This window comes from Artibeus jamaicensis, unplaced genomic scaffold, assembly GCF_021234435.1.
Source record: "Artibeus jamaicensis isolate MK-2021 breed Jamaican fruit bat unplaced genomic scaffold, CSHL_Jam_final contig_335, whole genome shotgun sequence".
Lineage (NCBI taxonomy): Eukaryota > Metazoa > Chordata > Mammalia > Chiroptera > Phyllostomidae > Artibeus > Artibeus jamaicensis.
The window spans coordinates 2,650,989-2,723,077 of NW_026521800.1; the positions used below are offsets into that span (position 1 = coordinate 2,650,989).

Here is a 72,089-nt window from a genome sequence, read left to right on the forward strand (position 1 = left end):
CCCAAAATGGGGCCTAAATGGGCACTAAATGAATTCTAATGTCTCTTCTAGCTTTGACATTGCACAACTTAACTTGTAATTCTCCTGGAGGCCCCTGTGTCTGCACTGTAATTGGCTTTTTGAAACAGCCCTTCCCTTTATTAATAGGGTGGGTAGTTTGGGAGAAAAAGATGTCCCTGAGTCCTTTAGTTGTGGGCAGCAGAAGGAAGGAGTTTTACCTTCTGCAGTGAGTGGCCATGTGACCTCCAACCTCTCAGTGTTCACCAACTGGTTCTCTCCATTTTACTGAGCCAGCTCTTTGGGGAACAGTTCTTGTACTGGGGGCAGTTCATGAGCACATTAAAATGATCATAGCTTTCACTGCCAGGGAAGAGGCCCTCATTTAACTACCCATTCCTTACCCATCTGCTTGGTAAATTAAAACACAGAGAGACAGAAAGCAGATTAGCAACTGTTTCTGGCTGAACGTGAAGGGAATAAGAGAATAATAGCTAAAGGGAATAGTTGAAAGGGTTTCTTTTTGAAGTGATAAAAATGTTCTAAAGTTGATTATAGTGATGGTTGCATAATTCAATGAATATACTAAAAATCACTGGTCTATTGACTTTAAATGAATGAACTGCATAGTATGTAAATCATCTCAATAAAGTTATTTCTCACACACACACACACATTGACAAGGAAGGACTATCAAAGAACCCTAAATCTCTCTCTCTCTCTCTCTCTCTCTCTCTCTCTCTCTCTCTCTCTCTCTCTCTCTCTGTCAATGGAAGAGTTGAGGAGACCACCAGACATGGTCCTAGGTGAGATCAGATGAGGCTGGAGTGGAGTTGGGGGCTGGAAAGCACTGGAGCTGGCATAAGAGCTGGTACAAAGATCAGAGGATGGGAGAAGGCCTGTCAGCAAGAAGGATTAGAGCCCCTGGGGGTAGATGTGGCCCTATTGGTAGACCTCAGGGTCCTCACCAGTAGATCAGCCATCAGGTAATCTCTCTCCAGATTAAGGTATGTGGGGATTTCTGGCAAGGATGGGACATACTCAGATCAGGAATGCACTGCCCACCTCCCGTCTGCCCACCTCCCCTCTGCTCTGCCAGCGCTAGAAGTAACTGTTACCAGTGGATGGTTGGTCAGAGCCTGGGGAGTCTCCCCAATCACCCCTGGCCAAGATGGCAGCAGGGGAGGTTTCTTACACTGAGCTCGAAAAAGCTCTTTCTCCCAGCCCTCTGGTACCAGATTGGGGACCAGGGCAAGGCAGGCATATGTGCCAAAGAGGTCAGAATGGCGGTGGGGGAGGTACTGACCAAAGAGGCCTTTCGGTCTAACCTGGGGGAAAAGGGAATTACCATATTTTACTGTGTGTAATGTGTACCTTTTTGCCAAATTTTTAGAAAAAAATAAGGATGTATATTATACATGGGAAGTACTAATTCCATATCTATATAAATGTTTTTAATTCTTTTATTTATGCTTATGTGTTAAAAGTGTAACTCTAGCGCACAATAATGATATTCATATGCAAACTAATACTCTGGAATATAATAATCGGGGTTGTTTCTAAATATGAATAAATAAAAAATTGAATTAAAAAATTAAAATAAAATATTTTTTCCTGAAAGCTCAGGGCCAAAAATGTGTGTGTGCATTATAGACAGCAAATTATGGTAGTTGGGAGATGGACCCACCCAAAGTGCATAAAAGTATGGGAGGTGGGTCATTTTCAGAAAGCACCAGGTCCGTCCCACACCCAAGCTAATGTAGTCCTCGGGGAGCACTCTACTCGGGTCCCGCACACACACAGTGTTTTCACCTGTTCTCTTTCATGGGCTGCTAGGCCTTAACAGCTACATGGCCCATGGCCTCCAGGAGGGAGCCCGAAATGGGCAGCAGCTGGGAGCAAGTGACGCTGCCTGACCAACAGCTTAGCAGTTGCTTGTGGGCTCCAAAGGGCAGTATTGCAAAATGGAGCAGGAACTCTGGGCACTGCCTTTTACCCTGGTCTTGCTGAGGACTGTTGGACTTTGTCTTGGTCTTGCTAAGGAGGTGGGCTTTGAAACAAGGATTCCGCCATTTTTCAGAGCATGCAGCCTCTAAATAAAACCTCTTTCCTTCTTCACCAGCAGCTGCCTCTCAAGTTTGGCTTTTGTGGCAGCAGGCAAACGAAATTCCCTTTTTTGTTTGGTAACATAACCTCTCTATCCTCAGTGCCAGGTAACTCCCTCCAGTCTTCAGGGAAGGGAAAAGTAGATCCCCCTCCAAGAAAGATAGAGAGATAGACAGACTCACAGGCCTCGGTTGATTCCAAGGATAGTATAGTGAGGTTATCATGAGGAATAAAAAAAAAAAATCATGATTTAAATCTTAATTTAACAAATTCCTAGCTGTGTGACACTGGCACTTTCCTCATCTGTAAAACTGGCATAGGAAAGATGTTTACTTCACCAGGTTGTCATGGAGACTAAGTGAGAAAATGAATGTGAAGCATTTGGCCAAATTAATAAATGCATGTTCTCATCAGTCTTCATCTTTATATTATTATTATATTATTATTATCATCATCACCATCAGAAATTCATTGTGAACATAAGAAAACTGAAAGCCTAGAAGCAAGGCCTTTAATCCAGACCTGACATTCTGTCAAGTCCTGTTCTGCAGGCTCTGTGCTGACCTTTACCTAGGTTAGCAAAGTATTCAAACTGAGGCGAAATTGGAATAAGCTCTTCCAGCTCAACTTGATGTGGGTGTGGGAGTGCTGGCACCCAATGGAGCAGGACCTGCATAATCAGAAAAAAGCCCTGGATGAGACTGAGCTCACATTTTAGGGCCCCCAGCCTCTGTGAATGAAAGGCAATTGCCTGGGGCTGCCTGTAGCTCGGAGGCATTGTTGGTCACTTAGGGACACTGGGTGCTGCGCCTGCACACAGACACGCCTCCCTTTGGATCTCATCCTCTTCTCAGAAGTCCCCGTTGGCTAACTGGGAATTCATGTCAATCATTTCATTGTGAGTCCAGTCTTGCTACTGAAGGGGAGGGAGTGTCAGGAAAAGATGCTTTGGTTTGGAAACAACAAGTGAAAGCACTCCCTACACAATTATCTGGGGGTGAGCAAGAAGACATTGAAGGAGCCCCCTGGTGACCTGGAGGCAGGGCCAGGGTCTCAGATTCTTTTGATTTCAATGAGCCCTCCACAGGTAGAGAGACACAGGTGAGGCCACAACCTGACTCTGAAGCCTCTTTTTAGAAGGCTCCGCCCTGGGAATGAGTCCCTCCCTCTGAACTCATTTCCTCTCCGGGCTTTGTTCCAGCAGAAGTTTCTTTTGAAATAGGAGAAGCCCCTGCACCCAGGGTGGGACTGGGGGCTAAAGCAGGACCAGTCCCAGGCCTGCAGGCTGCTGCTGATGGCAGAGAAGGCAGTCTTCCCAGCCTCGGGGGAAAGCCTCTGTGCTGCCTTATCACTAGAGGAGCCCAGGGATCCAGTAGAGGAGGAAGGGGTGGGGTGTGGGCGGAGGACAGGACAATAGCTCAGTTGTTGCTGCACAAGGCACACCCTCATCACCTGCGTCATTTCTTCTTCCAAGCCAGAAATCCACCCTCAGATGTGCACACAAAGCTGGCATTAAGAGGAGGCATACACACACCTCGGCAAGCAAAACTGGGCACTGCAGCTTCAAAGGAACCAGCATCTCCCTTCACAACAGTTCGGCTTTGAAGAGTTGTCTGGAAGCTGTCTCTTTAAATGCCTGCATCTTCTTGTTCCAAATGATTGCCTTTTCGTCACCAGCAACAAGACCACCATAAAACGGTTCCTAAGTTGGTGGTTTATAAAATCGGTACAGGTCTCTGTCTGTCTGCCTTTCTAATACACATTTATTATTATGTGCCGAAGTCAAAAGAAAACAAAACACCACAAACCAAGACAGGCAGTTGCCTTTTTACACCAGTATGCATTTGGGGACTTTTATAATGAACTGACACAGACCAAGAGGCCAGATCAGGCAAGGAACAGGAACATCTCATAACGTGGCCTGAGGCACCTGCTTAATCAAGTAAATCCAGAAAAGGACACTGGAGATTACTGAGAAGTGAGTTCCTGGTTTTGTGTCCTGAGGAGTACCTGCCCTGGGGGTCCATCCACCTGGAGGTCAGTTATCAGAGAGGCAGTGAAGACAGCTGAGAGACAGCACGTCCTCAGAGCCAGACTTCCTGGCTGGAGTCAGGATCTGCTACTTCCTCTCTCTGTGAGTCAGTCTGAGCCTCAGTTTCTCATTCCCTAAAGTGGGCAGTGCAATTTTCCCTACTGAGTGCAGTTACTACAGAATAAGTATTAAAAAACAGTACTTCATTAACATGAAAAAACTCATCGTTGAAGACGAGTAAATACATTGTCCACCTCCTTGAATGTACATAGGGAAACTGAAATTCAGACACTTGGGCTGATTAGTTCAGAATCTAGTCCAGAACCCAGACCTTCTGGCTCAGAGCCTAGTGGGTGTGGAATTTTTTAATATTAATATTATTATTATTATTATTATTATTATTCATCAATGAAAAAACTCTTAGGTGATATTACCTTTTTGTGGGGTTTTGGGGGGGTTTTTGTTTTTAATTAGAGCAGGAGTTGTGACCCTGGCCAGCTCAGGTTGCTCACAGTCACATCCATGGTCTCAGAAGTTTGGGAACCCTTGGAGACGGGGGCTGTGGGGCCATAAAAAAGACCCAGCTCTGCTTCTACCTGCCCAGGGCTTCCTGTGGTATCCTACCAGGGGAAACAAAGCATTCCACTCTGAGCCCTTTGCATTCCAGGGCAGCCCTGTGGGGTAATATATAGCTAGAAAACATGAGAGATTTGCCCAATGATGGATGGGGAGCTAGAGTGGTACACAAACCCTGGTCTCCTGGCTCCAAAATGGGCCTCATACCCTTGGCCTCATTTGCCACAGCCTACCGGGGAGAAGGAAACACAGGTGGTGTGAGGAAAAAGTTCCAGGGCAAAGTGAACTCTTCTACACTTAGAGAAGAAAAGTGTCTGCTGAGCTGAGAGTCACTCGGTTTTCATAAACTATTTTAAAAGGATCAAGCACTTTAAATACTAGTAGCCTACAGAGCTAGCTAACTGGCACACAGGCCAAATGTAGGCTTGCTCACTACAAAAAAACCTCAGGTTTGCTGGGGCATTAAAAATAGAAAAGGGAAATGTGTGTTCTTTTAAAAATCATAAACCATGTTTGCTCAACAGAAGTCCCAATCAATGAGATGATTTACTCACAAGGGGGGTGGAAGGGGGAGAAACATCTAAGGAAATTTGGAGTATTAAAAAATACTTTATTATTTAGAAAGAACTGCAAAGAAAAAAAGTTCTACATTTCTCCTGAGTTCTACAAGAAAAGAACAGCCACGGTATTCTGTTACCTGCTAGCTCAGAAGATGGTTTCCTCCCTCTGCCCCGCTTCCTTCCTTCTCCCGGTCCTGAATCAGCAGTGTATGCGCTCAACTGTGTACTGAGCACCTCCACTGTCTACTGGGGAGTCAGTAGATAAGAACACAGAAGAGACCCTCGTGCCCTTGTGCATCATCATTCTTACACTCTAGTCAAATTTTTGTTTAGGGCTCACTATGTAGACATCACTGGGGAAAATTAAGGCATTTTACAATACCTACAATTTTCTACTCCAGAAATATTCCCAGTTTCACAGGCATTTGTTATACTCACAAATTCCCATTTTCCTCTGGAGAAAATAAGGCACAACAAAATTAAACAGAAATAAAGTGATATAATTCCTGTCAGAGAGCAAGTCAGTGGCAGAAATAATAATAATAACAGCTATAACCAAAACATGGTAAAAAGAAGCCAAGTTCAATTCAGAAATTGAACACAAATTATTATTTTAAAAGCAGACACTAAAAAGTCCAATATATACTATCCTACTTCAAGGCTGTATTTATCTCCAGCAAAACTTTGACTCATGAATTAATCATAAAGTTATGTTGAATCTCCATAGGTAAAACTAACATTCTAACTATGGAAAAGTATTTTAAATTACTACAATTGAGGGTATTTGTTGGCTTTCCTAGGAAAGACCTTAACTCAACTGTAAGATCAGTCATGAAAATGGGGCTCTTTCTGTTCTCCATATATTCTTAAATCATGAGAAATGTTGATTATCAAAATGCTAACAGGTTAATAGCAACAGCAATCTTGAGAAAAAAGAACAAAGTTGGAGGTGTCATGCTACCTGATATCAGATTATACTACTTGGCCATAGTATTCAAAATAGCATGGTACTGACATAAAAACAGACATAGATCAATGGAACAGAAGAGAGAGCCCAGAAATAAGCCCACATGTTTATAGTCAATTAATATTTGACAAAGGAGGCAAGAACATACAATGGGGTAAAGACAGTCTATTCAATAAATGGTGTTGGAAAAATTGAACATATACATGTAAAAAATAAAACTGGACTACCTTCTTACACCATATATAAGAATAAACTCAAAATTGATTTAAAACTTAAATGTAAGGCTCAAAACATTCCTAGAAAATAACATAGGTTATGAAATCTCTCACTTTTCTCTCAGCAATGATGTTTTTTTCTGGTACATCTCCTTAGACAAGGGAAATAAAAAGAAATAAACAAATGGGAGTATATTGAACTAGGAAGTTTTTGCACAGGAAAGGAAACCATCAATAAAATGAAAAGACAACCTACTGAATGGAGGAAGATATTTTCCAACAATACATCTGATAAGGTGTTACTCTCCAAAATTTATAAAGAATTCATACAACTCAACACCAAAAAAAAAAACAAAAAACAATCTAATTAAAAAATGGGCGGAGGACCTGAATGGACACTTCTCTAAAGAGGACATACAATCAATGATAGACATATGAAAAGATGCCCAATGTTGGTAATAATAAGAGAAGTAAAAATTAAAACCACAATGAGATATTACTTCACACCTATTAGAATGCCTCTCATCAAAAATCCACAAAAACCAAGTGCAGGCAAGGGTGTGGAAAAAAGGGAACCCTAGCACACCGTTGGTGGGAATGCAGATTAATGCAGCCACTATAGAGGATCCTAAAAACAAATTAAAAAATGGAACTGCCTTATGACCAAGTGACTGGTCATCCTTATGACCAAGGATGTATACACTTCTAGGTATACATCTGAAGAAACCCAAAACATCAATTTAAAAGAATAAATGTACCCCTACATTCACTGCAGCGTTATTCACAATAGTAAAGCTATGGAAGCAACACAAGTGCCTTACCAAACAGACAAGTGGATAAAAAAGTTTCAGTACATATATACATTGGAATATTACTTGGCCATTAAAAAAGAGTAATTTTTACCATTTGCAACAGCATGGATAAACCTCAGGGGTATTATGATAAGTGAAATAAGATGGACAGAGAAGGACAAAAACCACATGATTTCACTTACATGTGGAATCTAAAGAACAAAATAATTGAGCAACAACATTGAAACAGATTCATAGATACAGAGAATAGACCAATGATTATTAGAGCAGAGGGCAGTTGAGGGACTGGGTGAAAAAGTGAAAGGGTTAAAAAGTACAAATTGGTAGATACAAAACAGTCCCAGAGATATAAAGTACAGCACAGGGAACAATACTGTAATAACTATGTATGGTGCTGGGTAGGAACTGAAAATATTGGGGAAACACTATAAAGTACATGACTGTTTAACCACTATGCTATACATCTGAAACTAATATAAAATAATATTGAATATAACAATAATACTAACAGGTCAGAGGGCAATAACATTTTTTTTGCCATGAATAATACAATACCTTAGAAGGCAAGCTATTTAGGATGTAAAAATTCAGAGATTCAGTTGGAAGTTGGTCTCAAGGGGCTATTATGTTTTTCAAGGTTAGTTGGCTCTAGAAGAGCATTGTTCTTGGTACCCCAGCCCCAGGCAGCCACCTGTGCTTTTCTATTGTGTCGGAGTAGTTGAAGAGGCAGCAACACCCCCAAACCCTACAACAACATAGAGCACAGTGGAAATTTTTCCCACTCCTTTATGGGAGCCCTTCAACTCTGTCACCTTCCACATAATTCCTCCTATTGACTCCACGGATTATAAAAATTATCTGATCTGAGAGAAGCCTAGAAATCCATGGGCAAGCATTCCTTGGTCAATGCTAACACCCCCTTTTGGATGTTTACTGTGCATAGTACTTAATTCAGAACCCAGGAAAGTGCTGTAGTGAAGAAACCTGTTCAACTCTAATTCATCATTTTTCTAGACTTATTTGATCATGAAAAAAAAATTTTTCTTTAATATCCACTAACATCTTTTGTATTCTTTGAGACATTGTCTTGGAAAATCCTGGTTAAATTCAAGCTTTCCTCTCTCTCACTTTGTATGAGGATCCCAATCAAATATAACTAAACCACAAAAGATACACAGTAAGTGTGAACTGAGTGAATGAACAGACTAACAAATTAATGAGTGAATGACTCAGTGGATTTACTCTAAGGTCTTATACATCCCAGTGGAAGCCTTGGCAGCAATGAGCCAAATACTCAATGCCCATTCTCCCTCTCACATGGGGAAAGGGCTCCTGGAATTGCAGGCCCACCGTGCTGCAGTCCCCTCTGTGACCAACCAGCCTAAGGGCCATGCTGCTGGTGCTTGGACTCTGGGCAGGGCAGAGCAAGCACTGGAGTCTGGGCTTTAATGTGGGATTGTGTGTGGGGACCTGACAAGCTAGGCCACTTGTTGGGACCCATTGCCTGTCGAAAAATGGATCTAATGTTTATGTAGTATGAAAAAAAGGGAGGATGTGCTCTGGGTTACTTATCTAAAACCTTTGGGCAGCTGTGTTAAGGAATTCATAATTCTTCTGATTTTTAGGAAGAAATGCAGTGCAGATACTCTATGTTGTGTAACACCACTCACAGGGCACCTGGGTCACTGCCCTATTAGCAAATGTTAATATTCCTTAAATAAAACACACAGATAGGTGAGATAAGTAAAATCTATAAATAGTTTCAAGTCAGTTCAGGTCAGATCTTTCTGGCAAATGGGATCAGGTATTAAAAAAACACTGGTTTTTACAGCTTTCTGGATTTTAGGGTTGTACACAAGAGAGTGGGAGTCGTTAATGTGCCTCTCTCCAGAAGGACACCTGCCACAAAGAGAAAAAGGTGGACACTGAGTCTGTGCAGTTACTTTAAGAACTCCTCTTTATGGAAAAATCCCATCTCCAGTGCACCACAGTGCTCTTTCTTATTTGTAAACAAAATACTCCCCCATGTTTCATTTCTGATCCACGCACTTTGGACCTTGCTTTAATGTTGTTTGCTTTGATTTGGAATCCACTCTAAAGAGAATCTATCTGCCCTTGAAGGACTTACAAGAACATTAATCTATTTTGACTAATGAGGAGGGGGTTTCCCAGGCAAAAGGTTGAAGAACAAAGTTTTAATGAGTCGCCAGTAAATTTCTAAAAGTGTTCAATGTGCCTACGATTTTGGGTGAAAGTAATCACACAGTTTTTAATGTGCCTGGTGACACAATGACTTGTTTCTCTCCTTATATGAGCTTCAGTAAACTCAAATACCAGTCTCTATGACTTCTGGCTTTATGGTCTCAGATTCTAACATACAAAGAATGGTTAAATGCAGACTATCCCCTGTGACAATTTCCACGGGCCTCCAATTTTCTTAAGTGATCTAGCAAAATCCTCACAACATAATCAATTATTATTTGCTTTAATAAATGAAATATATATGTACTTTACATGAAGCACTTGGCAAAGATACTAATCAAATAAGTGACAGGGGTTCCAGCTTCATAATGGTTGTAAATATCCAATCTAGTGTAGCATTGGGATATGCCATAACACCAGAGGGCCCTGTTTATAGAATACCTGCAGGATATTCCTTGGTGTTCTGGAAAAGTTGAAACACCAAGACTGTAACTTCTTCATCTTCAGGCTGTAGGTTGACAAATAGAAGTGAAGATTTTGCAAAATCGAAGTGCAGCAAAGACTCTCAAATAACCTTGAGTTATTCTTTTACTTCAGACAGGACAGCACCCAACTGCTCAGATTCATCATATCCACCTCTGTTTTCAAGGCTCTCCTGACATAAGAACTCACCAGTGCTTATAATCCATTCCTGGGTTTAAAGTCCTTAAATGTCTCTTTCTGACAACTCAGCTCAAAGTTCCCAGATAATAGGCCAATTACATTAGGTCACCGGAAACTTAGCCTCACCAATAATCTCAAGAAGGGAATTTCCTAAATCTCATACCCAACAGAGGATTTAGGACAATGAGTTCCTTTCTATTAATCTTTAATTCCTGAAAATGCCAGTAATGGTCTTGTGTGCTTCTCTTTAGGCCTTCTAGGTGAGAATCTGAGATAGTGGCTACTGGAGGTGATACCAACAGTAAAGGCTGCCTTCATCCAGCTTCTAGGTGGCATTTCATCCTAGCCACTGGGAAGTGGCAGCAAAGTCAATCCGAGGGCCAGTGGCAGAGCAATGACATGTAGCTTCCTGGGCAATCAGATCTTGCTCAGCACCCAGGGGAACAGGATATAAAAGATGAACAACTCGGGAGCCAGAGGCTCTGTGCTTCATGCCTGGCTCTCTGAGTAGGGAGAGATACTCCTGCTCTCAGGGGGCCAGTGATGGGAAGCATGTGCAAAGGTCAGAAGAATGTGTGTTGGGCCCTGGTTGGATGGCTCGGTTCGTTGGATCATCATCCTGTACACCAAAAGGTTGTGGTTCGATCCCTGCTTGGGGTTCATGCAGGAGGCAACTGGTGGATGTTTTTCTTTCTGTCTCTCTCCCTTCCTCTTTCTCTCAGATTAATAATCATGTCCTCTGGTAAGGATTAAGAAAAAAGAGTATGTGTTAAGTGAGGGTGGGGAACACCTGAAGAGAAATCAGTTTCTCAAGGCTTCCTTCTGTAAGAGCTCACATACAGCCTTAGAACGGTGTCTGATACGGGGAGAGCTTGCTACACACATGTGCTCTCCGAGTTTCCTGACCTGTCACTCCAGGCACTGTGTTCTGGACTTCCCTCTCAGCTGGGTCCTTGTAGTTCAAGCACTTCTCCTTAGAAATACTTGTGTAGAAACCTGAAGTTAGAATTTTGTAATGAAAGAAACAGTTTAAACATTGGCAATTAAAAATAAAAGAGTGAATCCCCATTTATATAACATTCTCAAAATAACAAAATTACACAGCCAGAGAACAGATTAGTGGTTACCAGGTAGGAATGGAGGAGGGTGTGGGAGGTGGCAGAGACCCTTGAAACTGGAACAGTTCTGCATCTTAATTGTGGTGTTGGTTACAGGAATCTACCACCAGTTTAATGGGACAAAACTGCATAGACATTTACACACTCACAAATTCCTGCATATAAGACTGGCAAAATCTCAATAAGCTCTGTGGATTGTACCAGTGTCAATTTTCTGGTTTTACTACCTAGTTCTACAAGATGTTACCTTTGGGTGAAACTGATTGAAGGGTGCATGGGACATCCTTGTACATTGTCTTGCAACTTCCTATAAATCCCTAATTATTCTATAATAAAAATTTTAAATGCCTGAATCCATGAAGGAATTATATATGAAATTAGCTGAACAGTTAAGGTAAGCATAAATAGGTAGATAGACAAACTCCTAATAATATACACTGTTTTTGTTCTGATATTAACTTTCCATTATTCCTCACTAAGGGGTTGGGAAAATCTTTATTCCAGAACCATCACTTTGCAAAACATTCTGCATATTGTAGTTGCTATGAAGAGTATTTTCTAAAATTGTGCAGTAGTCAACGGGTGCAGCAATACACAGCAACCCTACCTTTAGCCAACTACAGGAAAAGGATGTATCTCGGTCCCTGATTCTTTATTTTCATCATCCTGGTTTCATGATCTTCTGTATCTCAAACTACTCCACTTTCAAGCCAGTCTGGATTAAAATAATCACATTTTTGTATCAGCACTGATATTCTGATTACAGAGAATTCTCAGTTTCATACTTCTCAATCTTCAGACAAAAAAAAACCAACATATTTTATTCATGTATTCAATAACTTTCAGTTAAGTACTTACTATGAGCTATAAGGGTCAATTTCTGTATTGTTATTCCCACCATGGTGAACCATGATTCACATAGACATCCATGCAATGCTATAGTTTAAGGTACTTCATGCTCTTCCCCTGGTTACTTTGCAAAATGCTTTCTACCTGGAACTGGCTTCTCTTTGTAGCTCTGGTGTAGATCTAATTCCCTAACTTTTTGGCAGGAGAGCTTCCAGTGTGAAAGCCACTTGAAACAAGATTCCCAGGATGCAGAAGTTGATTCTGTATCTCTTTACAAGTTGCACCCTCAACTGTGGCTGGTATTGTTCCACCACTGCAACCTATCACTGTGTGGGCCATTGACAATCACACTGTTCACAACAGGACTGGTCTCAGGACCAGCCCCATGTAGGTTCAGTGAGGGGAAGCAGATAGAGACAGGTGAGTAATGGACAGGGAGGGATGAGAAGGTGGTGGCAGGGGTGGAGCTGGGAAAAGGGCCCGATGTGTGAGGCAGTGCCTCAGCCAGTGACTCATGGAGCTCTCCTTTGTCAGGAGGGGTGGGGCAGAGGCAGAGCTTGCCTGGACCATGCAACCACACCCAGCACAGGTTCTTTCCTGATCTCCTGCACTCAGGCTGCTTCCTGATCCCTGAGTTGGGACAAAGCCAACAGGTGATCTCAGGGTTTGGCTCTTTCCCCAAGCTCCTAAAAGGAGACTAGCCTTGAAGGTCTGATAAAGGTTTAGAGACAGGCTAAGAAAGGGTGGAGTGGGAGTGATCTTCAAGCTCCAGTATCCCAAAGTTTCCCTGGAGCAACTTTGGTCTCAACACATGCTCTCACACTCACACACACACACTCTCCCTCTCATGCATGTGTAAGTGCACACACACACACCTGGTATTGCCGGTCATTAATTCTCCTCACCCCCCACTTCTCCACTGAGTCTGAGCAGGAAAGAGTCCATATGGCCAAGGGGCTAAGTTATTTACCTTTTCCTATCTTTAAGAAAGAACATGAAACAGGAAGGGAGATTACTAATTGAAAAAGAAGACTTTGCTTAAACTCCACTAACCTGAGCTTGCAAGTAAAGAAAATTCTGCATAATTTAAAAAACGAAGGAGGAGGACAGGAAAAACTCCTCTGTCCTTAGCCATCAGACTTGTTTGAATCCTAGCTACATTACCTATTAGCTGTGTGACCTTGGGCAAGTGTGTATGGGGGGAGGGGGTTAATCTCTACGTGCCTCCTGCTCCCCATCCAAAAAACGGAGATGATGATGATACCAACTTCATAGGATTTGAAGAGACTGAAGGGGTTAATTTGTGAGAAAGCAGAAAGAGTGCCTGGCGGGCACATGGCAATGCTCTGTACACTGAGAGGGCTTTTACAGGCTCCTGGCTCCCATAGCAATTCAGTTTTCACTGCTTCTGCCTCCCCTCTGCCCTTGCATTCTTTCATCTTTCCTCAAGCAGCTTCTTCTCCATCATCCCCTTTCCCCTAAGAGGCTGCCCAGGCTCATAATTAAGAGCAGGGCTTTGGAGACTGATGGAGTTGGAATCACATCCTTGCTCTCCCACATCCTGGCTTGGGCAAGTGCTGGCCTTTCTGTGCCTAGATTTCCTTACCTGAAACCTGTGTCAACAGCCTGCCTCCCAGATCTAGTCACAACCTGGAGGCTGCTGGTGACAGGTAGAAATGCCTGTCCCTGAAAAGCAACTCATCAAAAGACATGTTCCACTCAGGTTTCCCTCCCACCCCTCAGGACTCCCCTTTCCATTCTTTGCCTCCACCACATAGCTGGCTAAGAACACGGGTGGCCACTCTGTGAGTACTCATAGCCTTCCCAGCACAGTGCTAAGAACTCTATTCCCTGTAACCCTTGAACAACCCCAGACTTAGAATCTGCTCTCTACATCCAAGAGCCCCTCTCTGTCTTTCCTGAGAAAATGACTGAAGTTAACAGTGCGCTGTTGTCAAGATCAAAATCAATGGCCTTGCTGTGGAAAGGGAAGAGGAAGAGATGGGGGAACAGCAGTGGGGCTGCCAACCCACCCAGTTTGCCCAAGACTCAGGGGTTTCCCAGGTCATGACACTTGCATGGCCAAGACTGGGAGGGTCCTGGGCAGACTGGGACAACTGGTCACCCCAATAATCCAGTCATCCATAATACCCAGTACCCCTGGCAAGTATCTGTTGCTGCTATAACAATGGCTCAGAGACTGAAGTGACAATTTTAGGAAAGTCCTTCACTTCTCTGAGCTTCAGTTTCCTCATCTTTAAAGTGGGGTTGCCATGGATACCTTCTCACAAAGCCACGTCATTGAGAGGAAAAAGGAGCAAGAACATTGGTGTCCCCAGCACCAATGTGTGGGGGGCCCCTGCCACACAGTGAGCCCCCCACAGGCGCAAACATTAAGTCCTGGAAAGTGCTTCCTGCTAGATGCTGACTCTGGCTGCTTAGTTACTGTCCCCAACTGTCAACTCCCTCACCTGTCAAATTGGTTCAGGAATGAGTTTACAGTAAATCGGTGACATAAAGCTTGTCTTCCAGATGCAGGCCCTCTGGAAACATGGGTCCCCTTCCCTCTGCAATATTCACCTTTTCCCAGTCTTTGGGGAAGAAGAAAAAGAGGAAGGGAGAGAGCTGGCTAAAAAAGGCTGTGCTGAGACTCCACTGGCTGGGCCTTGGGGTAGAGAACAGGCTGCTTTTTTTTAAGGAAGAGATCAAAACCTAAGACTCAGACTGGCTGGAAAACCCCAGTCCCTCCCACCCTTCACCACCAGACACCAGACAAGGAAGTCCCTCTGCTCAACAGTAGGGGAAGAGACTTTGTGAGGCGGGGCAGGTAAAGATGAGAGGGTATCATAGTGCTCCAGCTTCGGCCCAATGCTGGGGCTGACATGCTGGCTCACCAATACACCTGACACCCACTGGCTTGAAGAGCACAGGAATGTCTGAGGGGTGCATGACATGGAGCAAAGCCATCACCCTTGGTGTGTGAAGGCCACACTCCTCAGTCATCTCCATTAAAGCCTCTGGCCCCATGCCCTGTTTCTGACCTCTGAGCCTTGGCTGGGTTTGGGGTGAACTCCACACCACTCCTGGACCCCTAGCATCCATGGCAGCAGCAATGGCTGTGTGTTTCTCTTTTCTTCCAGGCCTTGCTTGTCTGGCCCTGAAGAAGGAACTGCTCCAGCATGGGTCTCTATGGCAGTTATGTGAAGGTCGCTGGCTCAAATGTTGCTATTTTTTAACACTTATTAGGTGCCAGTGGCATGCTGGGCTGTAGAGGAAGCAGAGGTAGGCAGAGTGGGCGGGCAAGTAGCTGTCTGAGATAAACAAATGCATGGCATTCCAGAGCTCTGAGGGCAGATGCCCCACAAAGCCTGAGCCCAGGGCAGCCCAGTCTATGTTGTCACCTTTCGGGACATTCTCAGAAATTTCTACTCCAGCACTCAGCGACAGGATAAAGCAGAGCCTAAGGACTTCTTGGCTGCCGCTGTAACTCTCAGTCACCAACATCAGCATTGCCAGCCACTCCCAAAATGACATACTTTGCTCCCATGGCCCTTTGGCTCCCTTGACTTCAGACCCTCAATAAAAAAAAAGCTGGAAGCAGGGAACAGTCACTTTAACCTGGAATTCCTCCTCTCTGTCCCCAGGGACAGATAAGGGGGTTGAGGATTTAGTCTGACCCAGAAGGAAAAGCCATCACTTTGGAAGGGGTCAAAGGGATGCAGTGAGAGGGGTCAACAGAGCTATAAGTGCAGGGACCCGACTGGAGGGATGGAATCCACGTTTTCCATTGCCTTTCATCTTTCTACTGCCCCTTACCACCTGGCCCTGAGGGTGCTCAGCTCCCTGGGTGCAGCATGGAAACACACAGGATGGAGCTGGGACAGATGGAGCAGGGTGTGTGCAGTCGCTGCTCCAAGAGGAGGCGGAGTTCAAGCCCGATTCTACCCTGACTTGGGACAAGTTATTTCACTTCTGGGCTTTAGTTTCTTCATTTATGAAGTAAACAGCTGGCCTGTGATAGATTCACAAAGGTCCTTTCAACTCTCTCATTCAGCGATGTGTCAGTCTATATTCAGCAGAGTGTCTCCTCACATGCCACCTGAATGAGCAGTCAGCCCCCTTTCTGGTGGGGGACAGAGGCAGATAAGGATGTGATGAGAGGGCCATCTGTGGGGTTCTCCCGTGACAGATGCTCTTCACGTCTTTCTGTCACATGGCCTTGCCAGGTCTTCAAGGTTTGACACTGGAGGTTCCCTCTCCACAACCCCCCGCCCCTGCCCCCCGCCTGCACACATCCTTGCTCACCTTCCAGTGAGGCATGGCAGCCAGGACAGGGTACCCCAGAGCATTCCTGAACGTCAGTGCCCATCGCCCCTGTTCCAGGTGCCTCGGCAGAGATCTGGCTGGGTCGTCAGCTGTTCCTAAGCCAGAGGAGCTCCTTGAGTTACAACATGGAGAGGACATGGAAATTGAAACAGGAGAAGCAGCTCTCGGAGCCAGAGGGCTCCTGGGGCAGCTATGGAAAGACAACCCAGCCAGAGTGACCACATTATTTATTGGTTCTCTTGGGAAGACATATATGGTTAAGAAAACAACCTCTTCATGTCACAAGACACGGCTTCTTCGTGGTTCACCAAAACACCACCAAACATTCAAAGACAGCTGCCAGGCACGGGAAGCACCGAACAACTGCATGTTGGCACCATTTTTTCCCCAAGCTCCTCATAGGATGTGGGTTCAGAGAAACAGTGTATTAGGTCACGAGAGGGAGGGAGGCACCCTGCTGAAACGGAGAGTCTTCCTGAGGGACCCCCAGTCCAGCAACCCCAGCTGAGCGGGCTAAGTGGAATCTCGGAGGCTTGAGCCACGTTGTCTCTACCAGGGGGAGCGAGTTGAATAGCCGGGGCTTGGAATATTTTGAGAAACAAAGGAAATTACTACACGCTCCCCTCCAACCAGCGAAAGCCCAAAGCTTTCCCACAGCTTTCCCAAACTACCACCTTGGCCTGCAGAGAGGAGAAAGGCTGGGGGGTGGGGAAGCTGTAGCGGAGGAGGAGGAAGGCTGGCCAATTAGAAGTGATGTCATGTGGCTGCAGCTAAAAAAACACTCCGCAGCTGAGTGCTGGGGCGTCAATGCCACGTCAGTTGTTGGACTGGGGAGTGGGTTTCACCAGGTTGGATCAAGTGGCTGTTTTCCTAGAAACTGGGCTTCTGGTTGCTAGGGCTGATAAGGTGGGGAAATGCTACCCCCAGGGTTCATGGGAAAACATTTTGACATTGAAGAAGAGCTGGGACATGTTAACCGTTGAGGAAAAACAGAGCAGCCCCAGCTTAGTGGCTGTGGCTACCAGCCCTGCAGGACTCTGATTACTGACTCTAGGATACAGCAGCCAAGAAATCAGGTGGTGCGTGTCCCTGAGACTTCGGGGTGGAAATACCAAAGGACACACCACCTAATGTGGCTCTGGGGCACCCCGTCTTCTCCCAGTGTCCTCAAGAATCCAGCCTCCACTCTAGATGGCTGTGAGCCCTTGCATCACATGTGTGCAGACGGCTGCTCTTTGAAGTGACTCCAGACATTGGACATGCGCTGACGTGGCACCTCAAGGCCAGGGCAGAGAAGAGTTACCCAGGGCAATTCGAAATGATCTGCAGCGGGACTCAGGAGGCCCCTCGGAGGCTCCTTACTGGGACAGGTCTGTGCTGGCAAGTGTAGCCAGAAGGGCAATGGCCTTGGAGACATTCTCTGCTGGAGGTGGGGACCATGGGACAGTCTGCAAAGGGAAATGCTTGGGGTGATTCAGGAAACAAAATCCCTTGGCAGAAAGTCAGGGCTGGCCTAACGTACACTGGTGCCTGCCCTGTGACAAATGCTGTTGTAACGAGGTGCCTCTACATCTCCATTTCATCCACTCGGGGTACAGCCTCCCTGAGATGTGCAAAGCTCAGGCCTTCTGTTGGGGCATCTGAATGCCCACCACTTTTGGCCTGACCAAGACAGCTATGGGCCACCTAACGGACCCATGCAACTGAATTTAGTTGTCCTGTGGTATTATCTGTAGGCATCTGCGAGCTCTTAGTAGAGGACCAGCGAGAGCACTGAGTTCAGAAGGCAAGATCCAGATGCCCTTGTGGATGGAGTCCCCACCCACCCCTACCACAGTCCTGCCCTGTAAGTTATCCTGGCAGCCTGGGTGCCAGTTCATTTCCCACAGTGTCTATTTCTGCCTATCAGTGGAAGTAAAAGCTAATGGGTCCCCTACTTCTCTGTGGTTCTCGTTCATTACTTCCGATCTTCCCTTCGGAACTGATTGTGTCCCAGAGAGTCATGGGAATAATGCAGGGAGAAGGGAGAACAGAAAAGCAGATGAGAAAAGGAGAGAGTCTAAAACCAGCAACCCAGTGAGACAAGGTAAGAAAGTGGGGGGACATGTGGCCAGGCAGAGAGGAGCAACACTAGACAGGAACCCACTGGCACAGGGTTAGGGAACAACAGACAATGCAAAGGAAGAGAAATCTAATCTTTAAAAGAAGATTTAAAAGAAAGTAGACAGAGATTGAAAATTTGAAGGGAAAACAAATTTGGCCAGTTAGAAACATGGCCATATAAATATATTACATACATACATATATACACATATAGATGTAAATATAAAAAGAGACATAAAAGTGAGCAAGAGAAACAAAGAACAAGAAGTAAACAGTTAATTAGAGCAATAAGTTTGTATTCCAGAGAGCTGGTAGAAACAAGCACTTTGCAAATTTATTCTAAATGGCAGATAACAATTGTAAAGGTTATAGTATTAATACTATAGAGCAGTAATACTTTGTGATTGAATAATCTTTATTTTTGAAACTTTGGTTTGGCATTTTATAATACCATGCTTTAGGGGTCATATTTTGATACAAATCCTACCTGGGCCATAATTGCTGTGTGACCCTGGACAAGGCCCCTAAGAATCCTGTGTCTTGGTTTCCCCATCAACAAAGAACATAATAAGAGCACCTATTCAGGAGGTAGTTCCGAAAATTAAGTGAACTAACTAATCCATGTAAGGTTCTTAGAACATTCCCCAGCTAACAGTAGAACCCCAAAACTGTTTGTTGTTACAAACATGTCAGATAATTACATGTCTTTCTTTTATTTGGAACTAACCGGAGGCTATAAAGCAAGTTAGAGGATTGTTTCAATCATCCATGCAAGGGATGATAGTGGCCAAAACCAACAGAATAGCAGTGAGATTGCAGAAAATAGGGAGAATGTAAGAGGCATTTGAGAAGTTGAATCAACAGACTTTAGAAGTGATAAAATGTGGGCATTGGAAAGAAAAAAAACAGTCAAAGGAGACCTAGAAGTTTCTAACCTGTGTGATGAGAGACTATTAACTGAGAAAAGAAAATAAGGGAAGTCAAGAGAAGTGGAAAATAATAATTAAATGAGTACTTACTATGTTCCAGGTGATAGTCTAAATGCTGTGCATGTACTGAGTTATTTAATCATCGTAAATTATAAGATAGGTATTAATCCCATTTTATAGATGATAAAAGCAAGTGACGGCTCTGTTATTTTTCCAAGGTCACATAGCTAATACCTGATGGAGTTAGGATTTGAGCTCAGGCTATCTGGGTCTAGAGTCCACAACCTTAACCACTCCCATATAGACTTTCTAAAAGATAAGGAGTTCAGCTGAGTTTGTGGGACATCTAAAGTGCTACTATGGAGTAGTCAGTCAAATACAGCATTCTGAAACTCAGAAGAGAGGTGAGAGATAGAAACAAAGCTAGCAATTTCAGATTAGGGGACCAGCAGTCAGGTTGCCCCCATGGAAGTGGACAAGGTGAGGAAGAGAAACTGCCATGTGACTTCCACCAGGGAAGCTGCCCCTGTTCTGGTGGAAGTCACACCTACTAGAGAAACCAGAAAGCCAGATGCTCACTGTCCCCGAGCCCTGGAGGCTGAAACTGAGCAAACAGTACCCTCCTGGCCAACCTGTGTCTCCCCACAAGACAAGTAATGCAAAAACAAAGGACAGCATAGGGTAGATTCTACTATGGCAATGCCATCAGTGTCCTGTGGTGTCCAGGGTGGCCAGGGTGGCCACAGCTGGAGTCTGGCAGCAGAGTTCCTATAAGCTGAGGTGTGATCATGGCTGGGTTTTGGCTGTCCATCTTCCCTTTGTTTCCTTGGTTCCCCTTGGTTTCCTTGGGCCACTTTTCTTAGCCTTGTTCTCTAGTCTGTCTGTCCAGCCACTTCCCCACATTCTCCCCTGAATCCCCTTTCCTGGAGTCAGTTTCCCTTGTTTAAACTGGCTCTCTGACAGGTCTAACATCAATCTGCCATTCCTTAGATAACTCTATTTTCTTTGCACTCCTTTCTAACCTGTGTAATAGATTAAGGAAGTGATTACATATTTTCAACTGAAAGCACCCCCAAGAAACAATCACCTCTGAAATTTTATTGTCAGCAATATACAGCCATAAAGAAAGATTGCCCTTTATCATAACAAGTATCCAGATGTACAAATGTAACAGGTATGAATTCTTCCACCACAAGTGCAATATTATGAAAAATGTCTTATTCAAATTTCTTAATTAAATTACATCCCAGTTCCAGCCCCCATGCTATGGACTGAATGTTTGCACCCCACACCCAAAATTTGTATGTTGAAGCCTTAATCACCGATGTGATGATATCTGGAGGTGGGGTTTGGGAGGTAATTCTGTCTTGAGGTGGAGCCCTCGTGATGGGATTAGTGATCCCTTAAGAAGGCTAAAGTGTTCTCTCTCTCTCCTTCCACCTCTCTCTTTCTCTCTCTGGACTTTCAACTCTACCCACACAGGTAGAGTATAGCAAGAAAGTGGTTGTCTACAAGCAAGGAAAAGGGTTATAACCAGATAGCAGATCTGCTAGTACTGTGATCTTGAACTTCCAGCCTCCAGAACTATGAGAAATAAGTGCCTGCTGTTTAAACCACCAGTCTGTGGTATTTTTGTTTTAGCAGCTCAAGCTGATTGAGACACCCACCTGCCAAGGTTGGGTAGGGGGGCCAATGTTAAGCAACATTCATGCCCCACCCACCACTTGGTAGCATGTAGTAATCCCCAGGCTCACCTGCTTCAGAGAAATGGATGAAAGAACTTTTTCTTCAGTCCTAAACAGTCACTATTTTTTTTTTTTTGCTGACTAGTGCCAGTGCTAGAGGCTGCGTCTCCCCAACTGTCATGCCCTGCTACCCTGAGCAGGCTGAAAGGATTCCCCCTCACAGCTTTCCTCTCCTTTACCAATGTTCCCAAGGCTACAGGACCTAGTGGCCAACCTCCCTGACACATTACTTCAGGACTTCAAAACTGCTGCCATGGAGTGCCCTGATCCAGCGACCTATAAACACCGCAGTCCTCTTCCCCAGGTTGGATCCGCAGCCTCCTGCCCCTCGGGGCCCACCCAGCCTCCCAAATACACAGCCTACACCTCTTCTGGATAGGCAGCTTCTTGGCCCTGCAACATCCAGGGCATGAAAGGAGATTGTCTATAGGTACCAACAAAGCAGATAACAAAAGAACTATAAAAGAATCCCTTTGTTTTACGCTATGAAAAAGAAGAAATTACCTCTTCCTTTTGCTAACTGTCTAAGGAAAGTACCGAGCAAATATAAAGTGAAATATCTCAATTCCAGAGATGGGATAGTAGCAGCCCTAAAAAGATAATTTTTTAATAAGAATTACTTATGATATAAAATGTACACAACCTGATATTCTGGCTTCAAGCAAAAGAAATCAGCTCATCATAGCTTAAACAAAAAGTGGGCATTTTTCTTAAGAAAAAGGTAGCTTGTCAAAACAGAAATGGAACCAGGATTCTGAAAGGACTAGAACCAGAAACTAGAAGGTTGCCAAAACCCCAGCAGTATTTTCATGTCCCTCACCTATGCTTCCCATTGCACATCTACTCCGGTTTTCTCTCTGCAGACCACCAGAGCTCTCAGGTCCCTGGGATATTATGCAGAAGGTACCCCTAGCTTCCAAGTGTGCATGTGTCTGTCCCCACCTGGGGGAAGATTCACTCAATCAATTTATCTATGTCTCTTGTTCTCTGGCTGTCTCTTACTCTCTTTTTCCATTCTTTCTCCACCTCCACAACTTCCAACTCCCATTTATCCCCACTAATCTCCAAATTCCTAGGGAATGGACTCTGGCCCAGCTATTTTCCTCCCCTGGTTTAATCAACTGTGGCCAGGAAGACAGGCTTACGCTGCTATCAAAAGCTCAATCTTAGCGTGTCAAAGGGTGGTGTATGGAAGGAAGCATAAAAAGGGAGGTGAAGCTAAAAATGGCATCTGGCTTGCTTGAATTCCCCTAGAAGCTTCCCTTGAGACAAGGATTACAATGCAAGTAGGTACTTTGGAAGGTAGAAGCAGCACCAATTAGCGGATGGGGGAGTGATTCAGGGAGGACACCAATAAGAATGACTTAGGTGGTAGGGGAAGGTTAGGGGGAGGAGGGCTTGGGCAAAAAAGAAAAAGGACTCATGGACATGGACAACACTGTGGTGATTGGGGGGGGAGGAGGTATAAGGGGACTAAAAGGTAATAGAAAAAATACAATAAAGATTAAGAATGACTCATCAAAGCAGCTACCACTGTGGATGACTCTAGAAGAGAACTCTGAGAAACATAGCAAACTACACACCTCAAAGTTATTAAGGAAGCTAGGATTCACAGCAACTACCAAGAATCCTTTGTTGTGGGCTGTTTCTAAGTGGTGGTAATTCTACAGCACTTCCAACTTGTGTCAAGTACGAGAGCAGAGTGGAATTCTCCAGTTCCAGAAAAACCCTCAGAAAGGGGATGTAGACACTGGCAGCTGGATGTCACTAGAGCGTAATGAACCAATTGAGGCCCAAAGACTGGGCCCCAATGGCTTTTGCTAAGGCTGTTATTGAATGAGGCAGAGATGTCATGGGGACTAATAACACCTACCTCCACAACCACTTTGCTGGTTCCCAACATGTTTGTCTTCATATTCAAAATAATGAAAATGGTTCCTCTGAGAAGCCACCAGAGGAGAACCCAGGGCTATGTCATGTGAGGGACAAGTGGTGCCATCAAATCAGGATCAAAAAGGCCTTCAAGCAATGGTGTGAAGTTACTAAACAGCAGAAAGAAAGTTCTCTAGCCTAACTCTGTTGAACCACAGTAATTCAAAAGGATGAAACACTGACACCGCACCATAGTACTTTATGAAGTTCATGTGATACATGTGCATGTGTGTGTGTGTTTCCTAAGGAATGCAGGTTTTTTTTTAATCGGCTGCCTTACGCATTGTTCATTGCATTGCTTTTTTTTTCTTTACATTTTTGTATAGTGTAAAGTTTCCATTGGAACAGATGATGGAGGGGGCTGGTTTTAGCTGCCATTTTTAAGGTGGGGAAAGGGAGAATTCAAGTAGTCCCAGGAAAGTACAAGGCTTAAAGCTCTTTATATTTTCCTGTAATAAGTACATCAAGATTGTATAACTTTTCTCAAGAAGTTAAGAAAAAGTAGTGTTGGCATTTTTCAGACAATGACGGCAGAAAAAACAACTTCAAGTTTCTTTTTAGTTTTAGTTGCTTAAGGGATATATCAAATAATGAGAATAGAGTAATGATTTCACATTCTACATGCAGCACTCTAAATGTATGATTTAATATAAAATTTACCAAGCACAGAGAGGCTAAGTAACCTGCTCAGGGTAACACAAACAATACAGGCTGATGGAGCCTTGATTTGCATACCCCAGTGCCTAACCTCAACATACCAGTGCACTGCTGGCAATTGCTGGACCTCCTGAAGGCTTGCCTCAGCTTCATCTTTGGTAGATATCATGCTTAGAACACTTGACATTTCAAAGTGGGAACATTTTAAGTGGGGTCTTCTCAATTCATTGTAAAATTTCAGTCAAGAGAAATATTGGGTTGGCCAAAAAGTTCATTTGGTTTTTCGCATAAGATGGCTCTATTAGCACTTAGTTGTCTTTAACTTTAATTCAAAACAATTTTGTTAGATTGTATTGTGACAGCTGTCATATCAGCATGCATGAAAAAAACATTAAAATTGGTGAATTTTTGTGTAGCCATTTTAATATTGAAGATAGAAGAAAATAGGCAACATTTTTGGCATATTATACTTTATTATTTCAAGAAAGGTAATAACAGAACTGAAACACACAAAAAAGATTTGTGCAGTGTTTGGAGAAGGTGCTGTGACTGCTTGAACATGTCAAAAGAGGTTTGCAAAGGTTTGTGCTGGAGGTTTCTCACTGGAAGACACTCCACAGTCAGATACACCAGTTGAAGCTGATAGCGATGGAACAGAGACATTAATTGAGAACAGTCAACATTATACCACACAGGAGAGAGCCAACAAACTCAAAATATCCAAATCAATAAAGTCACTGATGAAAATGAAAAATGCATCTTTTATTTTATGGAAAAAAAACTAAACAGACCTTTTGTCCACCCAATATTAAACTGAGCTCCCTTCATTTAACAGTCACTTCTGAGAAATTGTTGCTTGGGCATGTTCGACAGTGCCTTTGGAGACCAGCTTTTCATAAACTTAAGCAAGGTCAGGCAAAGTAAAGATCACCACCAAACAAGGGTTATAAGGGCCTGACAAGGTTTCAGCATTGAATTGATGTCAAGCATCAACTGTTCAGACTACTCTTCCTATTTCAAAAAGATTCATCTCCATTAGACTGTAGTATAAGCACAGTGGAGTGGACATACGAATTAAACCATTGATTTGAAGCTCTCCTAATTAGCTGCAGAAATCTTCTCTAACTTTCTCTTTTAAAAGGCAGATGTTTAGGCTGTGGGAACATCTTCAGATTACCTAGTTTCCCTGTCCAAATGGTTATATTAGTCTTGCCATGACTGTCAGTCACGATGTCCTGCCCTGGCTAAGGGCCAGGCCCATAAGACCCTCTCTCCTATGAATATTGAACAGAACAGTTTAGCTTGAAACATGATGGAAGCTGGAAAGAAGGGCACAGTAATATGGCTACTGCTTTCCTCTCTGCAGCCCTGCTCTGGAGATGCCATAGGGAATTTGAGAGATCCGAGAAGCTAATGTGAAATCTGTGAGATAACCCTGGTTGGGTCCTAAACCAGGAGACAGAGATGGGTAGACAGCACCACAGGCAGAGGATGGCTGGGTGCACAGATGGGGAACATCTATCTCTGCTTCCTTCGATTCCTCACTTGCCCTAGGTGTGTCACTGCCATTGCGGCCACTATGCCTGGAGAGAAAAACCCAGCTAACCCAGGACTGGCAGCGGACAACAGAGAGACACCAGGGCACTGCTGGGACCCTACAAAGATTCCAGATATTACATTAAAAAGGCAATAGAGACAAAGAGATCCTTCCATTTCTGTGAGTCCTTCTTTCCAGCCCTCCTATCACATTTCAAGCATTAGGTAGTTACCACCAAGGGAGACAGAGACTAGTCCTTAAAAACCAGACCTCCCAGGCAGGAGTATAATGAGGAGGAAGAAGGATAAGGAGGTTAAACCTAAATTGACATCTTAAGTGTTCTCTCTCTGTCTGTCTCTCTCTTTCTGACTCCACCCCACCCCTATTACCACTCTCTCAAGGCACAAATACACACGTTTTTCTTTCTCATTCTCTCCCTAAACTGGACAAGGAATGGGACAATCTAGGGCCTGAGCTAAAGACCTTCGCAGGTTCACAACACCAGCCATGGCACCCAATATTCTGGGAGAGTATGACTCAAAGAGAAAAATAACAGCAGAGAAGCCTGACTGTGATCAAAGAGAACAGATCGAACAGTAGATGCCAGATGAATTTACAATCATGAACCAGGGAGAAAAAGAACATAAAGATAAGCATCATGCTTTTCTTCAAATACATAAAGGAGAACTTGGTAATGTAAAACAAGAAGTCATAATTGGAGACTTCTGGATGTTGAAAACACAGAGTCAGTAGTAGATGTAGTGAAAAGCCAAATGGACCAGTCTCTCCGGAGAATAGTAAAATGAAGAACAGGTGGGCCTTTGGCCCAGCAATTCCATTCCAGGCTGTACTGTGGATCAGTTTTCCCCAAATGCACCTGACAATAAGTTTACCACGTGGGACACTTGTGAGACCTAGTGATTCCAGGGCCTCCTTCAGACCTGCTGAGTCAGAATCCCCAGCCAAAGGGCCCAAGAATCTGCCTGTTAGTGAGACCCCACCCCATCTCCCTTCAAAGTGATTCCTACAACCACGCAAAACCTCTGTCCTAGAAAAATTCTCACAGAGACTGCCCACCATAGTGAACTGTGTAGTGGGGAACTGGAGACCGAACAAGGTGACCATCACCAGGAAAATGGGGTTTTCGGTACGGTGGATAATTCTATGAAACAACGTGCAGCTTGGAGCCACTGCACTGTGTGCACACAGCAATGTGGGGAGGCCTTTAGGAACATTTGTATTGAGGAAAAGGTAAGCATCAGAACAATATTTACAGTACAAAGCCTACTATGTAAACTTTAAATATACACACATATACGAAAGACATTGATAATCCGGGGCAGACATCCAGCACATTTAAAGTAGTAGTTGTCTTTAAAGCAGAGGGAGACTCAGGGATCAAATAAGGAAAATACATAAAATAAAACAAGACAGGGCCTCACCCATATCCATGAGGGCAGGGTGCCACCAACTGAGAAGAGGCTTAACTCTAATCTCTGCAGCTATCTAAATTTTTGTTTTCAACTCTAAGCAGCACTAAAATTCTAATCTTGTCTTCTACCAAGATTGCCTAAACCTGTCTGAGTTTCTGTACCTCCTAAGGCTGTTTTTTTTTTTCTGTTTCCTTCAATTGTGTGAGCTCTCCATATTTTTCCAATAAATATATCATTTTTCTATTTCCCCAAAATTTTTATTTCTTTTCCCTTCTGGAAGAATCTAGAGACCCTTCTCAATGAACATACTTATGGGTCAAGAGATGAGGCAACCATTCATGTCCACGTCCAGTGTCCAAGCTGCTCTGTTTCCAGGGCCACAGCTACTTCTGGAAGAGGCACGGACATGGAAGGGGCCCATGAAACAGGTCATGTTTCAGAGCGGGACGTTCATGTCCCCAACACCCCGCACAGTGCCCCACATACAGGAAGGGGTCAATAAATGCCTTTTAAATTAATGACTTCAGGAATGAAAGAAGACCTAAGTGAGTTTATAATAGTTGTTGTTTTAACTTTTTTTAAAACAAAATGTCACCTCCAGATTACCAGATTTTTAAAAAATTAATCTTGGCACAAAATAAAGAACAACAGGCCTACCATTACTATCTTTCTTGGGCCAAATCACTAGCAGTTAGCTCCAGGTCAACTTCATGGGCGAATGTCCTGTGCAATCACAGGGCTCCACACACTCAGAGGTCTCTGCACTTGTTTTTAATGCTATTCCTTCGTCATCTTGGGATCATTAAAATTTTTTTAGAAAGGAGCCCCTCATTTTTATTTTGCACTGGGCTCTGCAAATTGTATAGCTGATCCTGTTTAGCTCCAGCCTAAATCATACTGTGTATACCTACTTGAAACACTAATGAAACTAAAATATCACCATTGAACTACAGGACTGCCTAGCATTCACAATGACTGTGGCAAAGGAATTTCTATTGCAAGGACAGTGTCCTTCAGATCACAGCCTCTCCTTTCACCTTTCCTGCAAAGCTGCAACTCCACAAAGTCCTCTCCCAGGAATATATAACCAGCTATACAAATTTTATGGAACTTTTGGGCACAGGCCACATGTATGAAGATCACTATAGGCACAGTGTCACTGTGCAAGTATAGCTTGGAACAGTAATTTGGTTTCCACAGATATTTTCCATTCCATTTTCTGGAAGAAAGGTAGTGTAATGTTTTGGAAAGAACATAGGTTTGGGAGTTAGGGGAAGCTCAATTTGAATCTTCCCTTTTCATTTAGTTGTATAAATGTGAGCAGACTACTTCATTTCTTAGAAACTTAAAATTTCATCTCTAAAGTAGGAACAATCATAACATTGTTGGGAGAAGTAAAGTGAGATTTTCTGGAGGGAAGGAGGGAGGGAGGACGAAAGGAGGGAAGAAAGGAGGGATAAGCACCTAGAATAGTCTCTGAAATGGCATCAACAAATGGGAACTTTCTTTCCTTATCCCCTTTTATTCTCATTTCAAAAAAACAGCTCTTTGGGGCACTCTAAATTTAATATCACTTTTCTCTAGTCACCAAAGGCCTAAAATCCTTTCGCAGACAATGCCTAAAATTACTCAAGGCACTCGATATTCTGATCAAACCTATTTTGATCAGAATGTCCCTTTCCTGGCCCATATTGTAATCCTGCACAAATATTCATGAGAAGTTTTCCGACTTCTTTAATTACTCTTCATGCTTTCCGAATGCATTTTTTTCAATGCTCCCAGTATTTTTACACAGCTCATTACACCTTCCTACCCCCAAGTAATCCCCATGCCATCACCTGCCACACCCCAATTCATACCTCCCTTAATAACCTTCAGTTCTTCTAGGTGGCAAAAAAAAAAAAAAGAGAAGGCCTCATTTCCTGGCCACCCTGCCGCCTAGGGACAAACACCAGCATAGAAAAACACAGGAGCATTTTGATAAGCGCGGCCAGGTCTGATTGCTGCTCTCTATTCACCTGAGTTGGGGGGTGGCAGGGAGGCAGAAAATACTGCTCGCTGTAGAGTAAACACAGCTAGGTTTTGAATTCCTACTTGGCATTGACCTGAATCCTATCATACATCCTTTGCTATAAAGAGAAGCGTCACAACATTCAGCCACTTCCCAGGGGGCTCAGAGAACAACCAGGAAATTGTTTGGAGTGAATGGTGCTTTTTTATTATGTATTTGCCATTCCAGGAAAACCAGTTATTCTATCTTGTTCTACTGTGGACTGCCTCTTACAAGCAATTAAATAAGTGTGTGTGGGGCGGGGGGAGCGGGGAGTACAGGGAAGGAGAGATAAGGAGGAATTTCTAAACCAAAAATCAATCAATAAATAAAAAGACTACATTTGCACCCCATTTACCCTCAAACAAAATGAAATTCAACTCATTCCCAAAGATACTAGGATGCTTGAAATAATGGGGTCTACAAGAAAAGAGCCCACGATGGTTTTTCAGTTAATAGAATTTCCAAGCCTGCAGTATACTTTTAGTTCCCAGATATTGGGAATGAGGCTACCCAAGGAACCTGTTGTTCGAATGAGGACATCATTCAGTCTGAAAATAGACTCTGTTATTATGAGTGGGGCATTCAGTGTATCTTTCTCAAGCTATTTCGTGGATCATTCAGGTATTTCCCTCCCTGCCCCGCAACACCAGCAGGCATTTTTGCTGACTAAGCATGCCAGGAAGGAGGCTGGGCCTTAAAGAAATCAACACCGAGGCCAGTTACACCCCCACACACACCCCCTGCCCCTTTTAACATACTAATCTCCATTGTTTGTCCCCATTGGTGCCCTTCTGTGGGTCTCCAGGAGTGCGGGAAATTCTGAGTGTACCTGCTGGAGCAGACAAGAGGTCTCAACACTACAGATGCAGCACTAAGTTTCAGTAAAAATAACATATAGGCCTCAGGAATGGCAAATGTGTTATTAATTCATAATGTTTGCTTTGACTTTACAATTTACACACAAAACAAAGTACACACATTGTTTTATTTCACCAATTCTTTGTTCTGTGATTTCCAAACCTTTTTGACCTTTATACATCATGACCCAGTACATGTATCTCTCACACACACACGCACACACACACACACATACTCAAATATGACTCTAAGCAATGCACTGTGTTATTTCGGACTTTATCCATCCCATTGTTTTAATGCTGGTCACAACCTTCTAAAGTGATTTCACAACTCACTAATTAATGACTTGGAACCCTCAGCTCTCAATTACCCTTTTAGTCAGTGGGCTAAATACTGTCTGTTGGCATTTATTCTCACTTCTACTCCCTTCTAGGCCCTTTTGCTGAACAATTAAGGCTAGAAGCCTGAGAACTGCACTTTCTCAACTACCTTGCCTCCAGGGCAGTACTTTCGTTTCTGCCAATACGATGCTCTTATTGGATTTGGAAGGCAGAAGAGAGACAGAAAGCGTTCTTCCCCTAGCAGTAGCAGGAGCTGCTGCTGAAGCCAGAAGACCCTGATGGCCTCGCCCACACTAGCCCTGATCCTGACCTCTGGATGAAAGCAGCAGCTTCCTGACTCTCCTGGCCACACCAGCAAATCAGAAAGCTTTGTTCTCCCAATCTTTCCTGTTTTTTGAACACCTGTTTCCCAGTTTAAATGCCCTTTTTGCCTCATATATTGGTTTCTGCTTTCCTGAATAAAGCTCAGTTGATACAGATAGATACTGAAAATCCTCATTTTATTTTTGCAGAAACCAAGACTTAATGAGGTCAAATGACTGGCACAAGGTCACACAGTAGTAAGCAGCAAATCTACAACTCAATCCATTTCTGATGGCAAACTCAGATCTCTTTCTCCCCATTCACAGCTGTTTATGTGTCAAACAGTCATTGAGATTTTTTTGTCTATACAAAAGTATACCAACCTTATATCTAAATTATGGTAAAACTCTTCAAAACGTTCATAACTTTTTTCCTCCTCTTTCTCTATCAAATTTAAATCCATTCTTTTGTGCCTACATTAACCTACTCTGACATTTCCTTTTTGTGAACTGCTATAGTTAGAAACTTTGAACTCTTTTAAAGGGCATAATTAATGTACATCTTTTTCTCCAAACTAGGTTCTGTCTTGAAGACCAGAATCCTATTTCAGCTTTCTTGTGTGTCTCTCTATTATATTTCTTAGATTTCTTTTTTATGCCTATCAAGTGAGAGACATCCAATAAATACAGTTGCTCAATTAATACACCTTACACAATTGTCACTTTGCCACTTTTTACAGGTCATAAGAAGATAAAATCAATCACCTCTTACCTCTCAGTTGTCTAAATAAGGAAACATTCTCTGCTAGGCAGTTTTGGAGAAGGAAAATTTTATTCAAGGGGTAAAATTCAAGGGTCCTCCTCCCAAATGAAAATAGGACACAGCAAGAAAATAAATGGAAGTCCACATAGCTCTGCCAATGAAGGAAAAATTCTTATTGGATTTCATCTATTTGTACTAAACTCCTATTTTTTTCTTTCATTTTACTTTAACCCTTTATCATTTTTATGTTCTAAGTACTTTTAGTATATACGGCAATCTCCAGTCCTTTGTGAAATGAGACAGGATTAAACTATTTAAGTACTACATTCACATCAGGGTATAGAAAATGTTCCCCGCCACCAGGGACTGAGTTCGGACTGGCCACCTAATTCTGAAGTCAATGCCATTCAGACCAGTGGTTCTCAAAGTGTAGTTGCCAGGCAAGCAGTGGTACCTGGGGACTTATGGAAAATGCACATTCTTGGGCCCCACCCCAGAAATGAATTGAAACCAGTGGGTGACTCCAGTACACACACAAAAGTCGGAGAATGTTGCTTTAGACATTTGAATTGAACCACATACACTGCCCCCGCCCAATGTTTGTGGCCATTTTATCCACTGTCCTAAAAGCTGTATAAAGCAAGGGATACATCAGAATTAGAGATGCGTTCAACCCTACACTCTAACAGCAAGACTGCTGCCTAAGGCTCATCTCCAACGTGGAAAACAGATGCCATCATCGCTCAGCTGGGCTGTTAGAAAGATGAAGAGCAGTACTCAGTCAATGGTAGCATTAGTACTGTTGCGTTCTCACACCACTACCTCTCGGGAGCACTATGAAGGCATGCGCCAATTTTAAATGACAGTTTGCATTTTTGTCTCTATAAGAATTGAAATCCATTGCAGACAAGAAAAATAACTTGTGATAAACATGAAGAAGCATGAAGAGTATCATGAAGAAAATAAAAGTATGGAGAAAAAGAAGGGGTCAAAGGAAAGCAACAAAGTAGAGCAAAAGTGGGGAAGGAACGAAGAAAAGAAATTCAGGTCAAATACAGAAATTAAAAAGTGAACAGGGAGTAGAGGGAGAAGAAAAAGAAAAGAGGAAAAAGAAAAAGGGATGAGAAGAGGGAAAGCAGCAGAGGAAAGGAAGGCGATTAAAGCATTCAGGTTCAACTGAGCACTTAGCTTTCTATCACTCCCAGAGCGAGACTCTATCTAACTACCCTCATCCCTTCAAGCTGCTTCTCAGGCTGGAAAGTAGCCTTGTGTCTGGAAAAAGCTGTAAGCATCTTACATGCATATGTTCCACCTAATCCTTAACAGTGTGGGCCTGTGTTCCTGCAGAGGGAGGACAGGCTCGTGCCAGCTGCCATGTGGCAGGACAGCTCAGGGACTCCTGTCCAGCCCACCCAAGAGCCAGAGGCACGAATGGCACTCCCTTCTACCCAGATCTGAGCCAGGATAAGGAAAACAGCTCCTTCCTCTCCCAAATTAAGGGCTGTAAACCAAAGTGTGTCCGATTCTTACTATTTCCAGTCTCCTCACACTGCTCCCTCCCTGTGCTTTTCCTCCCTAAGCCAGCTTTGTCTGAATGGACAAACATTCAATTCTTTTAAATGAAATAGAAGTGAAGAGAGAAGAGGAGAGGAAGGAGGGGAGGGGAGGGAGGAGGGAGGGAGGGGAGGGGAGGGGAGGGGGAGGGGAGGGAGGGGAGGGGAGGGGAGGGGAGGGGAGGGGAGGGAGGGGAGGGGAGGGGAGGGAGGGGAGGGGAGGAGGGAGGGGAGGGGAGGGGAGGGGAGGGGAGGGGGAAGAAGGAGAAACCGTCCTGCTTTTGCTTGTCCTCAAACTCTGACTTAACTTCATGTGAAAACAAAGCATTTCCACAGATGAGCATCATCTCCACATGCAGATTTTTTCCAGAAGTTTCTATTTTTTCTCTTTCTTTCTTTTTGAATTATTTTTTAAACATAGAAATTAATTCAATCCAAGAATCTCATGAGGGAAGCTAACTCAGCCTGCCAGGAGAAGGACCGTCATATCTGGAAATCACATGAGGAATGAAGAGAAACCACAACTTTGCTTAACTCACAGTGTCCTATAAAACATGTTTATACTTGGGAAAAGACAGGTGAGAGAGAAAGAAAAGCTTTTGCAACCAGCGTATTTGTTCTTGGTTGTCTGCCCAGGTCTGCCCTGCCACTCAACCTGTCATCTCTGTCCCCACTAACCTAGAGGATCTATACACACATCATCTCAGACCCTGGTACACACCCTGACATCCCCCTCACTTGATAGCTCCACAAAATGATAGGTCTGACTTACCTACCATCTACCTGAATTTAGAAATGCATTAAAGAGTCAGGAAGAAGGCACTGGCTGGGTAGATCAATTAGTTGGAGCATCATCCCATGTACCAAAAAGCTGCAAGTTCCATTCCCAGTCAGGGTGCATACCCAGGTTTCAGGTTCAACCTCCCCATCAGGATCATATGGGAGGCAACTAACTGATATGTCTCTCTCACATCGATGTCTCTCTCTCTCTCTCTCTCTCTCTCTCTCTCTCTCAGAAAATCAATAAACATATCCTTGAGTGAAGATTAAAAAGAAAAAAGAATCAGGAAAAGGCAGAAGTGCAATACAAATGTCAAATGTACAATATATACAAAGCAAATTAACAAGGCAAGTCTTAAATGAAAAGTAAGAAATCAAAATAAAACTAAGTAGCTCCATTTGGGGCACTTATAGTCATGCCTTTGTTCAATTGCAATTTTTACTTAGACAGTAAAAAAGGCTACAGAAGTATCCTTGGGCTTAAAAATGGCCCAGGCATTATGGGATCATCTGAGGGGTAATGTTGAGATTCAAGGAAGGAGGACTACATGAAGGAGGTGGTCTTCCTCCAATAAGAGAGAACTCTTCCTTTGTAATTTATCATGTGTAGGGTAAATGGAGGCAGTCTGGCTTCCTCATGCAAGTATCTGGGTAACTAAGGGAAGTAGTTTTCCCATAGCCTTGAATGGACCTGATAAATAGCATTCTTATAGCCTTGAGACTGAATCTGATAAACTGTTTCCATAACGTAAAATGGGCTCACATGTGCAGAATTATGCTATGTTATATAATTTTTTGGCTTGAAGCCAGCTTTGTTTGTCTCTAGCACTTAAACAAGTGGGGGTTTCTCTCTACAGAGATGCCCAGCTTGCAGCATGCATGGCTTACATACCCTTGAATAAAAGCATGTTAAGCATCCCCATGGCTCTGTGAATATTCTTCCATCTGCCCAAATTAGGTGAACCTGTAAGGCCTTGAATGGTCACAACACGCCGTAGTTAGGCAGGGCCTCTCCGAGAATTCCACTTTGGCACCTCCTTCCTGGGCAACTTTGATGGTTTGGGGCAGCACCTTGAATGAGACTGAATATCAGTGTATCTTGCTTTTCCTCAGAAGCAGAATTAAAATACTAGTGCAATGTGTTAGGGAAACAAACTTTCCAGGCTTCCTGTTTAAATCTCTCCAAGGAAAGATATTTACAAATACACCAGGCTGGTATGAGTCACTCAAAATGTGCTGAGCATTTTCAGTTCCTTTTTAAAGGCAAACAAGCACAATTATTAAACATACACACAAAGCAAAAAACAAACGAAAAAAAAACCCACCCTGCCATGGTGAGAGTGAAAAGAGTCCTCCTATCCCATCACTTTAAGTGTTTCTATCCTCACTTTACCTGGTCATCTGTGAAAGCAATAATTCCCTTGGAGGAGGGAGAACTCCAGCATCTCCTACACCCCCACCACCTCGTTTCTGCCTACTTCTCAGGAAGATGCCCTCGTGAGCCCCAGCAGGGCCACCTCTACCACCCCCAACTGAGAAGACCCGTGATTTCTGTTTCCTTTAAAAAACAAAAAGTCACTTTCCTACTCTCCTTCCTTAGAGCAGAAAATCCAGAGTTATTAGATAACCCAAAGATGTGCAATGTAAATTATTGACAATTTCCCCTGGGAGATAGAAAATAAAATTACCTAAAGTCAATGGAATTCTTTAATGTTCAAAGGCTGGCTTTAAAATAACAAACTTGAGATGGAACTTTACACTTTCCCAGGTAACAGTCTGCACCCAAATATGGAGCAGCCCATGCCTCACTAGTAAACATCCACTACCGGAATGCCTGGGTGAGTCTTTCCTTGTCAGAAAATTCTCAGCTTCTTGAAAGTGAAGAAGCCTCGTAAGGAAAGAGGGAGATCCAAGGAGAGGTTCCCAGGGGTTGTTTTGAGGTCACTGTGTTCTGAGAGCCACATCATATTCTACAGCCTCATGGAGCCACTGAATGACCCAACTGCCTGAGGGCTTAGGAAGAGCCAGCCCCTGACACCAGTTTCCAAATATTAACAATGTCTTTCTGTTGTACATGTGTGCAAAAGTTCCTAGCTACATTTTCCTTCAACAAAATCAGGGTTTAAAATCATGATTGTAAAACTGGAGAAGATAGTACAGAGTTCCCATATACCCAACACCCAGTTTCCCCTACTATTAACATTTCGCATTAGTATAGTATATTTGCTGCCATTAATGAACTAATATTGATACATTACTATTAGTGAACAAGTCAAGGATGCCCACTCTTGCCACTTTCATTCAATATAGTATTTAAAGCCCTAGCCAGAGCAATTAGGCAAGAAAAAGAAGAAACCACCATCCAAATAAGAAAAAATAAATAAAATTGCCACTATTTGCAGATGACATGATATTATATATAGAAAACCCTAAAGACTTCACCAAATGAAAAACCTGTTAGAACTAATAAATAAATTCAATAAAGCTGCAAGATGCAAAATCAATATATAGAAATCTGTGGCATTTTTATATACTAATAATAAACTATCAGAAAGAGAAGTTAAAAAAACAACTCCATTTACAACTGCATCAGAAAAAAATTAAGTACTTAAAAATAAATTTAGTATAGGAGGTGAAAGACCTATGCACTAAGAACTATAAAACACTGATGAAAGAACTTGAAAAAGACACAAGTAAATGGAAAGATATTCCATGCTCGTGGAGGGATAAATACTATTGTTAAAATGTCCAAACTATCCTAAGTAATCTACAGATTCAATGCAATCCCTATCAGAATTCTGATGGTATTTATCACAGAAACAGAAGAAACTCCTACTAGGAGTCTATTTCTACAGGGTCTTGTATGGAATCATTAAAGACCCTGAAGAACCAATGCATTCCTGAGGAAAAAAGAAGAACAAAGTCAGAGACATGATTCTCCCTGATTTTAAACTATACTAAAAGCTATAGTAATCAAAAGAGTATGGTATTGGCATAAAAACAGACACATGGATTAAAAGAACAGAATAGAGAGCAGAGAAATAAACTCACATATATATGGTCAATTAATTTACAACAAAGAATTCAAGAACACACTTGGGGAAAGGGTAGTCTTTTAATAAATAATGTTGGGAAACTAGACCACTACATGCAAAAGAATGAAACCACTACATTATACCATACACAAAAAATTAACTCAAAATGGATGAAAGAGTTGACTGTAATACCCTACATCATAAAACTCCTAGAAGAAAAACTGTAGGTGGGAAGTTTTTGGACATCAGTCTTGGCAGTGATTTTTTTTTTAATTTGACACCAAAAGTGAAGGAAACAAAAGCTAAAATCAACAAGTGGAACTAAAAAGCTAAATGTTTCTGCATAACAAAGAAAACCATCAACAAAATGAAAAGGCAATCTACCAAATGGAGAAAAAATGCAAATCAAATAAATGATAAGAGGTTAATATCCAAAATACATAAAGAAGTTATACAACTCACCCTGGCTGGTGTGGCTCAGTGGATTGAGAACCCCCCTGTGAACTAAAGGGTCACCAGCTCAATTCCCAGTCAGGGCACATGTCTGGGGTGCTGGCCAGATCACCAGTGTGAAGGAGCACAAGAAGCAACCACAAATAGATATATTCTCATACCTGTTAACATAGCAATTATCAAAAAGAGAATAAAAGATTCAAGATGGCAGCAGAGTAGGCGGAAGCTACACTAACCTCCTCCCAGGACAAATCTGGAATTACAACTAAATTATAAAAATATCATCCTGAATAACCAATGGAAGACTAGCTAGAGAGAAGACTTATAACCAAGGAATTACAGAAGAAACCACATCAAGACTGGCAGGAAATGTGGAGGCACAAGAGGACTAGCTAGGCTCCTATGGGTGGCAGGTGAAGTTCCAGAAGGATATTTCAGTGGCCAGCATGAGTGGTCCCCCTTGAAATGTGTGGTGTCTAAACCCCAAGCCAGGCTTCTCTACCTAGAGCATCAGAAGCAGGAAAGATGCCCACATAACATTCAGCATTGAAAGGCAAAATAGTTTCTGTCTGCTCAGGACAGACAGCTAGAGACACAGCCCCCTTCTCAAAGGGCCAATGCAAAACAATTTGTTTACAGCCACTCACCATGGGCTCCAATGGAGGGAGGGCAGAGCAGACTAGAGTTGCATGGATAAAGTCTAGGGTTAGTGGCTCTGGGGAGAGAGCAGAAAGGTAGCCATTAGGATTCCTATGCACAGTTATTCCCTCAAATGACAGAAACCATTTGTCCCCTCCACACAGTAGCAGCCTGAGGGGAGCCCCACCTGCAGGAATCCCTCTTGCCTTACCTTGTAGAGCTTAAGCCCTACTGAGAGTTACAGGTGAAGGCTTTTTTGAGTGACTAAGCCTAACAGGCAGCCTTCAGGGAATGTCAGATCCTTGGGTATATTTAGACTTTAGCTGACCCTTCCATGGGCCCAGTTCTGGTAAATGCCAGCCTTGGTGCACAGCTTGTTTCTTTCAGCACATACCCAGGCCCAGCAGAAGGAACCACAAGCTGTGGACCACTGATAACTCTAAACAGATAGCCCAGGGCCAGTCACAGGCAGCATCTGACATAGGTAGTCACCAGAGTCTTTGCAAATCTACCTAATACAAAGAAGAGAGTAAGCAGGGAATTGAGAACCTATTTGAAAAAATAATGACTAAAAACTTCCCTAGGCTGATTAAAGAAAAAGACACACAAGTCCAGGAAGTGCAGAGTCCCAAACAAGATGGACACAAAGGGGCTACATGAAGACACATCATAATTAAAAAAGCAAAGTTTAAAGGCAAAGAGAGAATCCTAAAACCCACAGGAGACAAGCAGGTAGTTACTACAAGCTCCAATTAGACTATCATCTGATTTCTCAACAGAAACATTTCAGGCCATAAGGGATTTGGTATGAAATATTCAAGGTGATGAAAATCAAGGACCTACAAGCAAGGCTACTTCACCCAGCAAGGCTATCATTTAAAATTGAAGGAGAAATAAAGAGCTTCCCAGACAAGTAAAAGCTAAATGAGTTTTTTAATACCAGACTAGTACTGCAAAAAATGATAAAGGACTTGCTTGAAGAAGATGAAGGAGGAGAAGGTGGCAGAGAAGGAGAAGAAGAAGGAGAGGAAGAAGAAGAAGAAGAAGAAGAAGAAGAAGAAGAAGAAGAAGAAGAAGAAGAAGAAGAAGAAGGAGAAGAAGAAGAAGAAGGAGAAGGAGAAGGAGAAGGAGAAGGAGAAGGAGAAGGAGAAGGAGAAGGAGAAGGAGAAGGAGAAGGAGAAGGAGAAGGAGAAGGAGAAGGAGAAGGAGAAGGAGAAGGAGAAGGAGAAGGAGAAGAAGAAGAAGAAGAAGAAGAAGAAGAAGAAGAAGAAGAAGAAGAAGAAGAAGAAGAAGAAGAAGAAGAAGAAGAAAAACAGAGGAAAATAGTTGGAAAATAAAATGATCATAAATACCTATCAATAATCACTTTAAATATAAATGGCTTAAATGTGCCAACCAAAAGACATAGGGTAGCTAAATGGATAAGAAAACAAGACCATATATCTGCTGTCTTCAAGAGACCCACCTCAGATAGAAAGATACACACAGACTAAAAATAAAGGGATAGAAAAAGATATTTTATGCAAATAGAAAGGGAAAATAATTTGAGGTAACAATACTTATGTCCAAAGAAATAGACTTTAAAACCAAGGGTATAGTAAGAGACACACAAGAACACTACATAATGATAAAAGGAACACTCAAACAAGAGAATATAACCCTAGTAAATGTTTATGCACCCAACACAGGAGCACCTAAATACATAAACCAAATCTTGATGTAGATAAAAGCAGAAAGCAATAGAAATACTGTCATAGTAAGAAATTTTAACACCCCATTGAGTTCAATGGATAGATCTTCTAGACAGAAAACCAATAATCAACAAGGAGACAGTGGCCTTAAACAACACATTAGATCAAATGGATTTAATTGATATCTTGAGCATTTCACCAAAAAGAGTAGAATAGATGTACTTTTCAAGTGCACATGGAATGTTTTCTAGCATAGACAACATATTAGGACACAAATAGATATCAATAAATTTAATAAGATCAAAACCATATCAATCATCTTTTCTGACTATAATGCTATGAAAATAGAAATCAATCACAAGACAACAACTGAAAATACACAAAGACATGGAAACTAAATAACATGTTATTAAAAATTGAATGGCTTAACATGATCAAGGAAAAAATCAAAATATATCTTGAAACAAATAAGTATGAGAATACAACAACCCAAAATCTGTGGGACACAAGGAAAGCAGTTCTAAGAGGGAAATTCATAACACTACAGGCCTATCTTGAGAAATAAGAAAAAAACTCAAGTAAACAATCTAACTTTACACTTAAGGGAACTTTAAAAAGTACAACAAAGAAAGTCCGAAGTGAGTAGAAGAAAGGAAATAATAGAGACTAGAACAGAAATAGACAAAATAGAGTCTTAAAAATGATACAAAAGATCAACGAATACAAGAGCTGGTTCCTTGAAAAGGGAAACAAGATTGACAAAACTTTAACCAGATTCATCAAGAAAAAATGAGAGAGGACCCAAATAAAATAATATCAGAAATGAAAGATGAGAAATAACAACTGACACCAAAGAAACACAAAGGATTGTAAGAAAATATTATGAACAAGTATATATCAACAAATTGGATGACCGGGATCAAGTGGATAAATTCCTAGAAACATACAGTCTTCCAAAACTAAATCAGGAAGAACAGAAAATTTGAATAAACAGATTATAGTAAGTGAAATTGAAGCAGTAGTCAAAAAACTTCAAACAAACAAAAACCCTAAAAAAGATGGCTTCACAGGTGAATTTTATCAAACATTCTGAGAAAAACACATCTTATTCTCAAACTATTCCAAAAAATTTAACAGGAGAGGTGACTCCCAAGCTCATTTTCCAAGGCCAACATTATCCTAATTCCAAAACCAGATAAAGATACTACAAAGAAAGAAAATTACATGCCAATATCCCTGATGAATATACATGGTAAATTCCTCAACGAAATATTAGCAAATTGAATATGGCGACATGTAAAAAAATCATACACCATGATCAAATGGGATTTATTCCAGGGATACAAGGTTGGTGCAATGTTTTCAAATCAATAAACATGCTATACCACATAAACAAAATGAAGGATAAAAATCATATCATTGTATCAATAGATAAAACATTTGATAAAATCCTGTACACACTTATGATAACATCTCAGCAATGTGGGAATAGATGGGACATACTTCAATATAAAAGGGCCACACGTGACAAACCCACTCCCAGCATCATATTCAATGGGCAAAAACTACAAGTGTTCCCTTTAAAATCAGGCACAAGACAGGGATGTCCACTTTCACCACACTTATTCAACAAGTACTGGAAATCCTAGCCACAGCAATCAGGTAAGAAGAAGAAATAAAAGGCACACGAATTGGAAAGGAAGAAGTAAAACTCATGTTATTTACAGGCTCTACCAAACAAATACTAGAATTGATAAATGAATTCAGCAAGGTAGCAGCATACAAAATTAATATCCAGGAATCAGTTGCATTTTTATATGCCAAAAATAAACTATCAGAAAAAAAATAAGAAAACTATCCCATTCACAATTGCTTCAAAAAGAGTAAAATACCTTGGAATAAATTTAACTAAGAATGTTAAAAGATCTGTAGTCAGAAAATTATGAGACACTGAAGAAAGGAATTGACAAAGACACCAATAAGTGGGAGCACATAATGTGCTCATGGATGGGAAGAATTAACATTATTAAAATGTCCATACTACCCAAAGCAATCTATAAATTCAATGCAATCCCTATCAAGATTCCAGTGTCATATTTCACAGAACTAGAAAAAATATCTCAAAAATTTATATAGAACAACAAAATACCCCAAATAGACACAGCAATCTTGGGAAAGAAGAAAAAAGTTGGAAGAATTACACTACATAACATCAAACTATACTATAAGGCTATAGTTATCAAAACAGCATGGTACTGGCACAAAAACAGGCATATAAATTAATAGAACAGAATGGAGCCCAGAAATAAACCTATGCCTTTATAGTCAATATTCAGCAGAGGAGGCAAAAACATACAATGGGCTAAAGACAGTTTATTCAATAAATGGTGTTGGGAAAATTGGACAGATACATGCATAGGAATGAATTAGACCATGCACCATGTATGGTCTAGTATTGTGCCATACAAAACAACAAATTCAAAATGGGTTAAAGACTTAAAAGTTAGACTCAAAACCGTAAAAATCATAGAAGAAAATATAGGCAGTAAAATCACAGATGTTATATATATATCCTCAGGCAATGAAAACAAAAGAAAAAATAAACAAATGGGACTATATCAAACTAAAAAGTTTTTGCACAGTGAAGGAAAACATCAACAAAAAGAAAAGACAATTCACTGAATAGGAGAACATATTCATTGATATATCTGATAAGGGGTTAATATCAGGAATTTATAAAGTAAGAACTTACAAAATCAGGAACTTACAAAACTCAACACCAAAAAAACGAACAACCCAGTTAAAAAGTGGGCAAAGGACCTGTATGTCCAAAGTGGACATACAAATGCCAATATACATATGAAAAGATGCTCAATCTCACTAATCTTTAGAGAAATGCAAACTAAAACCACAACGAGATATCACCTGTCACCTGTCAGAATGGCTACCATCAGTAAATCAACAAACAGCAAGGGTTGGCAAGGATATGGAGAAAAGGGACCCTTAGTGCACCATTGGTGGGTATGCAGACTGGTACAGCCACTGTGGAAAACGGCAAGGAATTACCTCAAAAAATTCAAAATGAACTGTCTTATGACCCAGCAAATTCCACTCCTAAAAATTTATCCCAAGAAACCAAAACACTAATTCAAAAGCATATATGCCCCCCTATGCTTATTGCAGAATTACTTACAATGGCCAAGATTTGAAAGTGGCCCAAGTGTCCATCAGTAAATTAGTGGATAAAAAAAGTTGTGGTACATTTATACAATGGAATACTACTTGGCCATTAAAAAGAAAATTTTACCCTTTGTGACAGCATGGATGGACCTGTAGAACATTATGCTAAATGAACTAAACCAGTCAGAAAAAGACAACTACCACATGATTTCACTCACATGTGAAATCCAATGAACGAACTGAACTAACAAGAAAAAATAGAGACAGACTCATAGAGAATAGATTGGTAGCTCTGGGGAGATGGGGGTTTGGGGAGCTAGAGGGATCAAGCAAAAAGAAAAAGAAGTGGAAGATGGTATAAGGGGGATGAATGGTAATAGACAAATACAATGAAAATGGAAAAAGACAATAGATGACAAAAGCTGGTGAGGATGTGGAGAAAAAGAACATGTGCACTGTTGATTGGAATGTAGATGGGTGAAACCGCTATGGAAAACAGTATGGAGGGGCCTCGAAATCTGAAAGAGAATTACCATATGATCCAGCAATCCCACGTCTGGTTATTTATCCAAAAAATAAATGAAAACACTAACTTGAAAAGACATACGTTCCCCCATGTTCATTGTACCACTATTTATAATAACCAACATATGGAAATAACCCAAAGTGCCCATCAACAGATGAATGAAGAAAATATGGTATATATATGTATAAATAGAATATTTTTCAGCCATAAAAAAAGAAGAAAATCTTGCCATTTGCAACATGAATAGACTTTGAAGGCATTTGCTAAGTGAAATAAGACCCAGAGATAAGGGCAAATACTGTATGATCTCTCTTATTGATAGTATTTAATTTAAAAAACCCAATCAATAAAAAAGTGCTCATAAATACAGAGAACAGATTATTCATTGCCAAAGGCAGTCAGTGAGGGGCAGGAAAAAATAGGCAAAGGAAGTCAAAACTTGCAAAGTTCTATATATAAGTCATGAGGAAGTAATGTACAGCATAGTGACTACAGTTAATAATACCATATTGCATATTTAAAAGTTGCTAAGAGAGAAAATCTCAAAGGTTCTCATCATGAGAAAAAATTGTAACTACATTTGGTGATGAATGTTAACTAGACTTATAGTGGTGATCATTTCACAATCTATACAAATATGGGATTATTAGGTTGTACACCATGTAATGTTGTAAACCAATTACACTTGTTTTAAAAAGAAATATGACACTAGATTTCTTTTTGCTCATTGATACTGGGTATCTCTTTTTAAGGCCATGTCAACTGGCAGAGCAAAGAAATACTTGTGAATATACCAACCCATACACAGGATGGGGCAAAAGTAGACTTATAGTTGTTCATATGGAAAATAATACAATAAAGAATAAATAACAATACAAGAATAAACTCTGTTTTGCACACTCACAACTGTAAACCTACTTTTGCCCCACCCTATATATATATGTGTGTGTATATATATATTTCTATAAGTAATCATCTGTATCTACATTTAATTAATGCAGATATTACTTAAACATGAATTTTTAACTGATGTCTCCAACTCTAATCTATTACCTCAAGGAGAGCTCTCAACAGTAAGAAACCTGGCTCCCAACATCCACCATGCATTTATTTAATGTCGGTTCCAGTATACATATATAGCAGTATCAGAATTGGTAACCCACAGCACTGTGGGAAACAACTTTATCAACTAAAGTGCGGTGTTTATGTACAGTTCCTTTTGCCTTTAGCCTTACAGACTCTACTCGTTTGCAATATTACTTAGACCAGCATCTTTTCCTCTACCCCCTTCAGTGACATGGTTTCATGAGTGTTAAATATAATTAGAATCTCTTGTCACAGTCTGCATTTCTTCCTGGGACCCTCCGACCAAAATGAACTTTCTTTTTAACTTTCCATACATTGAGGTTCAATCTTTGTGCTAGAAGTTTCTATGGGCTTTGACAAATTGCATGATGTCATGTATCCACCATTACAGTGTCATACAGAGTAATTTCATCCCTCTGAAAGGCCCCTGTGCTCCACCAAATCATGCCTCCTTTCTCTCCTCTGCAACCACTGATCTTTTTACTGTCTCTATAGTTTTCTCTTACAGAATGTCATATAATCAGAATTGTACAGTACATAGTCTCTTCAGACTGACTTCTTTAACCTAGCAATATGCATGTAAGCTATCTACATCTACTCATGTCTGGTGTATTGTTTAATCAATTCCAGAAGATAAAAGTGAGCTGCACAAATCTGTCACTTTAGCTATTTTTCTTCCCAAATCCAAGCCTGGCTCCCTCATTTCCTATAGATTTGGATTCATATCTCATTCTGTGTAAGACCTTCCTGGCCACTTCACGTAAAATTGCAGTCCTCTCACCATCCCTCTTTCTTGGCTTTATTTTTAGCACTTTCTGACACATCTTTACCTTTATGCATTTATTTTGTTTAATGTCTATCTCCATGAAGGCAGGGATTTTTACTCTTTTATTCTTTGCTCCTTTCCTAGCACCAGAAACAGTATCTGACAGGAGAGCCCTCAGTAAATGTTTGATGAGCGGATAAATCAAATGGGCACCCTCACTCAAAACTGTATACGCATGCATGTGTGATTGACCCCATGCCTTGTATTCCCCTTGGCTGTACAGGAAGTCAACAAATTAGGATGGCAAGGTAGAGTCAGTCAGGAGGTGCGAGAAAGTAGTAGCTGCTCACAGCTCTTACATGTTTGCATGGTGCTAATATTTGTCCATCAGAGATGAGCTTAGCAGGGTGTCTTTTTCCCTGTTAAATTTTTGGTTCTCAGATTTAAAGGGGGATATTAATTTTTTTAATTCCTGAATATTTACTATAACGAGTCAAATAATTTAGCGATGTATGAATGAGCATTTTGCCACCTTTGCTGTTTCCTGTACCTTCTCTTAGACCTGGGCCACTGGGTCCCCTGCACTGAGTTCTCTGCTCTGCGAGGCCAATCCTCACCAATGCAACAAGGAGTCTCCAAGACCAGCGATATGTGTCAACCTGGAGTTTGTGACTCTCCTTCTAGACCACACTCTGGGTACCAAGGATGCTACAATAGAATTCCCTGCCATATGAACTCAAGCCCTCTCCCAGGGCATGCTGGCCCAGAAGGAGTGGACTACTAGAGTGCAGGAGCTTGTGTGGGGTGTGGGTAGGCTGGATGCCAACACACATGTGCACAAGTTCTCTTCAGGTGCACAAGGAAACTAGAACGAACAGCAGAGGATCAAACAGGGCCAACCTCCCATTTGTCTTCTCCTAGGGCCCACCACCTCTCGATGTTAAGGGCAGGTCTGCCTCCTCCATTGCAACCCCATCCTCCTGAGGTAATAATGGCAACAGTTTGGCATATGACCTTCACACTATTGTCTATGAATTCTTAAATATATAGAAATATAAATACATATAGAAGGGGTTTCTTCCTCTATACCTATCACTTTTTTATAAAAGTGGTATTTCAATATATAAGGTATGCTTAAACCCCTTCCACATATAGATCTAACTCATTCTTTTTATTACTTCAAGATATTTCATAGAATGAATGCATATTTCTTAATGATAGGCTATTTGGTGTATCTTCTTTTCCTCCACTTCAAGCAAAGTTGAAATACTCTATACCTGCAGTCTTATGCACTGCTGCTTTCATTTTATAAACTTACTCTTTCGGTTGCTAGAAACAGGATTGGTAGTTCACTCAAAGATGATAACTATCATTTGTTTCATAGATATTTTCAAACAACTTTGGTAAACAGCAATTCACACCCCCACTGGCGGTGGAAAAGATGCCATTTCACCTACACTCTCAGACCTGGGTATTACGGATTGTTTCAGATTCTGCAGATTGGATGCATAAAACTGACATCTGGTGAATTTGACTGTTGTTTTGCTGACTGCAGTTAGACCCGGCATCTTTTCTTATGCTCTGGCCATTTGTATTTCCTCTGCCCAAAATTTTCTATTTCTAGCCTTTTCCCATTTTTCTACTGGGATGTTAGTTTTCTCATATGAAATTTTAAACATATATCAAATAATCCATTTCTGTAGTTATAAACATTATCAGTTATTTCTCCTATTATCTATCCACTTTAAGGTATATTTTTCCATGCAGGTATTTCTAATTTTTTGTAATCAAATCCATACATCTTTTTTCTCTTTGAATAATTTCTTGGTTTTCTGTCTTATTTAAAAAGGAGTCTCTACTTGCTCTCCTAAATTTCATCCTACCATTTCTGTTGTCTCGTGCTTCTATCCTCATTTTGTAGTTGAGCTAATTCCAGAAACAAAGGGGCTCTCAGAAAGGAATCCTTGAATTCTGCAGTCCAGATCTTTTCTTCTGCTTCTCTTCACTATTTGACTTCAACATCTCTTGTCTCCTAACAACCTCCTCTTAAAATGCAGGCAATCTTCAGTATTACTTCTGCAGGCCTTGTCAGCAAATTGAGTTAAAGTTCATTAGAGCTTCCCAAGGACAGGCTTCTTGGGAAAGATAAGTTGCCAAATACCAAGAGAAAGAGGAAGAAAGCAGAGGTGTGAGTGTTCCATTCACTCACACTTTGATCCGAACAACAGAAATAAACCAAGAGCCTCCTATGCATAAGGCATGGTAGCAGGGCCTGTGAAGATTCAAGACTCAAGGAACAGCATGGGCCTCCACCTCCAGGGACTTACTGTTGTGAAGGGGGAAGTGCAGCCCACACAGACACTGTGGCAGTACAAGGCAGAATATTCAAGGTCAGGACCAAAGGTAAAGAAGGAAGATCAATTCTGACTGGGTGATCAGGGAAGATGTCAAAAGGGTAAATTTTCAATAATGGTTAGGATTTGAATAGGTAGAAGATAAGAACTTTCAGAAGAAAATGTCACAATCAAGCATAGAACAGTAGGAACAGAATAGAGGGTTGGGGGGTAATCAACTTTCCAGTCTGAAAAATAAAAAAGTACATGTAGAAGAACAGTAAAAACTGACCTGAAAAGGTATCATGAGTCCAGACCTCAGGAGGCCAAGAGGTCTAGGCTTGACCCTGTAGGCAGTGAGGACACAGGTTCAGACACAGACATACTGTCCCACTTAAAACTGTCCCTTTAATGGAGCTCACCCTGCAGAGAACAGGGTGTGTTGGTTAGGGGAGGGGGGATGTCCAACTCCATTTGATCTTTTAAATCACCTGGGATCACCTTTAAAATGACCAGATTTACCAGATTTGCTGTACTTCATGGGTTCCACTCCACACTTGTTGAATCCAAATTCCATAGTGAATCTGACAGTCAGTAAACTAACTTCTGGCTAAATCTGCCCTAAAAGAATAATTATATTTGTTAGATTCCATAGAAATTGTATATGTTCCACCACTTCTTCATTGTGTATCTTCTCTATGAAAATGAAACTAGATGGTTGCAAAGACCTGCTTTGACCATCCAGCTTCTCTTCCTTTTCTCTTGGTAACTGTCTCCACATACCCTGCCAATCTTGTAGTCCCCCATTCTCATCCCATTGGCTTTGGGTGGAGTTAACTGGCTCTAGAGTAGATTACAGGACTTGGGTCTAAGCCAATGAGCATATCATGCAACCCTGGCCACAGGAATGGTTCAGGGGCAGGCTTACAGTCCAATCAGACACTATGAGATACATTGAGACTTTGCCAAGGGGTGCCGTGCTAAAGAGTTCTCTTTCCTTCTGCATTTGAACCCGGGAGCCCCTTACCTTCAGAGCTGGTGGCAACCATCTTGTAAAGGGGGAGCTCACTGTGTAGAAGGCAGACATGAGGGAAAAAAGAGACAGATGGGCCAGGGTTGTATCATTTGAGGCTTGAATGTAGACTTATATGAAGTCACCCCCACAACCCCCATCTTCCCTGGACTGCTTGGTAACACCAGCCAGCATGTTTCCATTTTTGCTTAAGCCTGCTTAGATCAAGTTTCTTGTCACTTGCAACTAAAAGAATTATCTCTAGTAGAAGCTACAAAGTCCTTCTCAAAATTGAACATCTTCACATACAAGGAAAGCAGGGATCCATAGTCTTCTAAGGAAAATGTCCTCTTGAGACATGCAGGCCACCAGCATCTTCAGCTAATTTGGGAAATTGTTTCAGAAGCTTTGCGAAGTGACAAAAGAAAATGGTTCCTTTGCTAGATCAAAGAAACGCTTTCCTGATGATTTAATAATTCCATCTCTTTGCTTCCTTGGGTATGTTGTGATTTGACAACATGTTAAAATGGTATGTTATAAAAACCTTCTTTACATTATCCAAGCATAAAAAGTTCCTCAAAATTCAGGAAGAATTGTGCTGGGTTGGGCACTGGGAAGTGAATTCCTTGTTGGGCCCTCCTCAGCGAAAGTCTGGCAGGTCTGCCAGTGTATTTGATTGTTTAAGTGAGCATCTGTCAGACACAGACTCTGCTAACAGGGCCGAAGTTTATTTCCTTTTCCCAGTGAGACCTCAAAGCAACAAACTAAGGAGGAACTTTTTAAATTCCCATGTTGCAAGGAAGGAAAAGAAGAAGAAAGAAAGAGGAATATGAAAGGGAGAAGACACAGACATGAGCCTTGGGGACCATTTCCTTTGCTCTAACTTTAGACAGAGACCCTTCCTCTCTCTGTGGACCATGCTCTAGATGTAGGTACAGATAAAACTTTTACCCCATGAGAACATCTTCTATCAGAGACTTTCAGATTTGTGTTTTAATTTTAGGATAAAGACCGTCGATGCTTTATTATTACGGAAAACTCACCTGCCCAGAGTTGGTACACTCTTACAAATAACCCAAGACAAACCTATGTTGTGTTTCTATCTGGACTCTAAAGATTATTCCAAAACCCCTTAAAGTAATACCTTTACTATAAGAAAAATAACAGTGAGTATTTATTATTCTCAGGCTAATACTCAATAGCAAATTTTCCTTAAAGCTGTTTCTAATGATGATTTTTTTCCCCGGACATCCTGAACTTGTAAGAGGGCCAGCAAGCATTTCCAGGGTTCAATCACCGACAACCTAACAAACTTCAGGACTGAGAATCATGTTTGCAGCCTTGAATATTTCAAAGGCGTCTACCTCTTCTGACAGAGCAGGGGGAAAAGAACTGACACCAGAATCCAGTATCCGATGATTCTATAAACTCCAAGTTCAATCATTTGTCCACTGATTCATTCATTTAAACAAGTATTTGTTGAGCTCTTCCTAGGTGCCTGCTACAGTGTTGACATGGAAATAGAATAGTGAATAGTAACAATTAAATTTCTACTCCAGGGAATTTCTACAGGAGACCTAGAAACAAGTAAAAAATGCATCAAGTACTATAATAGTACTTAGAATAGTAGGAGTAGAACTGGTAATGATAAATGCTATGAAGAAAACTAAGCCAGAATACAAGAGTGGGATGGTGAGATGGGTGGGGTCATGCACATGGAGTGACCAGATGAGGAGAAGGAAGCAGTAAACCTTGGGAGTCTGGGGAATAACATTCCGGGAAGCAGAAGGGATGCAAGCCTGCAGCAGCAACAGCTTGGAGGCTGAGGGAATAGTGGAGAAGCATATAGAGCCTTAGAGGCTGGAGAGGAGTGAGGATTTTATTTGAAATGTGATGGGAAACCATTAACAGGTTTTAAGCAGAGAAGCAAACTGATTCGTGCATGTGTGTGTGTTTAATCTTCACCGGAGGATATATTTTTTATTGAGTTTAGAGTGAGAGGAAGGGCATGGGAAGAGAAACATAGATGTGAGAAAGAAACATGGATCAGTTGCCTCCTGTATGCACCCCAACCCAGCAACCTTACAGTGGGTGGGATGACACTCCAACCAACTGAACCACCCAGCCAGGACTGACTTGTGTTTCTAACTGGGGACAGTTAGAAAGGGACCAAAGCAAGGAAACCAGTGGGGAGCTTGTTGGGTGATCTCTCCAGGACTGGGTGTCCTGCTGTGCTCCTTGTCTTCAGCTGTATCCCCAGCCTTCATAAAAAGCCTTGTAAACAGTGACTAAATAGGAGGACAAAATTTGGAGGTGTGACTAAAATCTGGGCCTGAGGGAGCTTGCAGCTTCCCAGGTGAGGTAAATATGTAAATAAGAACCAGGACACAAAATAGGTGGCACTGAGGGCCAAGGTTTGCTTGCAGGGAGAGGTGCAGGAATGTCTCCCAGATAGCCTTGAAGGGAACCAGGAGTAGCAGCTGGACCTTGCAGAACACTCTCCCCCAAAGTGGAGAGAAAGGGATGGGGGTGAGAAGGTAAGGAGAGCTGTCTATCTGACTAGACAGAGCCTCCAATGGCACCCTGGATGGCCAAGGGAGCTGATTCACCTCCCCTTTATGAAGGAATGGGTGCTTTCCCCTGCAGACCTGCTTCTCTTGGCTTCCTGCAGGGCACAGTCAGAAACTTCTTTTCAGTTCTCCTCTCTGCTTGCTGGTCTTGAGGCAGGGATGGGCCAATACCCTCCACACCCTTTGCCTATCCATCCGGAAGCACTGAGTCAACAGCCCTTTCCCAGAACCCACCTCAGTTTCTTCCCACACCTGCAGCGTGCACTGTTCCCAGGAATGAGGTGGGGCAGGGTGAGAGAGTGAAGTGAGTGTCAGGGAGTAGAATCACACCCAAGGATCTCCAGATGAGTGCCTCTCAGACTGACCATGCATGCAAATATCCCAGGGAGCTTGTCCACAAATTGCCAGGTCCAGTCTTATTGTGAAGGGCTGAGGTAGGGCAGGAAATTTTCATTTCTGACAGACTCCCAGGGGTGCAGGTGTTAAAGCTTCCCAGAGTACCGTTTCAGGGCTCACAGCTCTCTATGAAGCCAGGACGATGAGGTTGGCAGGGGAAAGAGAATAAATATAGCCACAAGTTACTGAGTGCCAGACTCTGGGCTGAGGGCATTATGTGAATAATCTCTTTAATCCTCACCCAGCCCTGTGAGCTGGCACCATTATTTTGCTTATTTAACAGATGAGACTAAGAAAGAGTGGAGAATTTGACCAAGGTCCCATAGCTTACAAGTGAGCTTGGACTCAAGCACCTGACTTCAGTGCCTGAAAAATCTTAAGAGAAGAAATGTTGATAGGCTGACTAGGACCTGTTATGAGTTGGCAACTAGAGAAAAGGTCAAGAAATAAATAACCCCTACTCACAAATGTGCACCACAAAGGGAAAGGTGGACACGCAGCTGTAACTGGACCCAACTGAATCTCAGGAGTCCCTCAACTTCTGGACCAATCAAGATGAAAAGTAGCTATGACAAAAGAAAAGAGAAAGTACAACCTGTTTTCCTCTCTGCTTTGTACTTATTTTAAATGTCTACATTTAATATTAAAATCCCCCCAGATTAGAAAATTTCTCTTTTATTTCAGGCGTTGCCTCACCCTACTGCACCCTGGAACTCGTAGCTATGTTCTCAAAATATATGGTAACCAATGTCTAAGCACTCGTCCTTGCTTTTTATTTATGAAATATAGTAGACATGCACCTATTGTGAATTCACTCAAATTACCACACTACTGCACAAGCCAAACAGGAGATATGTGGAAATAAGATTAGGGAGATATGGAATGGCCTAGTGTGAGCAGGCTTTCAGTGTTGGACAGGAAAAAGTGTTGAATAAAATCCTCTTTGCAGGATTATTATGTGCACTGAATATGAAATTACTATATGAAATGAAAATGAAAATACTTTAAGTATTGATAACTGGTGCCACTCAGAAACAAGCAACAATCTGGCTTAAATCCTTCACACACACACACACACACACACACACACACACACACACACACACAAACTCAGCATTGAAAGAGATACCCAAACACTTTTCTAGGGAGAAAGACTCTTGAATGACATTCAGGTTCAAGCATTAGCTTGCATTCACATCCCTAGGGTTGACTTCCTCATTTTTGTAGATTGGACATCAAACCAAAAAGATCGTCTAATGCAGTTAAATAATACAGTGGATTAATGTCTCCAAAATGAGACTTGAAAGAGAACTTATTTTTCCCCTAGGTTGCCCCAACACTCAACTTAGGAATCCCCCAGGCACCCATAAACATAATCCTGCGCGCTTCTGCTAATCACACCTCACTTAACTGCACCAAAGGTGTATTTTACATGCAGGCTCCTGGGGGGAGACAGCCTGGAAACTGATAGCTAGTAAATTAGTGTTCCAGTTTAGCCTTGCACGGTCCTTGACTACAAACAAGGCTTTCTATATGTTTGTCTTAGCTTTACTTTTTAGCACATTTCTTAAACATGGAGAGCTCCCTGCTCCAAGGAGTTTAGAGACAATATATTCAGGGAATTCTATTTTTCTTTTAAAGTCTGAATAAAAACGCTCTCATCTATTCTGTTCTCCCAGGGCTTGGAGCCCCATTTAGTTCCCAGGACTCCGTTGTGCACAGATGCTACATTTTTGTAAAAGGTGTTTTTTCTCAACTCTTCCTCTAAGTGGCAGAAAGAACACTAAAACTCATATTTCCTGCTTTTAGTGCAGGGCCCTTCTCCCAACACTCACTATCCTTCCCCTTCTACTCTGGGATTAAGTGACCTACCCCACGCTGTGGCCAGCCCCTTGACCCCAGGCCACTACCTCAACACCCTTACAGACACCCATTGTTATCTAAAGTTTTACAGTTCCGGGTTGGGGAGAGAAATCCCAACTTTATGACAAAAAGCTCTAGATCAATAAATTCTTTAGGGCTCCCTTGTATATCTATATTAAATGTATATAAATATCTATATTACATATATAAAGAGTTTATACCTTCAAGTTTCTACAGAAAGTAGAAAAAGCTCTGAGGGGATGCTAGCCCAGCCCTGTCCAATAGAAATAAAACTCATACATGCGATTTTTAAATTTTCCAGTAGCCACATTAAAATAAAGTAAAAAGAAAGAGATGAAATTCATTTTATTAATATAAATCATTTACTCCAATGTAACCCAAATATTATCATGTGAACATTTAATCACATTTCAAATTATTAATGAAATAGTTTGCATTTTTATGCTACACACTCCACATGCATTGTGTTTGTTATGATTGCAGCAGACTGTAATCATAACAAACTGAGCATTTGCAGCGTGCCGTAATTGGACGAGGCACGCTGCAAATGCTCAGGAACCTGATGTGGCTGGTGGCCGCAGTGCTGGGCAGAGTAGATCTAACCAAACACATAGCAGCTCTAAGAGTCTTTGAGAAATACTTCCATCTGGCTGCTCTGTTAATGTTTTCTTTCTTGAAGGCAAACCACTGGCTTTACATCTCTTCTGATACCATACCTAACAGGCTCTCGACACAATGAAGGAAAGAGGGAGGGAGGGAGGGAGGGAGGGAGGGAGGGAGGGAGGGAGGGAGGGAGGGAGGCAAGTATTTCTAACTTATTGTCATTCCACTTAAATCATCCTATCTAAAAATACAATTTAAACATCAACAACTGCCAAGAGTAACAGGTAATCTTTTTAAATATGAAAATAAGCTTTTTTAGAAGTATTGGTGAAGGTATATGGGTTTAATTTCACAGAAATTTCCATATAATCTTTGTTCTGCTTGAACTCACTGAAAGCCAAGACTGCAAACTTGTCACACTTTGACTTCAAAAGTAAACGTGTCACTAAACACCCACATCCAGCCAAAGCCATGTTGCTCAGTAACATTGGGGCTAGAGGTCTAAACTCTACTAGGTGCTAAACTAGCCCCATTCCTTTAAGTGAGAGAAGGAGGGGAACATGGACGAACAGGAAGGGATCCCCTCCCAGACCACCCAGGGATGTCACTCACACCCACAGTTCAATGGCACTTAGTCTCCCTTATGGCACCTGCCTTTGGGGGTGGGGGGCACAAGGGCTCTATCCCTGGTCAGTGCTGGCCTCTGCCCAAGCTCCTTCACCAATGTCATCTTCAGCTGGGGCTCCCCTTTATACCTCAAGGAACCTCTGAGGCCACAAGTCAGAGCACTGTTTCTTAAGAAGCCTGAGAGCTCCCTGAGCATGAACTGATACCCCCTCCCTTCCAGCTTTGCCTCAGCTCCCAGCTCCCAACCTCCAGGACTACTTTGTCAGCACAAGGGCCTGCTGTTTAAATCATTAATTCCAGGTCTCGTGCATTGTTTCTCTGGGCAGGGCCATGCTGGTGGCCTTCCAGGATCTCTCTCCCTCTCTTTCCTTTTCTTTCTTTCATTATAATGACATCCTGATTTTGTCCCAATGGCTGAGCTACAAGATTGCCCCACTGCAGATATTTTCTACCTGTGTCCTGACTCACACTCATTACACTGACCAAGTTCAAGTACTTTGAACTTGGCCTTGGATACCTGCTGCCTCAATCACTAAAAACAACCCAAATGTCTTCTCATTGGGACAGCTGCTACCACCACTCCAAAATTAGCTATTAGTAGCCCAAGGCTTTCCTAGTCCTGCCCACCCAAACACAACAGGATAAGTGAAGTCTAGTTTAGTCACTCATTCTCTCACTCATTCTAAACTGCCCTCAAGGGGCTTTCAATATAGAAAATATTATGGACAAGTTCGCAAGCACTTAAAGATGCAGCAAGACAAATGCCAACTTGGGAGAAATTTTCACCTACTTCCACTGTCCAAATTTTGGAGCAGTGAGGATGGTAAATTTTGAGGTCGTTCACTTATTCATGCAGTTGTTGTGTGTCAGACAATAAACAAAAGAAATAAGCAAAATATTACAGGAGGTTAGATAGCAATGAGTGACCAGGAGAGAATAAACCAGAGAAGGGAATATGAGTATCATATCTAAAAGGATACCTTTATTATAACATGAGTGGTGTAATACAGTTTGAACAAAGAGGACCTGCCTATCTTAGCAGGGGCTGTCAGGCCTAGAGATGTGGTTCAGATAGAGTTCTCGAAAGAGAACTATTTCCTCCTCTGTGAAATGGGAAGAGAGAGGGACCTCACACTTACTAGTACATTCTTCTAAGAAGCAGACAGTAAGAGAAGATTGGGTGTACAAGAGCAGTTTCTAGAGTAAACATCTGAGAGAGAAAAATGGAGTGGGAAGCCGTGGAGGCTGGGAGCCAGCAGGCAGACTACAGGTAGGCCTGACCCTGTGCAGGAAAGGAGCATGGGGAGAGGAGTGTGCACAGCAGTGCACTTCCTGCCGAGCTGACAGACAACCCTCAAGCCAGCATGACTGTCCTGTCTGTGGGGAATAGGACTCCCAGAGCTCCCTGGAGGCACTCAGAGCCAGGCAGCGGGGACGGGCAGTTACACCCTTTGCAGTTGGAAAGGTGACAGACACATTTTCTCCAGTACCATGGTCCGCCCATTCTTCTGTGTATTAGTTTGCTCAGGCTGGCATTACAAATACCACAAATGGAATGGTTTAACAACAGAAATGTACGTCCCAAGTTCAAAAGGCTAGAAGTCAGAAATCAAGGGACTGGTAGGGTTGCTTCCTCTGAGGCCTCTCTACCTGGCTTAGAGATGGCCGACTTCTCACTGTCCTCACATGGTCATTCCTCTGTGTGAGTCTATGTACTAATCTCATCTTCTTATTAAGACATCAGTCAGATTGGATGAGGGCCCACCCCAATGACCTCTTTGAAAACCCTGCCTCCAAATACAGTCACAGTCTAAAGGATTGGGGGTTAGGACTCAGAATATAAGTTTGGGAGAAACACACCTCAATTTATAACATGCCGCATATTTGCTTCTCCCCACATTTCAGGTAGCAGTTCTTCCATGGCCTCCAGGCCTCTCTGTTGCTCAGAGAAATCTCAAGAGAGAGTCTGATTTCCCCTCACTTTTATCCCTCATCTCAGAAGATCTTGTTGGCCTACCTGGTGATGCATCCCAGACCTCATTCCTGGAGAGCACTGATCCCATTCTCAGTCTTAGGTGGCTGGAAGGGTCTATTCATGGTTACTGTGGGGCAGGAGGTACCAGAGGCACCAAGGGGATCCCTGGGTTTCACCCAAATGTATAGAAGGAGCCCTTCTTCCAGCTGCTGGTCAGGGTCACTAACTCCTGCCAGGATGGTGTCTCTTCTCACCAACTGTTCCTGAAGCCAAGTCCAAGATACCCTGGTGGCAGCCAAACTTACAATGCAATGGTTCCTTTATCATCACCAGGACCTCCAACCCAGTAGACAGCCTACAGTTGCAGGGGCAGGAAACACAAAAGCCCCAGTGAATCACTGGAGAGATGGCAAGGCCACTCCTATTTCCACCCTGTTGGTTCCCAGGTTTTGCCCAGTAGGGCCCTGAACTTCGCTTGTGCTGAGCATTTTGACAGCTCTGGCTGATGATGAGACCTCACTGATAAAACCCAGCCAGGTCTGCTCTTCTGTGGCAGGAAACTCTGAACTAGGAGCAGCCTGGGAAGCATGGCCTCAACACAGTGGTGGTGAGGATTTTCAGTTAGGCCTGCTCCCTCCCAGCCAGAGGTCTGCAATCGTGGTGACCACACAGAGTCCTCGTTGCTGTTCCTGCAGTGTTTAAGGGTGTGTGAGAGCATGCTGTGGAGTCAAAGGGCTTCTTGATGGTACCCGACTTTTCTGTCCTTTGCCGAACTGGCATGTTCTGTGCCACACCTTAATTCTCTAGCCTCGGCTTCCTCATTTGTGGCATGTACCTCATGAGGCTGGTGTGAGGATTAAAGGAGATAATGCACGACTTTTAAATAGTTTAACTAAATGCTAGCAAGACTGGTCAAAATGATTCTAAAATACACATGAAAATATAAATTTTCAACAATCGCCAAGGTGTTTTTGAAAAAAATTAATATGTGATGGGATCTTGGCCCACTGTATATTAAAGCTCACTATAGAGTTTCCCTGGCTGGTATGGCTCAGTGGATTGAGCACCATCTTGTGAAACAGAAGGTCACTGGTTCCATTACCAGTCAGGGCACAAGCTTGGGTTGCAGGCCAGGTCCCTAATTGGGGGTGTGCAAGAGGTAACCACACATTGATGTTTCTCTCCCTCTCTTTCTCCCTCCCTCCCCTTCTCTAAAAAAGTTAATAGATAAAATCTTCTAAAAATATAATGGCTTACTATAGAATTGTTACAATCAAACATTGGCTGGCCAGGCCACACGCAAATTCACAGCAGGTCTCCAGGTGAAAAGCTCCTGGTGTGGTGGAACAATAGGTGAGGGATGTTGCAAACTGGATCCATAACTTCTGGTTACGGATGGGCTCTTACTGGCTGGGTTTGGATGCAAAGTGAAGCTATATTCAAACGAAACGAACAAACCCATAATATGACTCTAATAGGATAAAAATAAATGGATCAATGGGACAAAATACAAAAAGTAGAAAATAAACATATACAATTCCAATATAAAATGAGGTTTCATTTCAATTAACCAGGGGAAAGATAAGCAACTAATAAGTAGGGATAATTGAGGGGGTGATTAGAACCCTACTTCATCCCCTGTATCTCTAAGAGAAATTGAGGTATAGTGAGTGGTTGGTCTGGGACTAAGGTGAGGCAAGAGAGGTACTCTCTGAGCGCAAACTTGAAGGAGGCACTCATTTTCAGGGTCATCCAGGTGCCTTGGGAGTGCCTGAGCTCCTCCCCTGCCTCTTCCCAGGACTGCTGAAGCTACCTGTCTAAGGGTTTCACCACTCCTTGCTGGTAATAGAAGGTTGTTGGGGACAAACTTAATGTACATTATTAGAGAACTGGGTAAGTAAATTGAGGTAAATTTATGCCATGATCTACCAAGGCTGTGAAAAGGGAAGAAGCAAACATGGAAATATACTCCCAATATACTTTTAAATGAAACAGTGAAGTTGCAGACCCACTAACATGATTTACGCTATGCACATGTATATATGCCTGTTTCTATAAGTTCTGGAAAATACCCACCAGATGGTTATGCATGGCTACTCTTAGGGAGTAGGCTGGGGTGAGGTGGGAGAGTGTTTTTCTTCATCCTATAACTTTGTTAGTGGAAGATTTGAATCAGTTGTGGGCTTTTTTTTGTTTGTTTTGGCTTTTTTTTTGCTTTAATTGTGTAGAATATTTTCAGGGGTGAAAAATGTTGGTGGTAAATCTCTCTCAGAGTAACATCCAGTTTAGCACCATATAGAATATCTTAGTTGTGGTAAGATTGTTTCAGGGCAAAGCTGGTTGTAGGTAACAATGAGATTGGGAAGCTAAATTTTCTGTGTGATAGAATGGGAAGAATTTTAAGCCCTAGAGTATGGGTGAGGGGCCCAGAAATAAATAGCAATGGAGGGAAAGAGGGAACAAGCACAGGGAAGGAGGCCATGACTCCTAAAGAAGAAATTTGGCTGCTGAGAAAGTTCTCACATCAGCAAAAGTTCAGGAACTTTAAAGAAACTTTCTTTAGCGTCAGAAAGAAGTAGAAGGTACTCAGGCAGGTCCTGGGCTTAACAGAGAGCCCCACTCTGGTTGCTCTGTCATACACTTGTCCCCACCCTGTTCCTAAACCCATTTCCTGAGCTCCTACTTCCTACAACCCTGATATCTGCCCCACTCCCAAACACACCCAAATAAGCCTCTAGTCTCTCACTTCGATACTCAGATCTTTTGTCCTTCATCCCAGTCATTAGACACCTCAGAACTCAACAAAATCTCAAGTATGTCTGTGCTCGGGGAGTAGAGGTGAGATTACAAGTGACAAGAGCTGGCAGGTGGGTATATTTGGGCACGGCAAAGGAAGGGGGAAGAAGAATGAATTGCCATTTACTGAGCAGCTATTTCATTTGTCAGGTTTATGTTTCTTATAAATTATTTCATTGAATTTTCACAATAAACTTGCATAACGGGTATTTCCCCTTTTTTACAAATGGAGAAATTAAGATTCAAGGAGAGTTTGGTAGATTCCCTGAAATATGGAGACAGGTATAAGGAAAAGAAAAAAATTGATAGATTAATTGTAGTATGTATGCCTAACATTTTAGCATCTGATGGTAAAATCAGAATGCTAATTTTCTATTTTTCCTAACCATTATCTTGACAGCAAGGGGCAGGTGGGCTCTCTTCTTTGTCAACATGTTGGGCCCTCTGCATAGCAGACCTCAATGCAGCATTCAAGCTTTCTCCAATCAAGATCAGAGCTAAACAGCAAGGAACCCTAGACCTGATATAGTTACTGACTTAAAGGTTGAACAAATTAAGAGCAAATAAAAAGATCAGACCATTTCCTCACTCTCAGGTCACCTCACTCATTACATGATCAAACTTTTGTAGATAAAGTCCTATAATCTCATGAGTAGTATGACAGTAAATGGCAAATGTTCAATAACTGGCTCTCTTAGAGGAAAAAATGCCCTGATGTATAGCATTTGCCAATTTCTGTGGTATAATACTCCTACCCAGCCAATTTCAAGCTACTAATGTGCTATTCACCAGCATTCGAAACCATGTGAATCTAACAATCAGCTCTTGCCCATATGATCAGCCCCAGTTCACCACTGACACCCCACTCACCCATGTGCACAGTGTTACAAACAGTGGGATTATGTTCAGCTGCAAGTGACAGAAAATCTTAAAGGATAGTGGCTTAACAGAGAAGTTTATTTCTTCTCCTTATGTAAATGAAGCCCAGAGGTAAATAACCTTCCCAGATAATAATCAAGAGTTTAGCTTCTCTGGCTCTTGCTTCTTCCATCCTAGGAGACAGACAACCCCCATCTTCATGGTGGGAGATGGCTGCCTTCCCATCCAACTTTGAGTAAGCAAAATAGAAGACGTTCAGTAAGTATAAGTCTTCTTTTTCTTCCTAGAAATTTCACTAAGAGTTTTGAGATATCTCATAGTCCAACACGTAGTTGCATAAGTATATCTAGCTACAAGAACCCCTAGGAAATACAGTTTTTTAATTGTGTGCACAAGTGACAGTCAGCATTCCGTTACTGTGAAGCAAGGAGAACGTTGATGTAGGGAACCAGCTGTCTCTGTGACCATAGCTGCTACTATAAACACAGCTACCACTTGCCACCATGCCCAGGCCTCATACCAAGCTGTTTATGTGTGTTATTTTGGGTTTTGGCCACAGTTCTCAAAGTGCAGTGGTACCTGAGAAAATTTCAAGTTAACACAGGTGAGCACTTTTAAAAATTTTTTGAGAGCTATGTATTTATTTAGTATGGGAAAAAAGAAGATTATATCCAGCCTGTCATTTCATAGATACTTTTTCTTAGGTCTAGGAAAGGTAGATGATGCTCATTTAAGTTAAAAAGTTACAAATTCCAGAAAAATATGAAATAAAGAATAGTATAGGTAATATGAGAATATGAGAAAAATTATTAGGGTAATGCCTTGATGTCTGAGATTTGGGAAACACCAAAATTGCTGTCATTATTCTCATTTTCCAAAGGAGAAAACTGAAACTCAGGGAAGTAACATAATTTGCCCAAGTTCATACATGATTATGTTGGCAGATTTGATAATCTTGTTCTTCAACAGTGACTAACATACCTAATATTACATTTGAAAATAACTGTGATGCAGGTTCAGTTTTTTTTATAAAAACCCTTTGCTATACACATATAATTTTTATTATAATCCTTTTTATATAAACCCAAACATAATGTTACAATTTATGTAAATATAATGGGTGCTAACCAATACCTTTTGAAGGGCTCTGTGGAGCTTCACTAGGGAACAATAACCAGTTCATAGACACCTCTTGATGTCCTTCAGGGCAGAGTTTCGAAACAAACAATGATGATAGTAAACATTTCCTAAAAAGTAGAACAAATTCTGGGAAATGGAGGACAAACCAGGGCAATTCAGGACATTGGTAACACAGGTGATATAACAGATCATGGGCCTAATGGGAGGAGCACCGATTATAGTAAAGAAGTTGTTCTTATGTAACTTTATTTGGAAGTAGAGACTCATGAACATAGTATGCAACTTTGTGCCAAATACATGTAAATTTACACCCAAATATTTGCAAAATTGTCTTCTAAGCTAAGACCTCTGGAAACAAATGTACATATGTATGGGCATCTTTCCTTTCTAAAGTCCATCATGTGTCATGGTTTTCCCATATGTGGCCTTACCAGCGCATCCTTCATGGAGAGCTATAGGCAATTTAAATACCTGCAAGATGCAGCATCTGAAGTCAGTGACAGGGTCTGAGTAACCAAAAGACTATACATTGTTGGAGGCCTCAGAAATCTCAGATGATTCCTGACAGTGAGACTTCTACACTCAGAGATGGGTAACAAAGGCTTGTCCATGGAGCTCTTTAAAAAGATTTTATGTATTTTGTTTTCTAGAGAGAGGGGAAGGGAGGGAGAGAAACATCCATGGGTGAAAGAAACATCACATTGACTGATTGCCTCTTGTGCACCCCCGACTGGGGACCTAGCCTGCAACCCAGCCATGTGCCCTGACTGGGAATTGAACTGGAAACCCCTGGGTCCACAGGCCAATCCTCTGGGCCACACCAGTCAGAGCCATGGAACTTTTTTAGTAGTTGATAGATGCCTTCTGTCTATACAGGCTTGTTTGTGTGTCCTTCTGTTAGGAGGAGAGAGATGGAGATAAGGGTTCAAGGTCCTTCAGCCTTTAACAGTGGCTGCAGCCTCCTGATCCATCTGTTTTTCACTGATGATGAATGAACCTTGGATTGATGGGGGAATAGAGGGAGGTGATGTAGGAGGGGGTAGTTAAAGGATGAGATGAAGGCAGAGGGGAGTATTTCTGTTTCTAGTTAACACTTTGTGTCTACTATATTATTATAGGAAAAAATACAAACTTAAAACAGCCTAAACTAATTATGAATGGGGGAATATGTAAAATGATACGATGCTGCTTGGCCCCTGGATAGTGTCTGCTGTGTTTCTGCATGTGACATGTTATAAATAAAGCCCAAACCAAACCATAAAACTCGAAGAAAAATGGGAAGGAGAAAAGCTGTTGTGCATCTCTAAAACCCACCCTTGTGCACATGCAAAACAGATGAGCTAGAAGAGACTCAACTCGAAATCATCTCTTCATAATATAAATCTAAGAATAGTTTCCAGATGGAATCTGAGATACACAGCTTATCATTATACCAAGGAGCAGACCCGCTTCTGACCACATTCAAATGAACCACTGATCCACAAGTCAATGCATGGTCAAGTTTGGCTTTTTCAGTTTGCCTGGAATGTTCCTGGACCTGCCACTGTGCTAGCCTGGGATCTACCCTGGGCTAGTCATTCAAATGATGAACTAGGAACCAGGTGATGTTTCAGGCACATGACAATTCCTAACATTTTCCTGCCTCGTGGGAGCATTCTTCCTGTCGTCCTTCCTCATTTTTCCCCCAGGTTTGTCAAGTGGCACACAAGATTACATCAGAACATCATGGTGGAATCTCCAAAGTGCTAGGTTTCCCTCCTCCGCTCCAACCCTGAAACTGCAGCAGCAGTGGAAAGCTAGGCTGATAAGTAGAGCTGGAAATTTATGAGAGGTTGGGCATTGGAGAATGTGTGAAGACTTGGCTGCAAGTGAAAAAGTCCAAAATGACAGTGACTCAAAAAATGTAGTTTATCCATCTCTCCCATAAAACCATGGTGGAGGTAGACAGTCTATGGTTCATAGAGAGCCTTCACAAAATTGCTGAGGACTCAGGATCTTCCCCTCTCATGGATCATTGTCAGCATGTGATCTCTATACCTTGATCAGGATGGCTGAGTTCTAGATATCACATCCATATTCCAGCCAAGCGTGACAGGTTTTTTTTAAAAATAACAGTACCCAATGAATCACATTTCCTGTGTCTACAGAGCTTTGTGATATCAAAACTACTTCCTCTCCTCCTATAAAGATATGCAGTCTATTTCTCCATCTTTGAATCCAGACTGACCAATACCATTTGGCAGAAGTGACATGGTATGAATTCCAGAAGTTAGGCCTTATAGGATTTTGAAGTTTCCTCTCTCTCCTTCTTGAAACCCTAAGACAACCATGTTGTGATAAAGCCCATCTAGCCTATGGGAGAATGAGACACCTCACAGAGAACTGAAGTGCCCCAGCTGCCGGACATGGCAATGAGATCATATCAGGTCCTACAGCCTAGCTAGACATCAGAAGAAACCACCAGATTGCCAACCCATAGAGTTATAAAAAATAATAAATCATAGTGGTTTTAGCCAATAATCAGAGTGCATTAGTCCACAGCAATAGAAAACTGAAACAACAGCAAGAAAAAGAGGAAAAGAAGAGACAAAAAGCATGTGCTTCCATGCAACACTACTGTTTATGTCTTTTTGCCACACTCAACTGCAAGGGAGTTTAGGGAGTGTGGTCTGTATTTAGGCAGCCTGGTGCTCAGCTATCAACAGGAGCATCAGTGGCTAAGGAAGAACTGATCAGGGTAAACAAGTAGCACTCTGAGAGGGAGGGAAGGTTAGGAAACAGCAGGTGCACAGCACTTTCCATGAATATCACAGATCTTCAAAAATTAGAAAAATAACTGTAACATTCCTTTTCCTTTTAAGCTTAAATTCTCCCCAGCTCATAATTAGAGAAGTAAATGAAAATGGCTTCCAAAAATATGCTGCATCTCTGAGACATAAAAGGAACTCAGGTTGTTCAACCCAAAGAAGAGAATATGTGGGGAAGATGTAAGTGAACTGTGTAGATGAAGGTCACTGAGGATGGCACCAACTATCCTTAGACCATGATGGAAAGAAAACAGGCCTATGTTACACCTTGGGAAATGTTTCTTGTACCCTAGGCCACTAAACCCTGGAATGGGTGAACAGTAACATTATTGGAATCATTCTTTTACGTTTTAAAACTCAGATGAATTCTCTTTGAGACTTTGGAATTCATTTCTTCAGATGCATGAGAGTGAACTGAAGAATTCTAAAGGTCTCTTCATGTCTGTCATGCCCATAAAATAGAAAAGTCCATTTTCTGTGTTTTTGTGCAAGTCTACCCTATGTACAGCACAATTCTGGGCTTTGAGGGGGAACATTAAAAAAAGATACACATCTGCCCTGGTTGATGTGGCTCAGTGGATTGAGCACTGGCCTGTGAACTGAAAGGTCTCTGGTTTGATTCCCAGTCAGGGAACATGACTGGTTTGCAGGCCAGGTCCCCAGTTGGGGGCATGAGAGAGGCAACTGGTCAGTGTATCTCTTGCATATCAACATTTCCCTCTCTCCCTCCTTTACCATTTTTCTAAAAATGAATAAATAAGATCTTTTTCTAAAAGACCTTTAAAAAAAGATACACATCTGTACTCAGAATGCTTATGACCTACTAAGAAAAGCAGTTCTGTGACTTCTCAGTACACATTTCCAAGGAACATTCTCAGAGCTGCCTGGAGAAGCTGTCCCCAGTTCTCCTGCACATTGTCAGGACTTGATGAATGATGTTCTCTCTCCACTGTCTGCATATTCCCTCTTTACTCTCATAATCCAAAAGATTTCCTAACTTACCGAGCATGCTCTATCTTTGAGGTCCGTGAAGACTTTCCAGGGCATACAGCTTCCAGATTCCCATTTTTTATGTGCACTCTTTCCTAAGTGGTTGGACCAAGAGGGTGCTGAAATTTTGCAGTAGCCTTTCTCCCACTTTATAAAAGAAAGACACACCCACCAGCTCTCCTACATCTTGCCATGGTTCATTATCCAGTGATGGGAAAACTCCAGGGCAGCCAACAAAAGGGAAGCCTCCTTTGATGAGTAATAAAAGGCCCAGTCAACTCACAGGGCTTTTGGGATTTCCCTGGTTTCCACACTTGCCTGTTTGCTTGTTAAGGGAAAGCCCATTTCTCAAACTGAGTATTTGGTCTGTGTTGAGATATATGAATTTAGTTAGATGGTACAATGAGGAAATGAGAACGAATATAACTTTTCATCAAAAAAAATCACCTCCTTCACTTTCTCACCTCTGTCAAAGAAAGAAAGAGAGAAGGAAAAGGAAGGGGGTAGAGGAAAAGGAAAAAAATCACTGTTCTCAAAGTTGGTCTTATGAGGCAAATCAAGGAGAACATCTGCAAAAATTATTTAATGTTAAAAAATTTTTTTCTTCACATTTTAAATATAAGAAATTCTTTGCAGTTATTCTTGAAACTCATCAATAGAAGGTGTTGTTAGCTAAGAAGAAAAGTACATTCAAATAGCTAAAGCCATATAGCTATTGGACTTCTATAGTTTTGGTCATATGCTGCTCATTTCAACTGTGACTGAACTGTTTTAAACAATTTCTAAAATTTTCAAGATACATTAGCTAAAGCCCTGAGATTCAAGTTTCATGTGATTTCTTTCATATTTAGTATGTTTTTTTTAATAAAATAGGTTAGGCTTTCTGCTCCTCCTGTTTGACAGACAACCATGTTTTCCTGTGCAGAGCCAGCCACAACTCTGAGACTTGATGATGAAGGTCAAAGTGAACAAATTTGGCCATGTTGGGTGTCTGGTCACCATGGCAGCTTTTAACTGACAAAGTGGATATTGTCACCATTGACAACCCTTTCACTGACTTCAACTACATGGTCTATGTGTTCTAGAAGGATTCCACTCAGGGTAAGTTCAAAGGCACAGTCAAGGCTGGGGAAAGGAAGCTTGTCATCAATGGCAAGTCCATCTCCATCTTCCAGGAGCAAGATCCCACCAACATCAAATGGGGTGATACTGGTGCTGAGTATGCTGTTGAGTCCACTGGTGTCTTCACCACCATGGAGAAGGCTGGGGCTCAACTGAAAGGTGGAGCCAAGAGGGTCATCATCTCTGACCCTCCTGTGGATGCCCCCATGTTTATAATTGGTGTGAACCATGACAAGCATGACAACTCCATGAAGATTGTCAGCAATGCCTCCTGCACCACCAACTTCTTGGTCCCCCTGCCAAGGTCATCCATAACAACTTTGGCATTGTGGAGGGACTCATGACCACAGTCCATGTATCACTGCCACCCAGAAGAACCATGGATGGCCCTTCAGGAAAGCTGTGATGTGATGGCAAATGGGTTCTCCAGAACATCATTCCTGCTTCTACTGGCACTGCCAAGGCTGTGGGCAAGTCATCTCTGAGCTGAATGGGAAGCTCACCAGCATGGCCTTCCATGTTCCCGCCCTCAATGTGTTGGTTGTGGATCTGGCCTGCCACCTGGAAAAAGCTGCCAAACATGATGACATCAAGAAGGTGGTGAGCAGGCATCCTGGGCTACACTGAGGACCAGGATCTCCTGTGACTTTAACAATGACACCCACTCCTCCACCTTCGATGTCAGGGCTGGTATTGCCTTTAATGACCACTTTGTCAAGCTCATTTCCTGACAATGACAATGAATTTGGCTACAACAACAGGGTGGTAAACTTTATGGTCCACATGGCCTCCAAAGTGTAAGAGCCCCTGGACCACTGGCCCCAGTGACAGGAAGAGAGGTCCTCAGGCGCCGGGGAGTCCTCACCACAAATCGGTCCCCCAACACACCAAGAATCTCCTGACCTCCAGTTTCCATCCCAGAACCCCCGAAAAGGGGAAGGGCTTAGGGAACCCTACCTTGTCATGTACCATCAATAAAATCCGCTGTACCCAACCAAAAAAAGTTTATAATTTATTTTTATCAGTTTTATTATTAAAATTTTAGTCCAGCAGAGGAAATACTGCCTAACTCATCTAGGAGACCAGGAAAAGAAATTACAAGAAAAGTACAGACCAATATCTCTCATGAACATAGATGCAAAATATCCTTAACAAAATACTAGCAAATCAAATCTAGCAATATATAAAAATAATTATATACTCACCCAAGTGTGATTCATCCTAGGTATGCGAGGCTGGCTTAACATTCAAAAATCAATTCATATAGTCATCAACAGACTAGAAAAGAAAGACTGCAGGTCATATCAATAGATACAAAATAAGCATTTGACAAAATTCAACACCCATTCATTATTTTTTAAAAAAAACTCTCGGCAAACTAGGAGTAGTAGAGAACTTCTTCAACTTAATAAACAGTATCTACAAAAAAACATAAGGTAACAACATACTTAATGGTGAGAAACTGGAAGCTTTACTACTAAAATCAGTTACAAGGGAAGGATGTCTTCTCTCACCACTCCTTTTCAACATCATACTAGAAGTCTTTGTTAATACAACGAGATAAGAAAGGGAAATAAAAAGTATCCAGGTGGGGAAGAAAGAAATACAAATGTCTAAAAACTGAAAGAATTGTTCAAAAAAAAAAACTCTGGCACAAGTAAGCAATTATAAGAAGGTTGCAGGATGCAAGGTTAGTCTATAAAAGTCGATCACATTCCTACATGATATCAATGAACAAGTAGAATTTGAAATTAAAGCACAATGTCATTTATATTAACAACCCCTCAAAATGAAATGTTTGTAGAAATCTAACAAAACATTGCCCTGACTTTGAAGGTCCTCATTCATATCAAGAGATAAGTCTGTGTATTCCCCAGACTCTGAGTGTGGACTGTCCTTGTGACTTGCTTTGGCTAATGGAATGTAGCAGAAATGACAATGGGTCAGTCTTGAAACTGTGCATAAGAGACTGCTTGGTCACATCCACTCTTTTGGGACCCTACCCCCTAAAGAAGCCCAGGCTAGCCCACTAGAAAGTGAGAACTCATGTGCTCCAAACACAAGGCTTCCCAGCTAACCAGATAGCTGGCTACAGACAGGTAAACCATCCCTGCCAAATCCTCTGAGCCCATCTAGAGCTAAAGAACCATTCAAACAACCCACAGACATGCCTAGGGAAAAGAATATTTACTGTTCAGGACTGTGATTGTTTGTTATGCAGCATTTTGAGACCAGAGAAAGCTGATATATTTTGTTTTGACAAATTATTTATTATTTATTGAAGTGCTAACTCAATCCAGAAGGGGGAAAAAACTTTTTTAAACATTTAGCAACCTGTCACAGGAAATAAAACAAATATAACATTTCAATTTACACACGTAGATTTGATAGAGACAATTATGAGATGAACACAAAACTTTCAAGCATAAAAACATATTACATTAGGATAAAAACTTGTGGAGAAATGGAATAGAAACAAGAATTCAAGGAGAAAAAAAGAAAGATGGAAAATGTCTGAATGCTTAGAACTGTTCATATAATTTCAGATGTCAAGTATCAAATCACTACAGCATTTAAATTTCATATAAAATTTATATGGAACCATAAACGACCCCAAATAGCAGCTGCACTTTTGAGAAAGAAGAACAAAGTAGGAGGGATCACAATACCTGATATCAAACTGTATTACAAGGCCACTGTGATCAAAACAGCCTGATACTGGCATAAAAACAGGCACATAGACCAATGGAACAGAACAGAGAGCCCAGAAATCAACCCAACTCTCTATAGTCAATTAATACTCGACAAAGGGGGCAGTAACATAAAATGGAGTAAAGATAGCCTCTTCAACAAATGGTGTTGGGAGAACTGAACAGCTACGTGCAAAAAAAATGAAACTTGAGCACAAACTTACACCATACACCAAAATAAATTCAAGGTGGATAAAAGACTTAAATATAAACTGTGATACCATTAAAGTCCTAGAGGAGAACATTGGCAAGAAAATCTCAGATATTTCACGCAGCAACATTTTTACCGATATGTCCCCTAGAACAAGAAATATAAAGGAAAGAATAAACAAATGGGATCTCATCAAAATAAAAAGCTTCTTCATGGCTAAAGAAAACAGTATTAAATTAAAAAGACAACCAACTATATGGGAAAACATATTTGCCAATGATACCTCAGACAAAGGTTTAATCTCCAAAATATACAAAGAACTTACACGACTCCACTCTAAGAAGACATCTAACCCAATTAAAAAACGAGAAAAGGACTTGAACAGACACTTCTCCAAGGAGGACATACAGTATATCCAGAGACACATGAAGAGATGCTCAATATTGTTAGCCATCAGAGAGATGCAAATTAAAACCACAATGAGATACCACTTTACACGGGTCGGGATGGCTATCATAAACAAAGCAACAAACAACAAATGTTGGAGAGGTTGTGGGAAAAAGGGGTTCTTAGTTCACTGTTGGTGGGATTGCAGACTGGTACAACCATTATGGAAAACAGTATGGAATTTTCTCAGAAAAATAAAAATCGACCTGCCTTTTGACCCAGCAATTCCACTGCTAGGATTATATCCTAAGAATCGTAAAACATCAATATCAAAGAACCTATGCACCACAATGTTCATAGCAGCACAATTTACAATAGCCAAGAGCTGGAAGCAACCTAGGTGCCCATCAGTAAATGAATGGATCCAAAAATTGTGGTACATATACACAATGGAATTCTATGCAGCAGAGAGAAAGAAGGAGCTACTACCCTTTGCAACAAGATGGATGGAACTGGAAAGCATTATGCTGAGTGAAATAGGCCAGGAGTTGAAAGACAAATACCATATGATCTCACCTTTAACAGGAAGCTAAACAACAAAACAAACAAGCAAACAGAATAAAAACAAAGACACTGAAATAGAGAACAAGGGGACAGTGACCAGAGGGGAGAAGGAAGGGAATTTAAGGGGAAAAAGGGAGAGGGATTTGGAGGAACAAATATGAAGGACACAGAGACGAGAACCAAGGGAGGTAGAAATGGGAGGGAGGGGGGAGCACGGGGCTGGGGGCCTGGGATGGGAGAAATAGACAAAAAACTACTTGAAAAATAACTAAATAAAATTATTTTTAAAAAAAATTTTTTTAATTTCATTTGGTTCATGTTTTAAAGTCATGTAATATTTTTATTTTAAATTTCAATTTTACAATGTGCCCAAAATTACATTCTTGGCAACTATTTAAGTTTATGATAAAAAAAATTTTAGATGTTGACTCATAAATGTTGGGGAGGATTTTTTTCAAAATTCCTTTAGGAGGGATTATAGCCTTTCAAGCTATAATTCTTGAAAACTGCTGTTCTAGAAAACCCACTCACATAATATTTATTTAATAGGTAAAATATAATCTATGGTATATTTTATGTAGGTCTCTGTATGTGTAAATATAAGTAAGCTTATATACATTCTAATGTACATATGCATATAGATTTGCATTGATGTGTAATTTTTTTCAGAGCTATGTATTTGTATTTAAATGTATAATTTCTCTGGAGCCGGTCAGCCATACTTTTTGTTTCCTTAAAAAGAGAATGATTCCTGGTCCAGGAAACTGAGGAAAGAAGAGACCACAGGACTTCAGCTGAGAAACAAAAGAGGTTACAGAAATGAAAGGTGTTTTTCCTTCTTCCCAGAAGATGCTGACTGGGACATCTCAAAGAGAGAGATCTCAAAGAGTTGGTCCATAATACCAGGCCAATGATGTTAGCTGTGTATGGTGGTAAGCAAGGCTGACAAAGTCCCACACTTTTAAGAAATTTATATTCCAGTAGGTATTCAGAAATCAAAAACAGAGACACACAAACAGTTCTGGAATCCAGGCCAGAGGGACGCTGGATTAAAGTTAGCGAGGACTCAGTTAGCAACAACTCAGGTGGTTGCTCTTTCCTGTTTCATGCCTCTGAACCCCTGCACATGGCGTTCTCTCTGCTGAGCATATTCTTCATTTTCCTAATTACTTTTCATTTCATTTATTGGAATATTTTCTGACAATGTCTTTACATCATTCGAAAATCAAAATGGTAAAGAAGGATTGGGAAGGCCAAACCTGGCCTTCTCCTTTCCCACCTCAAAGCTCACTGACCTGCTCCTGGAGGGAGTATACTTTCATAGTTCCTGTTTATCTTTCCAGTCTTTGTGCAAATGCAACTAAATAGGGATATATACACGATCTCCCCAGCCCCTATTCTTACACCAAATGCAGCCAACTAAATATACTCTCTGCTCCTTGCTTTTGTGTGGTTGTTTGTTTAACAGCACATTCTGGAAAGTTTGTCCTATCAGTGCACAGACATCGATATCTTTCTTTTCCCAGCTGTGTGGCATTCCACCCTGGGGACATCCATAGGCTATCCAGTCCTCTACAGAGAGACACGTGGGCTCCAAACTTCGCTGTGATGCTGCCATGAATAACCATATATGTACATCCTTGCACACATGTGCAGACACCTCTTGGGGTTAAATTCCCAGAACTGCTGCCCCACCTTTTCTTCCTGGAACACTTTTATTTACCTTCTGACACCCATGACCCAGAGAGTCAGACATAAGAGGCATGTCCAGAGAGCTACAGGAACATGTCTGCTTTCTCTATTGAGCTGGGAGCATTTTAAGGGTATGATCCCTCCTATTTTGACCCTATATTTTCATTGAATAAATAAACAAAAGAATAGATGGTGTTCAAACTTAGGTCTTTTAAGAAACTCAGGGAGACAACCGTTCACAAACAAGTATACTCTTTCTCTAGGTACAAATCACTATTTACCACTATGAAATCTATATATGTATACAATCTAAAAATGAGTAACCAGAACAGTGAGGGACTCAGAACACACAGCATAGCCCAAAAACCACTCTTTTATACAGAACTCATTCTGCAATCCCATTTCTTCAAGCAGATTGCCTTGAGAAAAGTCTTGAACATGTGTGCATAAACTGCATTTTGACTGTTCTGATATTGATCTTACTGTCTTTTTAGAGCATTAATGAAAGTCATCAAGTGAGCGAGTACATAGGGAAAACCGTTACTACAGCTCTGTAGCTGCCTCAGCACATAAAGAGGCAAAGCACGAGCAAACAGACACATGGACTGAGTCTAAACCATCGTTCT

General features: G+C 41.7%; 2 long non-coding RNA genes and 1 pseudogene across 3 annotated transcripts; 2 read left to right on the forward strand and 1 right to left on the reverse strand.

The window, feature by feature from the left end:
* Nucleotides 1-9,485: 9,485 nt before the first annotated feature.
* Nucleotides 9,486-16,602, reverse strand: LOC128627221 (uncharacterized). Its single transcript, XR_008391372.1, has 3 exons — nucleotides 16,403-16,602; nucleotides 11,037-11,126; nucleotides 9,486-10,869 (listed from the first exon to the last, which is right to left on the reverse strand). It is a non-coding gene; the product is annotated as an uncharacterized LOC128627221 (long non-coding RNA).
* A 629-nt stretch (nucleotides 16,603-17,231) lies between these two features.
* On the forward strand, nucleotides 17,232-30,492 carry LOC128627223 (uncharacterized). Of its 2 annotated transcripts, XR_008391375.1 has the most exons (4): nucleotides 17,232-17,793; nucleotides 18,160-18,269; nucleotides 18,420-18,509; nucleotides 30,104-30,492. It is a non-coding gene; the product is annotated as an uncharacterized LOC128627223 (long non-coding RNA). The 2 variants fall into 2 exon arrangements; XR_008391374.1 differs by lacking the exons at nucleotides 17,232-17,793; nucleotides 18,160-18,269 and having other exon boundaries at nucleotides 18,295-18,509.
* Nucleotides 30,493-65,746: 35,254 nt separating this feature from the next.
* On the forward strand, nucleotides 65,747-66,650 carry LOC119059111 (glyceraldehyde-3-phosphate dehydrogenase-like; annotated as a pseudogene).
* The last annotated feature ends 5,439 nt before the right edge of the window (nucleotides 66,651-72,089 follow it).